The 72,089-nt window shown below is 46.8% G+C and overlaps 1 protein-coding gene across 2 annotated transcripts; it reads right to left on the bottom strand.

Moving 5' to 3' along the window:
- Window positions 1-35,192: 35,192 nt before the first annotated feature.
- On the bottom strand, window positions 35,193-64,678 carry LOC140731834 (uncharacterized). Of its 2 annotated transcripts, none has more exons than XM_073053723.1 (2): window positions 64,455-64,678; window positions 35,193-37,398 (listed from the first exon to the last, which is right to left on the bottom strand). In XM_073053723.1, exon 2 carries the CDS (start codon window positions 36,895-36,897, stop codon window positions 35,416-35,418), a length of 1,482 nt encoding a protein of 493 aa, XP_072909824.1. In that variant the 5' UTR covers window positions 36,898-37,398; window positions 64,455-64,678; the 3' UTR covers window positions 35,193-35,415. The 2 variants fall into 2 exon arrangements, with proteins under 2 accessions (XP_072909824.1, XP_072909816.1); XM_073053715.1 differs by having other exon boundaries at window positions 64,459-64,678.
- Between the last annotated feature and the right edge of the window lie 7,411 nt (window positions 64,679-72,089).

Raw genomic sequence — 72,089 nt, 5'->3', positions numbered from 1 at the left:
TACACCCCACACCATCTCTGTGACCACCACCAGCCACTACACCCCACACCGTCTCTGTGACCACCAGCCACTACACCCACACCGTCTCTGTGACCACCACCAGCCACTACACTCCACATCGTCTCTGTGACCACCACCAGCCACTACACCCCACACCGTCTCTGTGACCACCAGCAGCCACTACACCCCACATCGTCTCTGTGACCACCACCTGCCACTACACCCCACACCATCTCTGTGACCACCAGCCCCTACACCCCACACCGTCTCTGTGACCACCACCAGCCACTACACCCCACACAATCTCTGTGACCACCACCAGCCACTACACCCCACACCATCTCTGTGACCAACACCAGCCACTACACCCCACACCGTCTCTGTGACCACCACCTGCCACTACACCCCACACCGTCTCTATGACCACCACCAGCCACTACACCCCAAACCGTCTCTGTGACCACCAGCCACTACACCCCACACCGTCTCTGTGACCACCACCAGCCACTACACCCCACACCGTCTCTGTGACCGCCACCAGCTACTACACCCCACATCGTCTCTGTGACAACCAGCAGCCACTACACCCCACATCGTCTCTGTGACCACCAGCCACTACACCCCACATCGTCTCTGTGACCACCAGCCACTACACCCCACACAATCTCTGTGACCACCACCAGCCACTACACCCCACACCGTCTCTGTGACCACCACCTGCCACTACACCCCACACCGTCTCTGTGACCACCACCAGCTACTACACCCCACACCGTCTCTGTGACCACCACCAGCCACTACACCCCACACCGTCTCTGTGACCACCACCAGCCACTACACCCCACACAGTCTCTGTGACCACCACCAGCCACTACACCCCACACCGTCTCTGTGACCACCACCTGCCACTACACCCCACACCGTCTCAGTGACCACCACCTGCCACTACACCCCACACCGTCTCTGTGACCACCACCAGCCACTACACCACACACCGTCTCTGTGACCACCACCAGCCACTACACCCCACACCGTCTCTGTGACCGCCACCAGCTACTACACCCCACACCGTCTCTGTGACCACCAGCAGCCACTACACCCCACATCGTCTCTGTGACCACCACCAGCCACTACACCCCACACCATCTCTGTGACCACCACCAGCCACTACACCCCACACCGTCTCTGTGACCAACACCAGCCACTACACCCCACACCATCTCTGTGACCAACACCAGCCACTACACCCCACGCCGTCTCTGTGACCACCAGCCACTACACCCACACCGTCTCTGTGACCACCAGCCACTACACCCCACACCGTTTCAGTGACCACCACCAGCCACTACACCCCACACCATCTCTGTGAACACCACCAGCCACTACACCCCACACAATCTCTGTGACCACCACCAGCCACTACACCCCACACCATCTCTGTGACCACCACCTGCCACTACACCCCACACCATCTCTGTGACCACCACCTGCCACTACACCCCACACCGTCTCTATGACCACCACCAGCCACAACACCCCAAACCGTCTCTGTGACCACCAGCCACTACACCCCACACCGTCTCTGTGACCACCACCAGCCACTACACCCCACACCGTCTCTGTGACCGCCACCAGCTACTACACCCCACATCGTCTCTGTGACCACCAGCAGCCACTACACCCCACATCGTCTCTGTGACCACCAGCCACTACACCCCACATCGTCTCTGTGACCACCAGCCACTACACCCCACACCATCTCTGTGACCACCACCTGCCACTACACCCCACACCGTCTCTGTGACCACCACCAGCCACTACACCCCACACCGTTTCAGTGACCACCACCAGCCACTACACCCCACACCATCTCTGTGACCACCACCAGCCACTACACCCCACACAATCTCTGTGACCACCACCAGCCACTACACCCCACACCGTCTCTGTGACCACCACCTGCCACTACACCCCACACCGTCTCTGTGACCACCACCAGCTACTACACCCCACACCGTCTCTGTGACCACCACCAGCCACTACACCCCACACCGTCTCTGTGACCACCACCAGCCACTACACCCCACACAGTCTCTGTGACCACCACCAGCCACTACACCCCACACCGTCTCTGTGACCACCACCTGCCACTACACCCCACACCGTCTCTGTGACCACCACCTGCCACTACACCGCACACCGTCTCTGTGACCACCACTAGCCACTACACCCCACACCGTCTCTGTGACCACCAGCCACTACACCCCACGCCGTCTCTGTGACCACCAGCCACTACACCCCACACCGTCTCTGTGACCACCACCAGCCACTACACCCCACACCGTCTCTGTGACCACCACCTGCCACTACACCGCACACCGTCTCTGTGACCACCACTAGCCACTACACCCCACACCGTCTCTGTGACCACCAGCCACTACACCCCACGCCGTCTCTGTGACCACCACCAGCCACTACACCCCACACAGTCTCTGTGACCACCACCAGCCACTACACCCCACACCGTCTCTGTGACCACCACCTGCCACTACACCCCACACCGTCTCTGTGACCACCACCTGCCACTACACCGCACACCGTCTCTGTGACCACCACTAGCCACTACACCCCACACCGTCTCTGTGACCACCAGCCACTACACCCCACGCCGTCTCTGTGACCACCAGCCACTACACCCCACACCGTCTCTGTGACCACCACCAGCCACTACACCCCACACCGTCTCTGTGACCACCACCTGCCACTACACCCCACACCGTCTCTGTGACCACCACCAGCCACTACACCCCACACCGTCTCTGTGACCACCAGCCACTACACCCACACCGTCTCTGTGACCACCACCAGCCACTACACCCCACACCGTCTCTGTGACCACCACCTGCCACTACACCCCACACCATCTCTGTGACCACCACCAGCCACTACACCCCACACCGTCTCTGTGACCACCAGCCACTACACCCACACCGTCTCTGTGACCACCACCAGCCACTACACTCCACATCGTCTCTGTGACCACCACCAGCCACTACACCCCACACCGTCTCTGTGACCACCAGCAGCCACTACACCCCACATCGTCTCTGTGACCACCAGCCCCTACACCCCACACCGTCTCTGTGACCACCACCAGCCACTACACCCCACACCGTCTCTGTGACCAACACCAACACTACACCCCACACCATCTCTGTGACCAACACCAGCCACTACACCCCACACCGTCTCTGTGACCACCAGCCACTACACCCCACACCGTCTCTGTGACCACCACCTGCCACTACACCCCACACCGTCTCTGTGACCACCACCAGCCACTACACCCCACACCGTCTCTGTGACCACCACCAGCCACTACACCACACACCGTCTCTGTGACCACCACCAGCCACTACACCCCACACCGTCTCTGTGACCGCCACCAGCTACTACACCCCACACCGTCTCTGTGACCACCAGCAGCCACTACACCCCACATCGTCTCTGTGACCACCACCAGCCACTACACCCCACACCATCTCTGTGACCACCACCAGCCACTACACCCCACACCGTCTCTGTGACCAACACCAGCCACTACACCCCACACCATCTCTGTGACCAACACCAGCCACTACACCCCACGCCATCTCTGTGACCACCAGCCACTACACCCACACCGTCTCTGTGACCACCAGCCACTACACCCCACACCGTTTCAGTGACCACCACCAGCCACTACACCCCACACCATCTCTGTGAACACCACCAGCCACTACACCCCACACAATCTCTGTGACCACCACCAGCCACTACACCCCACACCATCTCTGTGACCACCACCTGCCACTACACCCCACACCATCTCTGTGACCACCACCTGCCACTACACCCCACACCGTCTCTATGACCACCACCAGCCACTACACCCCAAACCGTCTCTGTGACCACCAGCCACTACACCCCACACCGTCTCTGTGACCACCACCAGCCACTACACCCCACACCGTCTCTGTGACCGCCACCAGCTACTACACCCCACATCGTCTCTGTGACCACCAGCAGCCACTACACCCCACATCGTCTCTGTGACCACCAGCCACTACACCCCACATCGTCTCTGTGACCACCAGCCACTACACCCCACACCATCTCTGTGACCACCACCTGCCACTACACCCCACACCGTCTCTGTGACCACCACCAGCCACTACACCCCACACCGTTTCAGTGACCACCACCAGCCACTACACCCCACACCATCTCTGTGACCACCACCAGCCACTACACCCCACACAATCTCTGTGACCACCACCAGCCACTACACCCCACACCGTCTCTGTGACCACCACCTGCCACTACACCCCACACCGTCTCTGTGACCACCACCAGCTACTACACCCCACACCGTCTCTGTGACCACCACCAGCCATTACACCCCACACCGTCTCTGTGACCACCACCAGCCACTACACCCCACACAGTCTCTGTGACCACCACCAGCCACTACACCCCACACCGTCTCTGTGACCACCACCTGCCACTACACCCCACACCGTCTCTGTGACCACCACCTGCCACTACACCGCACACCGTCTCTGTGACCACCACTAGCCACTACACCCCACACCGTCTCTGTGACCACCAGCCACTACACCCCACGCCGTCTCTGTGACCACCAGCCACTACACCCCACACCGTCTCTGTGACCACCACCAGCCACTACACCCCACACCGTCTCTGTGACCACCACCTGCCACTACACCCCACACCATCTCTGTGACCACCACCAGCCACTACACCCCACACCGTCTCTGTGACCACCAGCCACTACACCCACACCGTCTCTGTGACCACCACCAGCCACTACACTCCACATCGTCTCTGTGACCACCACCAGCCACTACACCCCACACCGTCTCTGTGACCACCAGCAGCCACTACACCCCACATCGTCTCTGTGACCACCAGCCCCTACACCCCACACCGTCTCTGTGACCACCACCAGCCACTACACCCCACACCGTCTCTGTGACCAACACCAGCCACTACACCCCACACCATCTCTGTGACCAACACCAGCCACTACACTCCACACCGTCTCTGTGACCACCAGCCACTACACCCCACACCGTCTCTGTGACCACCACCTGCCACTACACCCCACACCGTCTCTGTGACCACCACCAGCCACTACACCCCACACCGTCTCTGTGACCACCACCAGCCACTACACCACACACCGTCTCTGTGACCACCACCAGCCACTACACCCCACACCGTCTCTGTGACCGCCACCAGCTACTACACCCCACACCGTCTCTGTGACCACCAGCAGCCACTACACCCCACATCGTCTCTGTGACCACCACCAGCCACTACACCCCACACCATCTCTGTGACCACCACCAGCCACTACACCCCACACCGTCTCTGTGACCAACACCAGCCACTACACCCCACACCATCTCTGTGACCAACACCAGCCACTACACCCCACGCCGTCTCTGTGACCACCAGCCACTACACCCACACCGTCTCTGTGACCACCAGCCACTACACCCCACACCGTTTCAGTGACCACCACCAGCCACTACACCCCACACCATCTCTGTGAACACCACCAGCCACTACACCCCACACAATCTCTGTGACCACCACCAGCCACTACACCCCACACCATCTCTGTGACCACCACCTGCCACTACACCCCACACCATCTCTGTGACCACCACCTGCCACTACACCCCACACCGTCTCTATGACCACCACCAGCCACTACACCCCAAACCGTCTCTGTGACCACCAGCCACTACACCCCACACCGTCTCTGTGACCACCACCAGCCACTACACCCCACACCGTCTCTGTGACCGCCACCAGCTACTACACCCCACATCGTCTCTGTGACCACCAGCAGCCACTACACCCCACATCGTCTCTGTGACCACCAGCCACTACACCCCACATCGTCTCTGTGACCACCAGCCACTACACCCCACACCATCTCTGTGACCACCACCTGCCACTACACCCCACACCGTCTCTGTGACCACCACCAGCCACTACACCCCACACCGTTTCAGTGACCACCACCAGCCACTACACCCCACACCATCTCTGTGACCACCACCAGCCACTACACCCCACACAATCTCTGTGACCACCACCAGCCACTACACCCCACACCGTCTCTGTGACCACCACCTGCCACTACACCCCACACCGTCTCTGTGACCACCACCAGCTACTACACCCCACACCGTCTCTGTGACCACCACCAGCCACTACACCCCACACCGTCTCTGTGACCACCACCAGCCACTACACCCCACACAGTCTCTGTGACCACCACCAGCCACTACACCCCACACCGTCTCTGTGACCACCACCTGCCACTACACCCCACACCGTCTCTGTGACCACCACCTGCCACTACACCGCACACCGTCTCTGTGACCACCACTAGCCACTACACCCCACACCGTCTCTGTGACCACCAGCCACTACACCCCACGCCGTCTCTGTGACCACCAGCCACTACACCCCACACCGTCTCTGTGACCACCACCAGCCACTACACCCCACACCGTCTCTGTGACCACCACCTGCCACTACACCGCACACCGTCTCTGTGACCACCACTAGCCACTACACCCCACACCGTCTCTGTGACCACCAGCCACTACACCCCACGCCGTCTCTGTGACCACCACCAGCCACTACACCCCACACAGTCTCTGTGACCACCACCAGCCACTACACCCCACACCGTCTCTGTGACCACCACCTGCCACTACACCCCACACCGTCTCTGTGACCACCACCTGCCACTACACCGCACACCGTCTCTGTGACCACCACTAGCCACTACACCCCACACCGTCTCTGTGACCACCAGCCACTACACCCCACGCCGTCTCTGTGACCACCAGCCACTACACCCCACACCGTCTCTGTGACCACCACCAGCCACTACACCCCACACCGTCTCTGTGACCACCACCTGCCACTACACCCCACACCATCTCTGTGACCACCACCAGCCACTACACCCCACACCGTCTCTGTGACCACCACCTGCCACTACACCCCACACCGTCTCTGTGACCACCAGCCACTACACCCACACCGTCTCTGTGACCACCACCAGCCACTACACTCCACATCGTCTCTGTGACCACCACCAGCCACTACACCCCACACAGTCTCTGTGACCACCACCAGCCACTACACCCCACACCGTCTCTGTGACCACCACCTGCCACTACACCCCACACCGTCTCTGTGACCACCACTAGCCACTACACCCCACACCGTCTCTGTGACCACCAGCCACTACACCCCACGCCGTCTCTGTGACCACCAGCCACTACACCCCACACCGTCTCTGTGACCACCACCAGCCACTACACCCCACACCGTCTCTGTGACCACCACCTGCCACTACACCCCACACTGTCTCTGTGACCACCACCAGCCCCATACCCCACACCGTCTCTGTGACCACCAGCCACTACACCCCACACCGTCTCTGTGACCACCACCAGCCACTACACCCCACACTGTCTCTGTGACCACCACCAGCCACTACACCCCACACTGTCTCTGTGACCACCACCAGCCACTACACCCCACACCGTCTCTGTGACCACCACCTGCCACTACACCCCACACCGTCTCTGTGATCACCACCTGCCACTACACCCCACACCGTCTCTGTGACCACCACTAGCCACTACACCCCACACCGTCTCTGTGACCACCACCTGCCACTACACCCCACACCGTCTCTGTGACCACCACCTGCCACTACACCCCACACCATCTCTGTGACCGCCACCAGCTACTACACCCCACATCGTCTCTGTGACCACCAGCCCCTACACCCCACACCGTCTCTGTGACCACCACCTGCCACTACACCCCACACCGTCTCTGTGACCACCACCTGCCACTACACCCCACACCGTCTCTGTGACCACCACCTGCCACTACACCCCACACCGTCTCTGTGACCAACACCAGCCACTACACCCCACACCGTCTCTAGACCACCACCTGCCACTACACCCCACACAATCTCTGTGACCACCACCAGCCACTACACCCCACACCGTCTCTGTGACCACCACCAGCCCCTACACCCCACACCGTCTCTGTGACCACCACCTGCCACTACACCCCACACCGTCTCTGTGACCACCACCTGCCACTACACCCCACACCGTCTCTGTGACCACCACCAGCCACTACACCCCACACCGTCTCTGTGACCACCACCAGCCACTACACCCCACACCGTCTCTGTGACCACCACCTGCCACTACACCCCACACCATCTCTGTGACCACCACCAGCCACTACACCCCACACCGTCTCTGTGACCACCACCAGCCACTACACCCCACACCGTCTCTGTGACCACCACCAGCCACTACACCCCACACCGTCTCTGTGACCACCACCTGCCACTACACCCCACACCGTCTCTGTGACCACCACCAGCCACTACACCCCACACAATCTCTGTGACCACCACCTGCCACTACACCCCACACCGTCTCTGTGACCACCACCAGCCCCTACACCCCACACCGTCTCTGTGACCACCACCTGCCACTACACCCCACACCGTCTCTGTGACCACCACCAGCCACTACACCCCACACCGTCTCTGTGACCACCACCAGCCCCTACACCCCACACCGTCTCTGTGACCACCACCAGCCACTACACCCCACACCGTCTCTGTGACCACCACCAGCCACTACACCCCACACCGTCTCTGTGACCACCACCTGCCACTACACCCCACACCATCTCTGTGACCGCCACCAGCTACTACACCCCACATCGTCTCTGTGACCACCAGCCCCTACACCCCACACCGTCTCTGTGACCACCACCAGCCACTACACCCCACACCGTCTCTGTGACCACCACCTGCCACTACACCCCACACCATCTCTGTGACCGCCACCAGCTACTACACCCCACATCGTCTCTGTGACCACCAGCCCCTACACCCCACACCGTCTCTGTGACCACCACCAGCCACTACACCCCACACCGTCTCTGTGACCACCACCTGCCACTACACCCCACACCATCTCTGTGAACACCACCAGCCACTACACCCCACACCGTCTCTGTGACCACCACCTGCCACTACACCCCACACCATCTCTGTGAACACCACCAGCCACTACACCCCACACCATCTCTGTGACCACCACCTGCCACTACACCCCACACCGTCTCTGTGACCACCACCAGCCACTACACCCCACACCGTCTCTGTGACCACCACCTGCCACTACACCCCACACCGTTTCAGTGACCACCACCAGCCCCATACCCCACAACGTCTCCATGACCACCACCAGCCCTTACACCCCACACCGTCTCTGTGACCACCACCAGCCACTACACCCCACACCGTCTCTGTGACCACCACCTGCCACTACACCCCACACCGTCTCTGTGACCACCACCTGCCACTACACCCCACACCGTTTCAGTGACCACCACCAGCCCCATACCCCACAACGTCTCCATGACCACCACCAGCCCTTACACCCCACACCGTCTCTGTGACCACCACCAGCCCTTACACCCCACACCGTCTCTGTGACCACCACCAGCCACTACACCCCACACTATCTCTGTGACCACCACCAGCCCCTACACCCCACACCATCTCTGTGACCACCACCAGCCCCTACACCCCACACCATCTCTGTGACCGCCACCAGCCCCATACCCACAACGTCTCTGTGACCACCACCAGCCCCATACCCCAGAACATCTCTATGACCACCACCTGCCCCTACACCCCAAACGATCTCTGTGACCACCACCAGCCCCATACCCCACAACATCTCTATGACCACCACCTGCCCCTACACCCCACACGATCTCTGTGACCACCACCAGCCCTTATACCCCTCAATGTCTCTGTGACCACCACCAGCCCCATACCCCAGAACATCTCTATGACCACCACCTGCCCCTACACCCCACAACATCTCCGTGACCACCACCAGCCCCATACCCCACACCGTCTCTGTGACCACCACAGGCCTATAACCCACACTGTCCCTTTGACTACCTCCAGCCCTATAACCAGCACTGTCTCTGTAACCACCACCAGCCCCTACACCCCTCACCATCTCTGTGACCACCACCAGCTCTATAACCTATACGGTCTCTGTGACCACGACCAGGCCTATAACCCACATCGTCTCTATGACCAACAGCAGCCCCTACACCCAACAAGTCTCTGTGACCACCACCAACAGTATACCCCACACCGTCTCTGTGACCAACACCAGCCCTTACACCCCACACCCTCTCTGTGTCCACCACAATCCCTATATCTCTCAACGTCTTTTTGACCACCACCAGTCCTATAACCCCACACTGTCTCTGTGACCACCACCAGTCCTATAACCCCACACTGTCTCTGTGACCACCACCAGCCCCTACACCCAACACCATCTCTGTGACCAACACCAGCCCTATATCTCTCAACATCTTTTTGACCACCACCAGTCCTATAACCCCACACTGTCTCTGTGACCACCACCAGCCATATACCCCACACCGTCTCTGTGACCAACACCAGCCCTTACACCCCACACCCTCTCTGTGTCCACCACAATCCCTATATCTCTCAACGTCTTTTTGACCACCACCAGTCCTATAACCCCACACTGTCTCTGTGACCACCACCAGCCATATACCCCACACCGTCTCTGTGACCACCAACAGCCCTATAACCTGAAACGTCTCTGTGATCACTACCAGCCCTATAACCCACACCATCTCTTTTCCCACCACAATCCTATACTCCTCAGCATCTCTGTGACTACCACTAGCCATATACGCCTCAAAGAGTCTGTGACCACCACTAGCTCCTGTACCCCACACTGTCTCTGTGACCACCAGCAGCCCAACAAACCCACACCATTTCTAAGACCACCACCAGACCTATAACCCACACCTTCTCTGTGACTACAACCAGCCCTTTACCCCTTTATGACTCAGTGACCACCACCAGCATATAACCCACAATGTCTCTGTGACCAGACCAGCCCTATAACCCTCTATGTCTCTGTGACCACTTCCGGCCCCTATACTGCTCGATGTTTCTGTGACCACCACCAGCCATATACCCCACACCGTCTCTGTTACCACCACCAGCCCCTACACCCCACACCGTCTCTGTGACCACCACCAGCCCCTACACCCCACACCATCTCTGTTACCACCAAGTCAAGTCAAGTGAAGTCAAGTCAACTTTTATTGTCATTTCAACCATAACTGCGGGTACAGTGCATAGTAAAAATGAGACAACGTATTTCAGGACCATGGTGTTACATGACACAGTACAAAAAAAGTAGACTGAACTACGTAATAAAAAAAACACAGAGAAACCTACACTAGACTACAGACCTACACTGGACTGCATAAAGTGCACAAAAACAGTGCAGGCATTACAATAAATAATAAACAGGACAATAGGGTAAGGTGTCTGTCCAGGCTTCGGGTATTGAGGAGTCTGATAGCTTGGGGGAAGAAACTGTTATATAGTCTGGTAGTGAGAGCCTGAATGCTTTGGAGCCTTTTCCCAGATGGCAGGAGGGAGAAGAGTTTGTATGAGGGGTGCGTGGGGTCCTTCCTAATGCTGTTTCCTTTGCGGATGCAGCGTGTAGTGTAAATGTCCGTGATGGCGGGAAGAGAGACCCCGATGATCTTCTCAGCTGACCTCACTATCCGCTGCCGGATTTTGCGATAAGAGATGGTGCAATTTCCGAACCAGGCAGTGATGCAGCTGCTCAGGATGCTCTCAATATAACCCCTGTAGAATGTGATGTGGATGGGGGGGGGGGGGGGGTGGGGGGAGGAGATGGACTCTCCTCAGCCTTTGTAGAAAGTAGAGACGCTGCTGGGCTTTCTTTGCTATGGAGCTGGTGTTGAGGGACCAGGTGAGATTCTCCGCCAGGTGAACACCAAGAAATTTGGTGCTCTTAACGATCTGTAGCGAGGAGCCGTCGATGTTCAGCGGGGAGTGGTCGCTCCATGCCCTCCTGAAGTCAACAACCATCTCTTTTGTTTTGTTCACATTCAGAGACAGGTTGTTGGCTCTGCACCAGTCCGTTAGCCGCTGCACCTCCTCTCTGTAAGCTGACTCGTCGTTCTTGCTGATGAAACCCACCACGGTCGTGTCATCGGTGAACTTGATGATATGGTTGAGTACACTTGTCCTGCCTAAATGACTACCGTCCCGTTGCACTTACGTCCATCATCATGAAGTGTTTCGAGAGGCTCGTCATGAGGTATATCAAGACCCTGCTGCCCCCCTCACTGAACCCCCTGCAGTTTGCGTACCGTCCCAACTGCTCAACAGACGACGCCATTGCCATCACCCTCCACCTGGCCCGAACCCACCTGGGCAAAAAAGACACATACGTTCGGTATGTGTAGAGTTGGTAGAGTTGCCATCGGTTGCAGCCTCCCTGACCATGTGCCAGTCAGTGTGCTCAAAGCAGTATTGGAGAGCAGAGATGACTCCTGCTGGCCAGGTTTTCACCTGCTTCTGAACTGATCTGGAGCGCCTGACGAGCGGTCTGTAGGCTGGGATTAGCATAACAGAGATGGGGTCTGAGTATCCGAGGTGGGGGCGGGGCTCTGCCCGGTAAGCGTCGGGGATGTTTGTGTAAACCAGGTCCAATGCGTTCTCCCCCCTCGTTGCAAAGTCCACATACTAGTTGTCAGAAACGAGCCACGCTCCCGAATAATGACTTCAAGACAAATTCAAGGAAACAAAGTTTATTAACAGTTCTGCAGAGCTGGGTGCCTTCAGAGAAGGGAACCCTGAACCTTACAGGGCAGCAGGTTTTATCCTTCTTCCTTACCACCCCTCCTCCCTGACTCGGGAGGTACACAGTGTTTTCCCATTCCATATTTGGAGTTGTTTTTTTACACGTTTCTGTAAAACAATAGTCCATATCTCAGGACTTCAATGATTCCACAAACAGTTAATTTTGTCAAGGCTTCTGCATTCATAAGTAGATCACACTTGTTTACAGACTTTAACCCAGACATAATTAAATCACATTTGTCCCTAAACATAATTAAATCACAGTTGTCCCTAGACATAATTAAATCACATTTGTCCTTTGACTTTAACCCGGACCTGTCAGAAACGCACATCTTAATTTTGAATCTTACACTGATGGAATTTGGGGAGCACTGAGTTAAGGTTCCCGTGGTTAAAATCACCGGCGACAATAAACAGACCATCAGGGTGTGCGTTCTGCAGCTCGCTAATAGCCCCGTACAGTTCACAGAGCGCCTCCTTAGCATTAGCGCTGTGGGGAATGTACACACCCAATATAAGAACAGAGGTGAATTCCCATGGAAAATAAAATGGTCTGCCTCTAACAGCCACAAACTCCACTAACGATGAGCAGTGTCTGGAAACCAGCACAGAGTTCTTACACCATTCCGTGTTGATGTAAACACAGACACCGCCACCTCGAGTCTTACCGGAGACAGCTGCATCTCTGTCCGAACGAAACAAAACTAGCCCTGTGACCACAACCTGTCCTATACCCCTCAATGTCTCTGTGACCACAACCTGTCCTATACCCCTCAATGTCTCTGTGCCCGCCACCAGCCCTATACCCCTCAATGTCTCTGTGACCACCACCAGCCCTACACCCCACACCATCTCTGTGACCACCACCAGCCCTATACCCCTTAATGTCTCTGTGACCACCACCAGCCCTATAACCTGAAACATCTCTGTGATCACCACCAGCCATATACCCCACACCGTCTCTATGACCACCACCCCTCAACGTCTCTGCAACCATCAGCAGCCCTAAAACAAACACTGTCTCAGTGACCACCTCCGGCCCTTTCTCCCTCGATTGATAGTGAGAGTAGATCTAGGACCGATAGAAAATGATGCTGGAGAAATTGTAATGGGAGATAAGGAAATGGCGGAGGAACTGAACGAGTATTTTGCATCAGACTTCACTGAGGAAGACATCAGCAGTATACCGGCCACTCAAGGGTGTCAGGGAAGAGAAATATGCGCAATCACAATTACGACAGAGAAAGTACTCAGGAAGCTGAATATTCTAAGGGTAGATAAATCTCCTGGACCAGATGGAATGCACCCTCGTGTTCTGAGGGAAGTAGCTGTGGAGATTGCGGAGGCATTAGCAATGATCTTTCAAAAGTCAACGGATTCTGGCCTGGTTCCGGAGGACTGGAAGATTGCAAATGTCACTCTGCTATTTAAGAAGGGGGCAAGGAAGCAAAAAGGAAATTACAGACCTGTTAGCTTGACATCAGTGGTTGGGAAGTTGTTGGAGTCGATTGTCAAGGATGAGTTTACGGAGTACTTGGAGGCATATGACAAGATGGGCAGAACTCAGCATGGTTTCCTTAAAGGAAAATCCTGCCTGACAAACCTAGTGCAATTTTTTGAGGAAATTACAAGTAGGCTAGACAATGGAGATGCAGTGGATGTTGTGTATTTGGATTTTCAGAAGGCCTTTGACAAGGTACCGCACATGAGGTTGCTAAACAAGATAAGAGCCCATGTAATTACGGGAAAGTTACAAACGTGGATAGAGCGTTGGTTGATTGGCAGAAAACAGACAGTGGGAATAAGAAGATCCCATTCTGGTTGGCTGCCAGTTACCAGTGGTGTTCCACCGGGGTCCGTGTTGGGGCCGCTTCCTTTTACGTTGTATATCAACGATTTGGATTATGGAATAGATGGCTTTGTGGCTAAGTTTGCTGATGATACAAAAATAGGTGGAGGAGTTGGTAGTGCTGAGGAAACAGAGAGTCTGCAGAGAGACTTGGATAGTTTGGGGGAATGGGCAAAGAAGTGGCAAATGAATTACGATGTCGGAAAGTGTATGGTCATGCACTTTGGTAGAAGAAATAAACGGGCAGTCTATTATTTAAATGGGGAGAGAATTCAAAGTTCTGAGATTCAACGGGACTTGGGAGTCCTCATGCAGGATACCCTTCAGGTGAACCTCCAGGTTGAGTCGGTGGTGAAGGCAGTGAATGCAATGTTGGCATTCGTTTCTAGAGGAATAGAGTATAGGAGTAGGGATGTGATGTTGAGGCTCTGTAAGGCACTGGTAAGACCTTACTTGGAATACTCTGTGCATTTTTGGGCTCCTTATTTAAGAAAGGATGTGCTGACGTTGGAGAGGGTTCAGAGAAGATTCACCTGAATGATTCCAGGAATGAGAGGGTTAACGTATTAGGAACGTTTTACCGCTCTTGGACTGTACTCCTTGGAGTTTAGAAGAATGGGGGGGACCTCATAGAAACATTTTGAATGGTGAAAGGCATGGACAGAGTGGATGTGGGAATGTTATTTCCCATGGTGGGGGAGTCTAGTACGAGAGGGATGAAGGGCTTAAGGATTGAAGGGCGCCCATTCAGAACAGAGATGCGAAATAATTTTTTTTCGCCAGAGGGTGGTGAATCGGTGGAATTTGTTGCCACGGTCAGCAGCGGAGGCCAAGTCACTGGGTGTATTTAAGGCAGGGATTGATAGGTTTCTGAGTAGCTGGGGCATCAAGGGATATGGTGAGAAGACGGGGGAATGGGACTAAAGGGGAGATTGGATCAGCTCATGATGAAATAGCGGAGCAGACTCGATGGGCCGAATGGCTGACTTCTGCTCCTTTGTCTTATGGTCTTATGGGTGCTCCCTCCTTACTGCAGAGTGATGACTCTTCCTGCCTTCAGCACCGTGACCCTGTGGTCGCTACGTCTGTAAATCTTGCAACCATCCTCATTATGTGTGGGACGAGTTGGATTCCGTTTGGGTACCTGAAGTGAATCCAAACCCATGCAGGTTACTTGAAGTGCTGACACCATCAGTGTTGAGTATCTCAAAGGAACACTGGTTGCTGGGCAGCGAATTCATCTCTCAGTGTCCTTCCTTGTTCTGGGCAACAGATACTTTTTGTTGTTCTTTATACATATTTATTATACAATATATAATAAATTTGAATGAATCAAGGACAGTGGAAGCAGACAGACCAATTGTCTTTGTTCTTGCCATGAAGGAGGAGATGGAGGCTACCATTTTATGAAGAGACCGTGCTCTCCATTTTGTGAGTTAAGTCATTTGGCTTGATCAGTGTTTTAAAGTTGATAGAATGATGCCTCAGGTAATCTGCTGAACCAGGGATAATTTCCAAATAGGTAATTGTGAGGTGTTCTTTGGTTGGATATAACATGCAGGCTTGTGAATGCTGGGGTTTGTGAATGGTCTGTGTGATTCAAACTGGTTGTTGATTGAGAACAAAGACCATAAATTACTGATTGTCACTTGCTGGGAAGAGGACAATAAATGGATGCTGGTCTGGAGCAGAGCCTATAAAGAACAGGAAGGCAGATTATTATCTGAACGGTGTAGAGTTAGGTAAGGGAGAAATACAAAGAGATCTAGGAGTCCTTGTTCATCAGTCACTGAAGGTGAATGAGCAAGTGCAGCAGGCAGTGAAGAAGGCTAATGGAATGTTGGCCTTTATTACAAAGGGAATTGAGTACAAGAGCAAGGAAATCCTTTTGCATTTGTACAGGGCCCTGGTGAGACCACACCTGGAGTATTGTGTACAGTTTTGGTCTCCAGGGTTAAGGAAGGACATCCTGGCTATAGAGGAAGTGCAGCGTAGATTCACAAGGTTAATTCCAGGGATGTCCGGACTGTCTTACGCAGAGAGGTTAGAGAGACTGGGCTTGTACACGCTGGAAATAAGGAGATTGAGAGGGGATCTGATTGCAACATATAAGATTATTAAGGGATTGGACAAGATAGAGGCAGGAAATATGTTCCAGATGCTGGAAGAGTCCAGTACCAGAGGGCATGATTTGAGAATAAGGGGTAGGTCATTTAGGACAGAGTTAAAGAAAAATTTCTTCTCCCAGAGAGTTGTGGAGGGTCTGGAATGCACTGCCTCGGAAGGCAGTGGAGGCCAGTTCTCTGGATGCTTTCAAGTAGGAGCTAGATAGGTATCTTATGGATAGGGGAATCAAGGGATATGGGGACAAGGCAGGAACCGGGTATTGATAGTAGATGATCAGCCATGATCTCAGAATGGCGGTGCAGGCTTGAAGGGACGAATGGTCTACTTCTGCACCTATTGTCTATTGTCTAAGACACTTAAGGGATACAGACGATGTCATTGTGGATTGCCTATCCCGCTGTTAAAAAAATGCTGATGAACTGTGTAAATGCTAAATGTACACTTTGTGAAGTAGAATGTAGTGCTTGGTGTGTAGAATCTGTGAGTGAGCAAAATTTTGCTCAAAGATCAAAATTTTCCCAAATTTGGGAAGGTGTCACGCAGGTGAGAAACTGCTAGAAAATTCAGCTGTCTAATGAACAAGGAGGCAATTATAAGAGAGAGAGGACTCTGACTTGGTTTTGATAACACTTTTAATTGTGACCTTGAGAGGGAGAGAGAGTATGGCGCTAGCTGAGATTTGAGCTGGGAAGTCACCATGGTAACAGATCAGAGTGGTTGAGCTAACAGACGGTTGGAATTCCGGATGGAATATAAAAGGTTGAGGCGTTGGTCTGATAACGGCAGAGGAGACACGACACGGGAGAATTTCGGAAGCTACCCGAGAAACCACTGGTGGAGTTTAAGACCACCACTAGGGTGGAGGCCACGGACCGATAAATTTCGACCCGTGATTACCAGTGCGGGTAAGAGCTTGCCTGTGGGGGTCTGCTGGCGGTGAACCCGTGCCGTGGGTTAGTAGACGTTCCCAAGAAGGGGCTCTGTCCATCTGTGTCTGTGTGGGGTTCACACAAAGTGACTCTAAAGACTTTGGAAGCAAGAACAACTAAAGCTGCCAATGTAAACATCAACTCAATTAACTCTCTCTCCATCAATTCAACTCGACACAACACAAAGTGAACTGAACTACTTAAACTTACCTGACACCGTAAGACTGATATCTACCTCCGGGACTATTATCTTTGTATCCACACACATTTACACATTTATGGATGTATATATATAATAGTTTATAACCTGTATCATGTTATCTGGTTTTAATGATATTAATTCGTAGTAGTAATAAATATAGCCTTAATTTATAGTAAACCAGACTCCAGGTGTGTTCCATTTCTGCTGGTCCTTTTCAACGTCACGGGATTCGTGACATTACAGAGAACTTCATCTTTGTTAAAATTCTTTTTCTCTAGTTTTATTTCAATGGTTTCCTTCACTAGGTGGTCCCGAAAGCCATTGGCGCGGTTCACTGGTTTGTGTCATGGTGAATGCAATGTTCTGCTATCGCTGATTTCTCTGGGTAACCCAAACAAGTACACCTTCTATGCTCTTTGACATACAGTGGAAATCCACATCAAGGAGCACAGGAGGTGTATCTGTTTGGGTCTTATACTGTATCTCTTCAGTAGCCAGTCCTTTGCTGTGGGCCAGCAGTCTGTGTTCTTTTGACATTACAGTCTTTTAACCTCAGACTGATTACTGCTTGCAATTTACATTAAGGATTGAAGATTGATTCTTCAAGACAAGAAGCAGAATAAAGAATATTGGTTCAGAGTTTAACTTAGTCACAAACATCTCTGATTCCTGAAAGTGTCAGCTGCTGTGTTAGAAAGCTGAGTTTGGCTAAATAGCTGTTCAGGCCACGGACTGTGAATATCCATCACAAATTAGGCCATTTAGCCCATCGAGTCTGCTTTACCATTCAATTTTGATCAATATCGGTCACTCCATTCTGCTGCCTTCTCCTTACTATGACATTTTGACATCCTTACTGTCAATCTAACAACCTCCCTATTACTCAGCCATCCATAGATTCACCACCCTCCAGCAAAAGAAATTTCTCATCGTCTCTGTTCTAAAAGGACATCTTTATATTCTGAGGCTGTGGCATCTGCTGCTAGACTTTCTGACTATTGGCAGTGTCCTTCCCACATTCACTCTATCTCAATCTTTCAATATTTGGTAGGATTCTACAGTATGATCAAACCACTCAAAATAACAATTCCCATAAAATCTGGTTATCAGGTGAAGATGCGGCCAGACTGATTCTTCACTGGGGTTACTTCTGTGCATCCTGCTTCAGGACAACCCCTCACTGTTGGGAATAACCTCTCAATCATTAGTATCAGGTGACTAGGTCAGCCCAGATGGGTGTGTCGATGAGTGAGGTGGATAGGACCTGCCAGAACTAGGCGAGGAGCAGTAGCATGGTCCTGGCAGATGAGAGAAACATGTTGCTCTGTCGTCACCACCCTGCCTTCCTGAAAGCACGAGAACTTGGCTCTTCCATCCCGTAAGCTCGGTCAGTCTGCTACCTGTCATCACAGCCTGTGGTCATCCACCAGGTGACCCCCACAGCGCACGCGTGCCAGTTCACTAAACAACTTCTGCAATTGTCCTCATCGATTTCAACCTTGCTCAATGCTCAACTCAGACAGAAGTAATGGGGCTGATCATGGGCTCTGCTGCCGGGCCACACACTCTGCACTCAAACTCTCTGAGATCTCCCGGAGACAACCAAAGCACAGGCGTCTCTATCGGGTCAAAAAAACACCATCAAAATGTAAATCGCAGGCTCCAGTTGCACACAGCTTCGTAGTAGAAGAAGTACTTTTGTGAACTGTCACACACGCGTGCTGTGGGAGTCACCCAGCAGATAGGACAGAGGGGCTGAATTCTCAGGCGTTCCGGAAGGCAGGGCAGTGGCAAAGGGGCCCCATGTCTCTCCTTGCCTCCCCGCTTGTCGACACACCCGCTCAGGCTGACCCAGTCACCTGATATTAATGATTGAGAGGTTATTTCCAACAGTGAGGGGTTGTCCTGAGGCAGGATGCAGAGAAGTAACCCCAGTGAAGAATTAATTTGGCTGTATCTTCACTTCATAATGTGATCTTATGGGAATGGCCTCAGATTCTGTCTTGCAATAGAAACTGTACTGGAGAATGAATAGTTCACGAGTAGAATTTCAGACACTCCTTCCCGAGCATCTGTCTTCTGTTCCTCATCTGATTATACATTGGCATATATGGATTCATCAAACAGACTGTTTTGATAAATATTTTCCATCTGAAATTGGGTCTTGTGATGGTTCAAGATAGTTTCCATATTCTTCTGTGCCTTCCCCTGTAACAGGAATGGAAAGGAATCGACTGACACAAGCAGGGTCAGGATTTGTTTTGTTTGAGTCCCAATGTAATATTCCTCTCACGATTGGTTATTGGAGTTGTATCAGTCTTTTATTGGAGTCACTGAGTTATGCAGCACAGAAAGTGTCTCTGTCAAGGTGCTAACCTGGGCTCATCCCATTTCCCTGCATATGGCTTGTATCCCTTTAAGCTTCACGCACAACACGCTGGAGGAACTCAGCAGGTCAGGCAGCATCCGTGGAAATGAACAGTCAACGTTTTGGGCCGAGACCCTTCATCAGGACTGAAGAGAGAGGGGGCAGGCGCCCCATAAAGAAGGTGGGGGGAGGGTGGGAAGGAGAAGGCTGGTAGGTGCCAGGTGAAAAATCAGTAAGGGGAAAGATCAAGGGGTGGGGAAGGGGAAGTGGGGAGGGGATAGGCAGGAAAGGTGGAAGAAGGAATGAAAGGGGAAAGCACTATGGGTAGTAGAAGAAGGTGAACCATGAGGGAGGTGATAGGCAGCTGGAGGAGGAGGCAGAGTGAAACTGGGATGGGGGAAGGGAGAGGGAGGGAATTACTGGAAGTTGGAGAATTTGATGTTCATACCAAGGGGCTGGAGACTACCCGATGGTCTATGAGGTGTTGCTCCTCCAACCTGAGTTTGGCCTCATCATGGCAGTAGAGGAGGCCATGTATGAACATATCTGAATGGGAATGTGAAGCAGAGTTGAAATGGGTGGCAACTGGGAGATCCTGTCCGTTGTGGCGGACAGAGTGGAGGTGCTCGATGAAGCAGTCTCCCAATCTGCATCGGGTCTCACCAATGTAGAAGAGGGTGCAACAGGAGCACCGGATGCAATAGATTACCCCAACAGACTCACAAGTGAAGTGTTGCCTCACCTGGAAGGACTGTTTGGGGCCCTGAATGGTGGTAAGAGAGGAGTTGTGGGGACAGGTGCAGTAATTACACTTGCAGGGATAAGTGCCAGGTGGGAGATCCGTGGGGAGGGACGTGTGGACCAGGGAGTCGCGGAGGGGGAAATATGTGCTTCGTGGTGAGGTCCTGTTGAAGGTGGCGGAAGTTCCGGAGGATAATGTGTTGGATCCAGAGGCTGGTGGGGTGGTAGGTGAGGACAAGGGGAACCCTGTCCCTGTTGTGGTGACGGGAGGATGGGGTGAGGACCGAAGTGCGGGAAATGGAGGAGATGCGGGTGAGGGCATCATTGATGACAGCAGAAGGGAAACCATGACCCTTAAAGAAAGAGGAGATTTGAGATGTCCTGGAACAGGAAGCCTCATCCTAGGAGCAGGTGCAGCAGAGACGGAGGAACTGGGAATAGGAAATAGCATTTTTGCATGTAGCAGGGTGGGAAGAGGTATAGTTGAGGTAGTTACAACCACAGAACATTACAGCACAGAAACAGACCTTTTGGCCCTTCTTGGCTATGCCGAACCATTTTTCTGCCTAGTCCCTCTGACCTGGATCCAATATGAGAGTCAGTGGGTTTATAGAGGATGTCAGTGGACAGTCTATCTCCAGAGATGGAGACCGAGAGATCGAGAAAGGGGAGAAAAGTGTCCGAGATGGACCAAGTAAATTTGAGGGCTGGGTGAAAGTCAGAGACAAAGTCGATGAAATTGATGAGCTCAGCATGGGTGCAGGAAGCAGCACCAATGTAGTCATCAATGTATCGAAGGAAAAGCTGGGGAGCAGTACCAGTATAGGTCTGGAGCATAGACTCTTCCACATAACCAATGAAAAGGCAGGCATAGCTGGGGCCCATGTGAGTGCCCATAGCTACACCCATGGTCTGAAGAAAGTGAGAAGAGCCAAAAGAGAAGTTATTAAGTGTGAGTACCAATTCCGTCATCCGGTTGTACCCCTTTAAGCTTTTCCTATCTAGTGTATTTTAAATATTATAACTGAACTTGCCTCAGCTACTTCTTCTAGCAGTTCATTCACATACCCACCACCCTCTGGTTGAAAATCTTGCCCCTCATGTCATCTTTCAATTTCTTACCTCTGAAGTGTGATAGAATCAGATGGGCAAGAGGGGCAGGTGTTCAAATTGCTTGTCAGAGAAAATATTACAGCGGTGCTCTGGCAGGATAGATTAGAGGGCTCATCTAGGGAGACTATTTGGGTGGAATTGAGGAATGGGAAAGGTGTAGTAACACTCATGGGGGTGTATTATAGACCACCTAATGGGGAGCGAGAATTGGAAGAGCAAATTTGTAAGGAGGTAGCAGATATTTGTAATAAGCACAAGGTTGTGATTGTGGGAGATTTTAATTTTCCACACGTAGACTGGGAAGTCTCTGTGTCTCTGTGTCCTGACAGGATATTCCCTAGGACCTTGAGGGAAGTTATTGTAGAAATAGCAGGGGCTCTGACAGAAATATTTCAAAGGTCATTAGAAACGGGGCTGGTGTCGGAGGATTAGCATATTGCTCATGTGGTTCCATGGTTTAAAAAGGGTTCTAAGAGTAAACCTAGCAATTAGTTTGACGTCAGTGGTGGGTGAATTAATGCAAAGTACTCTTAGAGATGGCATATATAATTTTCTGCATAGATTTGTGCGTGGAAGGTCATGTTTGACAAATCCTGTTGAACTTTTTGAAGAGGTTACTAGGAAAGTTGACGTGGGTAAAGCAGTGGATGTTGTCTATTTGGACTTCAGTAAGGCCATTGACAAGGTTCCACATGGAAGGTTAGTTAGGAAGGTTTAATTGTTAGGTATTAATATTGAAGTAGTATAATGGATTCGACAGTGGCTGGATGGGAGATGCCAGAGAGTAGTGGTGGATAACTGTTTGTCAGGTTGGAGACCGGTGACTAGTGGTGTGCCTCAGGGATGTGTACTGGGTCAAATGTTGTTTGTCATATACATTAATGATCTGGATGATGGGGTGGTAAATTGGATTAGTAAGTATGTAGATGATACTAAGATAGGTGGCGTTGTGGATAATGAAGTAGGTTTTCAAAGCTTACAGAGAGATTCAGGCCAGTTAGAAGAGTGGGCTGAAAGATGGCAGATGGAGTTTAATGCTGGTAAGTGTAAGGTGCTACATTTTGGTAGGAATAATCAAAGTAGGACATATATGGTAAATGTTGGGCATTGAGGAATGCAGTAGAACAGAGTGATCTAGGAATAATGTTGCATAGTTCCCTGAAGGTGTAATCTCATGTGGATAGGGTGGTGAAGAAAGCTTTTGGTATGCTGGCCTTTATAAATCAGAGTATTGAGTATAGGAGTTGAGATGTAATGTTAAAATTGTACAAGGCATTGGTGATTCAATGCCCCTAAATACAATTTCTAATATCAGAGACCAGACGCTCATCAACATCAGCTAACATTCTAACATTAGAAATAAGAGCAGGCATAGCCCATCTGGCCCATCGAACCTGCTCTGGTATTCAATATGACCGTGGCTGATCTGATTGTAGGCTTACTCCACCAACCTACCATTTCTGCACAATACTTAATTCCCCTACTATTCAAAAATGATTTAACCATGTCTTCCATATATTGAATGTGTTGATTTGACCCCAGCATCTGCAGTGAACTTTATGCTTACTATTTGTTACTCCGCTGTGAAGTCTCTTCGAGGTATGCCTACCCTGAAGAAGTTTAAATCTTCTCTTCAATGGGAGTTCAGTGAGACCCTTTCTCATTGCTCACCCTCTGTGATCTCTGCCTCTCTTCGACTCTTTGATCATGTCCTGACCCAGACACAGTACCACAGCCACATCTCATTTTTGGGAACGTGTCTCCGCCGCCATCTTGTACCACAGGGATTCCAGCTCCTGTTCCAGGCCTCCCAGTTCGGGCCCAGCGAGGATCCCTGGTACCGCCGTTTTATTGACTGTTGCTCCCTCCACTGCTCATGCCGGATTCTCTGAGCCACGCTCACCGCCATGCAGAGATACCTGCGGACCCTGTCTCTCTCTCTGCCACCACTGTGGGCCTCGCTCTCAACTGTCTGCCATGGACCTCTCCTAAACTATAATATCTGCCTTGCATATATTGTGAACTTCCCGTGCCACTGATAACACAATCATTCTTCATCTTGATCATTTATTGAAGGCTTAATTCAACCACAGGCAAAGGTTAAAACCAGGGAGGAGTGATAGAAAATGGTAACACCTGCACCACATTTTGTGCCCATTCATTTCCCAACCACCAAAAACTGAAGACCTTCCAAATACGGTGCCCCCAACATTCTACTAGTGTTGGATGACCAACTTTGTCCTCTTTCATTCACTCAGTAAACCATTGTTAACTGCAACCTGCATAGATGTAATGGTATTTCACCCATTTCTACCACTGATGCTGGAAATGGGGATGATTTAATAGCACCACAACATAATCTCAATGCTTCAGCTTGAACTTTATCTTCAGGCTTTAAGACCACAGGTGAGGTTGACCCATAAGCATTCATCCGTAATCAAAGACAGATCTGATTAAAGCAATACACATTGTCCACATGCACCTTCCATGTTAGCCTCGTGTTATCCCCATACCTAGAAACTTTACCACTGACTCCTGTTTAAGAGATTTACCATACACCTGAGATCAGTTGTGGGAGTAATGTTCAGTTTAGGAAAACAAACAACTTGAGTTTTTGCAACAGAGAATTTAAACCCCACAGACGTCCCAATTCCTCCACTTCATTTTCTAAGTATATAATTCAATTCCTGCCACTCTTCCACACTGCACCATCATCAGCATACAACGATTGGAAGTGTCTGAGCCAACATTTAAGAAAATATCTTTAATCATAATAATAAAAGGGAGTGGGCTACACATACTCCCCTGTGGAGTCCAATTACCTATGTCATACTCCTTAGAGAATGCTGCTCCCTTGCATCTTCCTATCACGTTCCTCGACAATGCTGTTCCCAGCATCTTCCTAAAACCTTGAGTCCAGCTGAACATTCTACCACCTATCCCATCTTTTCCATTTTCAGCAACAACCCTTGTGAACATAGCACATCATTAACTTTCCCTACATCAAAGAAAACTGCTACTGCTGATTCTTAACTTGGCCCTTATGAATATCAGATTCCAAACTTAACACCGAGTCCTGATATTTCCCATTTCCACTCATACATTCCAATATATCAGGTGCTAACATTTCACAATGATCAAACAATTTATTAACTGTACTTTACTGTTCTTTCCCCAAATTACAACCACAATTGACCCATAACTTTATGCACTGTCCTATTTTTGAGAAAGGTAGCCACTCTTCCATTACCTATATTCCAATTGTCTTACATCAACATAACTTTGTAGCTTAAAACAGACAAGATTTCAACCAGGTTTCCTGAGTACATATAACATTAGGTTTATATGGGCAAATTTCAGCAAATTTCATAAATTTTTGACGATTGGTTAGCAGGCTTGTAGCTTTCCATTGTAAGATTAAAGAAAAACATTAAGGAATCTCCTTTGAAATCTGAGTGTTATTTACTCCTCCTTGTAAACATCATTGCTAACTTCTGGATTTAAGTCCTTTATCTCGAGCTTCCAATATAATTTTATTTTTTCCTGTCCTAATTTTAGTTTGTGCTTTACAATTTACCACATCTGTCATTAAACTGATGAAACTTCAGATCATTGACAATCAGATAATAATTTATTATACAATTATTCACTTTACACACTGTCATTTCTGCAGAACCTCTGCATATGATTTGCCCATTTCCACCTGAACACACTGTACTTCCAAAACTTACTTATATTAAGGATACACTGCATAAACAGAGCTATGTTCTCTTGCACAAATAGTACATTTTGGCCAAACACCTTCTCCAAAATTTCTTCTTTTTCTTCTCTCCTTCTCCTTCCTGTTAGTGGCAGTTGGCAGTACAACTTGAAAGTGCATTACCACCACCAACTGGACTGGAGTGCAGTGTGGCGAGCTGGGAAATAAAACCTGTACTAGTTCTCATCAACTAAAAACTAAGTTACCTAAGAGCCCTTTAGATTTTAATTAATGAAAGACAATATTGTGAATTAAGTTAAAGTCACTTCCATAACTTAGTAAAGTTTCCAAATGAAGGCTGTCAAACACCAAAGCTAGTAGTGCAGCCTACTTTCTTTCAACCACTTATCTGAAAGCCTGTGCATGTATCACATCCAAACAATTAAATTTGAAGATGAAACTGATCCATAAGCCACACTCAAGGTGCAGCCTCACCAGTGCCTTATATAGCCTCAGCATCACATCCCTGCTCTTGCATTCTAGACCTCTTGAAATGAATGTTAACATTGTATTTGCCTTCATCATCACTGACTCAATCTGCAAGTTAACCTTTGGGGTGTTCTGCACAAGGACTCCCAAGTCCCTTTGCAAGTCAGATTTTTTTGGATTTTCTCCCCATTTAGAAAATAGTCTGCAAAGTTATTTCAACTACCAGAGTGCATGACCATGCATCTTCCAACATTGTATTTCATTTCCACTTTCTTGCCCATTCTCCTCATCTGTCTAAGTCCTTCAGTAGCCTACCTGTTTCCTCAACACTACCTGTCTCTCCACCAATCTTCATATCATCTACAAACTTGGCAACAAAGCCATCTATTCCATCATCTAAATCATTTAAATACAGCATAAAAAGAAGTGGTCCCAACTTCAACCCTGTGGAACACCACCAGTCACTGGCAGCCAAAAAGAAAAGGATCCTTTTTTCCCCACTCATTGCCTCCTACCAATCAACCATACCAGTAACTTTCCTGTAATACCATGGGCTCTTAACTTGGTAAGCAACTTCATGTATGGCACTTTGTCAAAGGCCTTATGAGAGTCCAAATATACAACATCCACGGTATCCCCTTTATCTACCCTGCTTCTAATTTCCTCAAATATTTCCAACAGTTTCATCAGGAAAGACTTTCCTTTTAAGGAAACCACACTGACTTTGTCCTGCCTTGTCCTGTGTCACCAAGTACTCCATAATCTCATCCTTAACAATTAACTCCAACATCTTCTGAACCACTGTGGTCAGTCTATCTTGTCAACAATTTCCTTTCTGCTGCCTTAGCAGTTGACCAATCAATTTGAAGAGAGAGAGAGAGAGAGAGAGAGAGAGAGAGAGAGAGAGAGAGAGAGAGAGAGAGCTTTGCACAGGTTGGGGAGCAGTTTAAAAAAGGAGCATTTCATGAGGCTCAGCGCATGAGGGGTGGACCAATCAATTCGAAGAGAGAGAGTGTGCTATGCACAGACGTAATAGCTCACCACCATGTGTGAGGTCGGGTCTAGGTGAGGTAAGTTACTTTTTTCCTCCACTAACAAGAATAGTAGGTATGACTGCAAGTCCAGTTTTCTGTTCTGGGTATCAGATGTGGGATTTCTGGGAGGCTTCCAGCCTCCCTGACGGCCACATCTGCACCAGGTGTATCGAGCTGCAGCTTGATGGCTTTTGGCTTGTTAGGGAGAGCAAGGAGGTGATAGACAGGAGCAACAGGCAGATAGTCACCCAGGGGCCACAGGAAACAAATAAGTGGGTGGCTGTCAGGACAGGGAAGGAAAGGCGCCTGGTGGTGGAGAGTGGAGAACACCGCTGTGGCTGTCGCTCTTAACAATAACTACTCCATTTTGAGTGCTGTTGGGAAGTGGGGGGAGATGCCCTACCTGGGGGAAGCAACAGTGGCCATGCCTCTGGCACTGAGTCTAGCCCTGTGGCTCAGAAGGGTAGGGAAGGGAAGAGGATGGCAGCAGCGATAAGGGACTCTATAGATAGGAGGACAGATAGGCAATTCTGTGGGTGCGAGAAAGAAATAAGGATGGTAGTTTGCCTCCCAGGTGCCAGGGTTCTTGATGTTTCTGACCGGGCCCACAATATCGCAAAATGGGAGGGTGAACAGCCAAAGGTTGTAATACATATTGGCGCAAGGTGTTTGGATGGGGTGGAGTTTGTTAGGTGTGTTCAGGAAGGTTTCATAGAAACATAGAAAACCCACAGTACAATACAGGCCCTTCAGCCCACAAAGTTGTGACAAACATGTCCTTACCTTAGAAATTACTAGGCTTACCCATAGCCCTCTATTTTTCTAAGCTCCATGTACCTATCTAAAAATCTCTTAAAAGACCCCATCGTATCCACCTCCACCACCGTTGCCGACAGCCAATTTCATGCACTCACCACTCTCTGCGTAAAAAAACACCCCTGACATGACCTCTGCACCTACTCCCCAGCACCTTAAACCTGCGTCCTCTTGTGGCAGCCATTTCAGCCCTGGGAAAAAGCCTCTGACTATCCACACGATCATTGCCCCTCATCATCTTGTGCAACTCTATCAGGTCTCCTCTCATCCTCTGTCGCTCCGAGGAGAAAAGGCCGAGCTCACTCAACCTGTTTTTATAAGGCATGCTCCCCAATCCAGGCAACATCCTTGTAAATCTCCCCTGCACCTTTTCTATGGCTTCCACATCCTTCCTGTAGTGAGGCGACCAAAACTGAGCACAGTACTCCAAGTGGGTTCTGACCAGGCTCCTAAGTAGCTGCAACATTATCTCTCGGCTCCTAAACTCAATTCCATGATTGATGAAGGCCAATACACTGTATGCCTTCTAAACCACAGAGTCAACCTGTGCAGTTGCTTTGAGCGTCCTATGGACTCGCACCCCAAGATCCCTCTGATCCTCCACACTGCTAAGAGTCTTACCATTAATACTATATTCTGCCATCATATTTGACCTACCAAAATGAACCACTTCACACTTATCTGGGTTGAACTCCATCTGCCGCTTCTCAGCCCAGTTTGGCATCCTATCAATGTCCCACTGTAACTTCTGACAGCTTCCACACTATCCACAACACCTCAAACCTTTGTGTCATCAGCAAACTTACAAACCCATCCCTTCACTTCCTCATCTAGGTCATTTATAAACATCACAAAGAGTAAGGGTCCCAGGACAGATCCCTGAGGCACTCCACTGGTCACCGGCCTCCATGCAGAATATGACCCGTCTACAACCACTCTTTGCCTTCTGTGGACAAGCCAGTTCTGGATCCACAAAACAATGTCCCCTTGGATCCCATGCTATACCTCCTTACTTCCTCAATAAGCCTTGCATGGGGTACCTTATCAAATGCCTCGCTGAAATCTCTACTGCTCTTCCTTCATCAATGTGTTTAGTCACATCCTCAAAAAATTCAATCAGGCTCGTAAGGCATGACCTGTCTTTGACAAAGCCATGCTGACTATACCTAATCATATTATACCTCTCCAAATGTTCATAAATCCTGCCTCTCAGGATCTTCTCCATCAACTTACCAACCGCTGAGGTAAGACTCACTGGTCTATAATTTCCTGGGCTATCTCTACTCCCTTTCTTGAATAAAGGAAAAACATCCACAACCCTCCAATCCTCCGTAACCTCTCCCGTCCCCACATATGATTCAAAGACCATCACCAGAGGCTCAGCAATCTCCTCCCTCGCCTCCCACAGTAGCCTGGGATACATCTCATTCAGTTCCGGTGACTTATCAAACTTAACACTTTCTAAAAGTTCCAGCACATCCTCTTTCTTAATATCTACATGCTCAAGCTTTTCAGTCTGTTGCAATTTATCACTACAATCACCAAGATCCTTTTCAATAGTGAATACTGAATTGAAGTATTCATTAAGTACCTCTGCTATTTCCTCCGGTTCCATACACACTTTCCCGCTGTCACACTTGATAGGTCCTACTCTTTCATATCTTTTCTTCTTGTTCTTCACATACTTGTAGAATGCCTTGGGGTTTTCTTTAATCCTGCCCGCCAAGGCCTTCTCGTGTCCCCTGCTGGCTCTTCTAATTTCCCTCTTAAGCTCCTTCCTGTTAGCCTTATAATCTTCTAGATCTCTAAAGTTACTTAGCTCTCTGAACCTTTTGTAAGCTTTTCTTTTCTTCTTGACTAGATTTATTACAGCCTTTGTACACCAGAGTTCCTTTACCCAACCATAACTTCCCTGTCTCATTGGAACGCACCTATGCAGATCTCCACACAAATATCTCCTGAACATTTGCTACATTTCTTCCGTACTTTTCCCTGAAAACATCTGTTCCCAATTTAAGTTTCCAATTTCCTGCCTGATAACCTCATAATTCCTCTTACTGCAATTAAACACTTTTCTAACTTGTTTGTTCCTATCTCTCTCCAATGCTATTGTAAAGGAGATAGAATTATGATCACTATCTCCAAAATGCTCTCTCACTGAGAGATCTGACACCCAACCAGGTTCATTTCCCAATACCAAATTGTACTGTCTCTCCTCTTGTAGGCTTATCTACATATTGTGTCAAGAAACCTTCCTGAACACACCTAACAAACTCCACCCCATCTAAACCCCCTGCTCTTAGGGAGATGCCAATTGATATTTGGGAAATTGAAATCTCCCTTCACGACAACTCTGTTATTATTACACCTTTCCAGGATCTGTTTCACTATCTGCTCCTCAATATCCCTGTTACTATTGGGCGGCCTATAAAAAACCCAGTAAAGTTATTGACCCCTACCTGTTCCTAACCTCCACCACAGAGACTCTGTAGACAATCCCTCCATGACGTCCACCTTTTATGAGGCTGTGACACTATCTCCGATCAACAGTGCCACGCCCCCACCTCTTTTGCCTCCTTCCCTGTCCTTTCTGAAACATTTAAAACCCAGCACTTGAAGTAACCATTCCTGTCCCTGAGCCATTGTCTCTGTAATGTCTACCACATCATAGCTCCAAGTACTGATCCATGCTGTAAGTTCATCTGCTTTGTTCACAATACTCCTTGCATTAAAATAGACACATCTCAAACCGTCCATCTGAGTGTGTCCCTTCTCTATCACCTGCCTATCTTCCCTCACACACTGTCTCCAAGCTTCCTCTATTTGTGAGCCAACCGCCTCTTCCCCAGTCTCTTTAGTTCGGTTCCCAAGGAGTATTTCCTGATGTAATATGGAGATAAGCCAACTGGAGGAGAGGCTGTACTTGATTTGGTATTGGGAAATGAACCTGGCCAGGTATCAGATTTCTCAGTGGGAGAGCATTTTGGAGGTACTGACCACAATTCTATCTCCTTTGCCATGGCACAGGAGAAAGATAGGAGCAGACAATTTGGGAGAACATTTAATTGGGGTAAGGGAAAATATGATGCTATTAGGCAGGAGCTTAGGAGCATAAATTGGGAGCAAATGTTCTCAGGGAAATGCATGGCAGAAATGTGGCAAACGTTCAGGGAACATTTGCATGGAGTTCTACATAGGTATGCTCCATTGAGGCAAGGAAAGGATGGTGGGGTTAAAGAAGCATGGTGTATAAAGAAAGAAGAAAATCTAGTTAAGAAGAAAAGTTTATGGAAGGTTCAAGAAACTAGGAACTGTTAGAGCTCTAGAAAATTACAAGGTTGCTAGGAAGGAGTTTAAAGAATGGAATCAGGAGAGCCAGAAGGGGCTATGAGAAGGCCTTGGTGAGCAGGATTAAGGAAAACCCCAAGGCATTCTACAAATATGTGAAGAGCAAGAGGAGGAGCCATGTGAGAATAGGACCAATCAGGTGTGATAGTGGAAGTAGGTGCATAGAGTCAGAGGTACTTAATGAATATTTTGCTTCAGTATTCACCAGGGGAAAAGACCTTGGCAACTGTGGGGATGACTTACAGCAGACTGAAACTCTGGAGAATATAGACATTATGAAAGAGGAGGTGCTGGAGGTTTTGAAAAGCATTAAGTTAGATAAGTCACCAGCACCAGATGAGATAACCCCCAGGCTACTATGGAGAATGCTGAGCCTCTTGTGATGATCGTTGCATCATCAATACGGACAGGAGAAGTAGCAGATGATTGGAGGGTTGCAAATGCTGTTCCCTTGTTCAAGAAAGGGAGTAAAGGGAGTAGAGATAGCCCAGGAAATTATAGACCAGTGAATCTTACTTCAGTGGTGGGCAAATTGTTGGAAAAGATCCTGAGAGGCAGGATTTAATGAGCATTTGGAGAGACATAATCCGATTAGGGATAGTCAGCATGGCTTTGTCAAGGGCAGGTCATGCCTTTCGAGCCTGATTGAATTCTTTGAGGATGTAACAAAGCACACTGATGAAGGTAGAGCAGTGGATATAGTGTATATGGATTTCAGTAAGGCATCAGAGGGCACAGTTTTAAGGTGCTTGGATGTAAGTACAGAGATGTCAGGGGTAAGTTTTTTTACGCGGAGAGTGGTGAATGCATGAAATGGGCTACCAGTGATGGTGGTGGAGGTGGATACAATAGGGTCTTTTAAGAGACTCTTGGATAGGTACATGGAGCTTAGAAAAATAGAGGGCTATGGGTAACCCTAGGTAATTTCTAAAGTAAGTATATATTCGACACAGCAATGTGGGATGTGGGCCAAAAGGTCTGCATTGTGCAGTAGGTTTTTCGATGTTTCTATTGATAAGGTTCCCCATGCAAGGCTGATTCAGAAAGTAAGGAGGCATGGGATCCAAGGAGACCTTGCTTTGTGCATCCAGATTAACTTGCCCACAGAAGGCGAAGTTTGGTTGTAGATTGTTCGTATTCTGCATGGAGGTTAGTGACCAGTAGTGTTCCGCAGGGATCTGTTCTGGGAACCCTCCTCTTTGTGATTTTTATAAATGACCTGGATGAAGAAGCAGAAGGCTGATGACACAAAAGTTGGGGTGGTTGTGGATAGTATGGAGGGTTGTCAGAGGTTACAGTGAGTCATTGATAGGATGCAGAACTGGGCTGAGAAGTGGCAGGTGGAGTTCAACCCAGAAAAGTGAGAAGTGGTTCATTTTGGTAGGTCAAATATGAAGATATTATTTAATATTAGTGGTAAGACTCTTGTCAGTGTGGAGGATCTGAGAGATCATGGGGTCTGTGTCCGTGACACTCAAAGCTGCTGCACACGTTGACAGTGTTGTTAAGAAGGCCTATGGTGTGTTGCCATTCATCAGCTGTCAGATTGAGCTTGAGAGCAATGAGGTAATGCTACAGCTACATAGGACCCTGGTCAGACCCCACTTGGAGTACTGTGCTCAGTTCTGGTCACCTCACTACAGGAAGGATGTGGAAACTGTAGAAAGGGTACAGAGGAGATTTACAAGGACGTTGCCTGGATTGGGGAACATGCCTCATGAGAACAGGTTGAGTAACCTTAGCCTTTTCTCCTTGGAGCGACAGAAGTGACCTGATAGAGGTGTATAAGAGGATGAGGGGCATTGATCATGTGGGTAGTCGATGCCAAGGTGGCATCGCTTTAAGGTGCTTGGGAATAGGTACCGAGTGTCAGTTTTTCACACAGAATGGTGGGTGTGTGGAATGCACTGCCAGCAGCAAAGGAAACAGATACAATAGGATCTTTTAAGAGCCTCTGAGATAGGTGCAGGGAGCTTTGAAAATAGAGGGCCATGCACTAGAGAAATGCTAGGCAGTTTCTAGAGTAGGTTACATGGTCAGCACATCGTGGGCCAACTAGCTTATAAGGTGCTGTAGATTTGTATGTTCTTCCTTCTTTCTTAAAGAGTGGAGTGACACTTGCAATTTTCCATGCCGGTATCCAATTATTTTTGAATGATCATTATTAATGCTTTCACAATCCCCACTGCTCTTTGAGAACCCTCGGGTGCAGTTCATCTCGTGCAGGTGACTTACATACCCTGAGGTCTTTCAGCTTGTTGAGCATGTTCTCCCTTGTAATAGTAACTGCACTCACTTCTCTTCCCTCACACCTTCAGTGCCTTCCATAAACACCGATGCAAAATACTCATTTAGTTCATCTGCCATCTCCTTGTCCCCCGTTATTATTTCTCCACCATAATTTTCTAATGAACCCATGTTCACTCTCATTTTTTTTATAGTACTTGAAAAAACTTTTACTGGCCACTTTAATATTGTTCGCTAGCCTGCTATCATATTTTGTCTTTCCCTCATTATGATTCTTTTAGTTGCTCTCTGTAGGTTTTAAGTTTCCCAATCCGCTACCTGCCCACTAATTTTTGCGTTGTTCTCATTAGCTTAGACTTCCCTTGTCAGCCATGGTTGTATTATTTTGCCATTAGAGTATTTCTTCATTTTTGGAATACATCTATCCTACACCTTCCTCATTTTTTTTTGCCAGAAACTCACACCATTGATGCTCTGCTGTCATCCCTGCCAGCATCTCCTTCCAATTTCTCCTCTCACACCACTGTAATTTCCCTTACTCCACTGAAATACTGCTACATCAGACTTTACTTTCTCCCTATTAAATTTCAAGTTGAACTCAATCATATTGTGATTACTGTCTCCTCTCCAGTTCATTACATAACACCAAATCTAGTATAGCTGATCTCCTAGTAGGCTCCATGATAAACTGCTCTAAAAAGCCATCTTGTAGGCATTCTACAAACTCACTCGAGGTCCATTACCAGCCTGATTTTCACAATCAACCTGCATGTTAAAATCTCCCATGACTATCATAACATTGCCCTTTTGTATTTCCTGTTGTAAGCTGTGGTCAACATTCCCAGCCACTGTTGGGAGGCCTGTATATAACTGCCATCAGGGTCCTCTTACCCTTGCAGTTTCTTAACTTAACCCATAAGGATTCAACATTTTCCAATCCTGTCACATCTTTCTACCGATTTGATGTCATTCTTTACCAGCAGAGCCATGCCACCCACTCTGCCTACAAACGTACCTTCCTATCCCTCTGATACGTGTATCCTTGAACATCTAGCTTCCAACCACAACTGTACTTCAATCATGATTCAGTGATTGCCACATCGTAGCTGACAACCTGATAGTACAAGATGATCATCCACCTCATTTTTTATTCTCTGTGCATTGAGATACACCACTTTGACTCCTTTTACTACCCTTTTTGATTCTGCGCCCCTAATGCATATTTTGTCATCCTCTGCCTGCCCTTCCTGACGGTCTGACTGCATGCTATCTTTGCTGGGTTGAGTTGACTCCTCCATAAACACAGGGTGTGTTTTAAATACACTACATACCGGAGACAGAGTTTAGAACTTATTTATTAGTCACAGATCCAGAATATTAAACTCCAGTCCGAATAAAGGTGGACTTCAGCAAGAGAAACTGAGAACTGATGTGATGAGCAGCAGCAGCAATATTTTCAGAGTTCGACACTAAGTCACCTTTGAGCCTGCCTCTGGATTCAGCCACCATGAAGGTTAAATATTCTGCATGCAGCTCATTTAAACCTTTTCCACTGTGAACTCAGTCCTGTGTCACAAGGCTGGATAACTGAATGAAACTCTTCCCACAATCGTTCCTCCCAGTATGAACTGACTGACTTGTCTGCAGGTCGTGCGACTGAGTGAATCCCTTCCCACAGTCTGAGAGGGTGACCAGCATCTCCCCATTGTGAACTGACTGGTGTGTCTGCAGGCTGGATAATCGAGTGAATTCTTTCCAACATATAGAACAGGTGAACGGCCTCTCTCCTGTGTGAACTCGCTGGTGTCTCTGTAGGTTGGATGAGTGAGTGAATCCCTTCCCACAGTCTGAGCAGGTGAACGGCCTCTCCCCAGTGTGAACTGACTGGTGTGTATATAGGTGAGATGACCGAGTGAACCCCTTCCCACAGAATGAGCAGGTGAACGGCCTCTCCCCAGTGTGAACTCTCTGATGTACCTTCAGTTGAGATGACTGAGTGAATCCCTTCCCACAGTCTGAGCAAGTGAATGGCCTCACCCCAGTGTGAACTCGCTGGTGTGCTAGCAGGTCAGATGACCGAGTGAACCCTTTCCCACAATCTGAGCAGGTGAACGGCCTCTCCTCAGTGTGAATTCGCTGGTGTACCATCAGTTCAGATGAAGAAGCAAATCCCTTCCCACAGTCTGAACAGGTGTACGGCTTCTCCCCAGTATGAACTGACAGATGTCTCTGTAGATGGGATGACTGAGTGAATCCCTTTCCACATTCTGAACAGGTAAATGGCCTCTCCCCAGTGTGAACTGACTGGTGTATCTGCAGGCTGGATAGCCGAGTGAATCCCTTCCCACACAGAGAACAGGTGAATGGCCTCTCACCAGTGTGGACTCGTTGGTGTCTCTGTAGTTTGGATAAGTAAGTAAACCCCATCCCACAGTCTGAGCAGGTGAATGGCCTCTCCCCAGTGTGAATTAACTGGTGAGCCCGTAGGTCAGATGACCGAATAAATCCTTTCCCACAATCTGAACAGATGAATGGCTTCTCCCCAGTGTGAATTCGCTGATGTACTTTAAGTTGAGATGACCAAATGAATCCCTTCCCACAGTCTAAGCAGATGAATGGCCTCTCCCCAGTGTGAACTGATTGGTGTGCCAGTAGCTCAGATGACCGAGTAAATCGTTTCCCACAATTTGAGCAGGTGAACGGCCTCTCCCCAGTGTGAAGTGCCAGGTGTGTCTGTAGGTGGGATGACTGAGCGAATCCCTTCCCACAGTCTGAACATGTGAACGGCTTCTCCCCAGTGTGAACTGTCTGGTGTGTCTGCAGGCTGGATAACCGAGTAAATCCCTTCCCACACACTGAACAGGTGAACGGCCTCTCCCCAGTGTGGACTTGCTGGTGTCTTTGTAGTCTGAATGAGGTAGTGAAGGCCATCCCACATTCTGAACAGGTGAATGGCTTCTCCCCAGTATGAATTTGCTGATGTACCTTCAGTTGAGAAGACTGAGGAAATCCCTTCCCACATTCTGAGCAGGTGAATGGCATCTCTGATGTGTTGTGTAGGCTGTATACCCGAGCTAATCCCTTCCCACACACAGAACAGGTGAACAACCTCTCCTCAGTGTGAACTCAGGTGTGTGCCTGCAGGTGGGATGAGTGAGTGAATTTCTTCCCACATTTCTCTATCAATTCGCTGGCAGTTCATCAAGTCAGATGTCAGGCGTAGTGAATTAACGCAGACTGATCTCTCGTGAGCAAATGCTGGTGTGTTCTCAGCACGCTGGTTCCAGGGGATTTCACTGAGTTACAACAGAAAACTTAATTTCAGGCACAAAACCTCTTTCCATTTGGGATGAGGCACTTCATCTCCTGGGGTCAACAAGATGCGTGGGTGCATGGTCACATGGTAATGGAAATGCTCCCACGTAGGTGGCCTTCGTTACCTTGTAGCTGGATTTTCAATTAGATGATGTTAATTTAAAGTGCTGTACAGTCTTCAGGCTGTGTAAATAAATTCTTGCTCAGACCAAAGGTTGGTTCACGTAGCTGTGGAAAAGAAATTAGATGGAGCATTAGTATTATTTCAAGTTCTGGTCATGTCCCACATCGATAAAAAGAGTTCTGACCCTCCCCAACACTAGGTGATTGACGGTGATTAATTCATCAATGGAAATACCAATGAATATTAAGGTGATAGCAGCAGTCTTTCTCATTGGAGTGTGGCATGCTTGTGTGTGAAAGCCCCAGATCACTTGTCACTCAGGATAAACGCGTTTGTTATTATTATGTACCCAGAGAGAATGGGACAAAACACAATCTAGGCAATTCTATCCGAGAACAAGAGCAGATAGAACAAAGGAAATTTTCTCAAGAATTGAAACTGATGGAAGGATTTTGTTCATTTTTCCCATTCAGTACTAGGAAGTAGACTCTTCATCCCAAGATTAATGCAGTTTATCTTTGTTCTGAGTTGCTAATCACCAAAGACCATTCCAACATGAGCACTCGCCTCAGCAGCATCCATTTTGAAGGACCTCATTTCCCAGGGCAGTCCCTCCTCTCATTGCTACCATCAGGTAGGAGGTACAGGAGCCAGAATGCATAAACTGAATGATTCAGGAAACACACACAAAATGCTGGTGGAACTCAGCAGGCCAGGCAACATCTATAGGAGGAAGTACAGTCGACATTTTGGGCTAAGACCCGTCATCAGGACTAACTGAAAGAAGAGATAGTAAGAGATTTTAAAGTGGGAGGGGGAGGGGGAGGGATGAAGCTAAGCACTGGAAAGGTGATTGGCAAAAGGGATATGCAGCTGGAGAAGGGGGAAGATCATGGGACGGGAGGCTTAGGGAGAGGGAAAGGGGGAGGGGAGCACCAGAGGAAGATGGAGAGCAGGTAAGGAGTGATTGTGAGAGGGCCAGAAAGACAAAAAAAGGGGGAGGAATAATAGAAAAATAAGGGATGGGGTAAGAAGGGGAGGAGGGGCATTAACTGAAGTTAGAGAAATCAATGTTCATGCCATCAGGTTGCAGGCTACCCAGACAGAATATAAGGTGGTGTTCCTCCAACCTGAGTGTGGCTTCATCTTGTCAGTAGAGGACTGACATATTAGAATTGGAATGGGAAGTGGAATTAAAATGTCTAGCACTGGTTCCGCTTACAAGGATAAGTGCCAGGAGGTAGATCAGTGGGAAGGGATGGTGGGGGGCAAGGATAAGTCCCTCCCGGCACTTATCCTTGTAAGCAGAACAAGTGCTACACCTGCCCTTACATTTCCTCCCTCACCACCATTCAGGGCTCCAGACAGTCCTTCCAGGTGAGGCGACACTTCACCTGTGAGTCAGCTGGTGTGGTATACTGTGTCTGGTGCTCCCGGTGTGGCCTTTTATATATTGGTGAGACCCGACGCAGACTGGGAGACCATTTCGCTGAACACCTACACTCTGTCTGCCAGAGAAAGCAGGATCTCCCAGTGGCCACACTTGTTAATTCCACGTCCCATTCCCATTCTGATATGTCTATCCATGGCCTCCTCTACTGTCAAGATGAAGCCACACTCAGGTTGGAGGAACAACACCTTATATTCCGTCTGGGTAGCCTCCAACCTGATGGTATGAACACTGATTTCTCTAACTTCCGTTAATGCCCCTCCTCCCCTTCTTACCCCATCCCTTATTTATTTATTATTCTCTCTCCCCCCTCCCCCTTTATTCTCTCTGACCCTCTCGCAATCACTTCTTGCCTGCTCTCCATCTTCCTCTGGTCTTCCCCTCCCCCTTTCTTTCTTCCTAGGCCTCCCGTCCCATGATCCTCCCCCTTCTCCAGCTCGGTATCCCTTTTGTCAATCACCTTTCCAACTCTTAGCTTCATCCCTCCCCTTCCGGTCTTCTCCATCATCTCCGATCCCCCCCCCCCCCCCCCCACATTCAAATCTCTTACTATCTCTTCTTTCAGTTAGTTCTGATGAAGGGTCTCGGCCCAAAACGTCGACTGTACTTCTCCCTATAGATGCTGCCTGACCTGCTGCGTTCCACCAGCATTTTGTGTGCCTTGCCTGAATTTCAGGATCTGCAGATTTTCTCGTGTTTGAATGATTCAGGAACAGCTGCTTCTCCTCTGCCATCTGATATCTGAAGGGACATTAAACCCATGAACTCTACCTCACTATTGTTTTTTTTCATGTTTATATACACTACTATAATTCACATTTTTATTATGTTTTGCAATGTACTGCTTCCGAATAACAACAAATTTTGTGACATATGCCAGTGATATTATCTGATTGAGATAACTGAAGCTGGGCAGGGTGTGGAAGTGTTACTCATGGCTGTCTGTATACCTACTAATCCCCAAAGAGAAACACATCTATCCAACATGGGCCCCAGCGATGCATATGCACCACAGGACAGAGAACATGTTGTGCACAACCTAGTGTTGTGTCAAATCAGCTAAAAATAAAATTCAAAAAACCCAAAAACGAATCATTCCTACCTGCACAAAGCCCATATCCCTCCATCTTCCTCATATTCATGTACCTCTCTAAACAACTCCTAAAAGCCTCCAATGCATTTGCCTCTACCACCATACCATCCAACGCTCAGTAAAAAAAAAATTACTCCTTGCATCCCCTTTCATCCTCTCTCACTTTCAATGCATGACCTCTGGTATTAGACATTTCTACTGAGGGAACCAGATACTCACTATCTAATCTATCTATCCACCTCATAATTTTACAAACCTCTAACAGATCGAACCCTCTGCTACTCCAGAGAATACAACCCAAGCTTGTCAAGTGTCTCATGAGAGCACATGCCTTTTAAACCAAGCAATATCCTAGTAAGCCTCTTCTGCAGCCTCAACATCATAGAAACATAGAAAACTTACAGCACAATACAGGCCCTTCGGCCCACAAAGTTGTGCCGAACATGTCCCTACCTCAGAAATCACTACGCTTACCTATAGCCCTCTATTTTACTAAGCTCCATGTACCTATCCAAAAGTCTCTTAAAAGACCCTATCGTATCCGCCTCCCCCACCGTTGCCGGCAGCCCATTCCACGCACTCACCACTCTCCGAGTAAAAAAACTTACCCCTGACAGCTCCTCTGTACCTACTCCCCAGCACCTTAAACCTGTGTCCTCTTGTGGCAACCATTTCAGCCCTGGGGAAAAGCCTCTGACTATCCACACGATCAAAGCCTCTCATCATCTTATTCCATCTCTAACTTCCCACTAACTTTTGCTTTATTATATGCCCTCTCTTTGGCTTTTATGTTTGTTTTGACTTCTCTTGTTAACCACGTTATGTCATATAAACATATAACAATTACAGCACGGAAACAGGCCATCTCGGCCCTTCTAGTCCGTATCGAACGCTTACTCTCACCTAGTCCCACTGACCCACACTCAGCCCATAACCCTCTATTCCTTTCCTGTCCATATACCTATCCAATTTTACTTTAAATGACAATATCGAACCTGCCTCTACCACTTATACTGGAAGCTCATTCCACACAGCTACCACTCGCTGAGTAAAGAAATTCCCCCTCACGTTACCCTTAAACTTTTGCCCCCTAAGTCTCAACTCATGTCCTCTTGTTTGAATCTCCCCTACTCTCAATGGAAAAAGCCTATCCACGTCAACTCTATCTATCCCCCTCATAATTTTAAATACCTCTATCAAGTCCCCCCTCAACCTTCTACACTCCAAACAATAAAGACCTAACTTGTTCAATCTTTCCCTGTAACTTAGGTGCTGAAACCCAGGTAACATTCTAGTAAATCTTGTCTGTACTCTCTCTATTTTGTTGACATCTTTCCTATAATTTGGTGACCAGAACTGTACACAATACTCCAAATTCAGCCTTACCAATACCTTGTACAATTTTAACATTACATCCCAACTCCTATACTCAATGCTCTGATTTATAAAGGCCAACATACAAAAAGCTTTCTTCACCACCCTATCCACATGAGATTACACCTTCAGGGAACTATGCACCATTATTCCTAGATCACTCTGTTCTACTGCATTCCTCAATGCCCTACCATTTACCATGTATGTCCTATTTGGATTATTCCTTTCAAAATGTAGCACCTCACACTTACCAGTATTAAACTCCATCTGCCATCGCTCAGCCCACTCTTCTAACTGGCCTAAATCTCTCTGCAAGCTTTGAAAACCTACTTCATTATCCACAACGCCACCTACCTTAGTATCATCTGCATACTTACTAATCCAATTTACCACCCCATCATCCGGATCATTAATGTATATGACAAACAACATTGGACCCAGTACATATCCCTGAGGCACACCACTAGTCATCGGCCTCCAACCTGACAAACAGTTATCCACCACTACTCTCTGGCATCTCCCATCCAGCCACTGTTGAATCCATTTTACTACTTCAATATTAACACCTAAAAATTGAACCTTCCTAACTAACCTTCCGTGCGAAACCTTGTCAAAGATCTTACTGAAGTCCATATAGACAACATCCACTGCTTTACCCTCATCAACTTTTCTCCTACCCTCTTCAAAAAATTCAATAAGATTTGTCAAACATGACCTTCCACGCACAAATCCATGTTGACTGTTCCTAATCAGACCCTGTCTATCCAGATAATTATATACACCATCTCTAAGAATACTTTCCATTAATTTACCCACCACTGACGTCAAACTGACAGGCCTATAATTGCTAGGTTTATTCTTAGAACCCTTTTTAAATGATGGAACCACATGAGCAATACGCCAATCCTCCGGCACCATCCCCGTTTCTAATGGCATTTGAAATATTTCTGTCAGAGCCCCTGCTATTTCTACACTAACCTCCCTCAAAGTCCTAGGGAATATCCTGTCAGTACCTAGAGATTTATCCACTTTTATATTTCTTAAAAGTGCCAGTACTTCCTCCTCTTTAATCGTCATAGTTTCCATAACTTCCCTACTTGTTTCCCTTACCTTACACAATTCAATATCCTTCTCCTTAGTGAATACAGAAGAAAAGAAATTGTTCAAAATCTCCCCCATCTCTTTCGGCTCCACACATAGCTGTCCACTCTGATTCTCTAAGGGAACAATTTTATCCCTCACTATCCTTTTGCTATTAATATAACTGGGAGGTTTTCAGTTATGATGTGTAGAGCCAACCGCTGACTTCTTTGGACATCTGTATTAAACATATCTACAGTCTGTGTTCCTGGATAGTCATGTACTCCTACCTCCTCTCCTTGCATAATTGCATGTCTCACCATGTGCATATCCTGCCTACGTATTTGACCATCTTTGTTTTTGCTTAAGTAGCATAAAAATTTGAAATTTTTTGATATATATTGATGGTGGACCTTCCCATGGTGGTCAGCTCATTCACTTCCATGGGTATTAAAAATGCAAGGATTCCTGTGCCCCTTGGGTTAGTTTCTGGTGACTTTTCTATCTGCCCTCTTTGCCTGCAAAGTAAAGATCAATGCATGTCATGCACTGGGTTTGAGGGATATCGCTTAGCTGCCAGTGTTGCGAGTCATCAAATCATACAACACAGAAATGGACCCTCTTGGCCCATGTCATCTATGTTGACCATGGTGCTTACCTATGCTAATCCTACTTGCCTATATCAGTCCTAAATCCCTCTCTGTTGCTCATTCCTATGTCCCTGTCTGAATGTGTTTTAGTTGTTGTAATTTGCACCTGCCTCCACAACTCCTCTAGCAGAATGTTCCAGATATTCATGACCCTCTGTGTGGGAAACCTTTCATTCTGATCTCCTTTAAATAAACCTGTATGCCTCTCACCTTAAGACTAACCTTAAACTCGTGCACTTTAGCTCTTGGCTTTCCTTATCCAAGTAAGAAGTTCTGACTATTATCTACACCCCACATGATTTTATAAACCTCTCAAGTTGCCTTCAGCCTCCTTAGAGAACTGATAAGAATTAATCCCGTTTATCCACTCTGTGAATGTCTGTTCAAGTTCTAGTGCTGATTTGCAATTGAAGATCCTTGTTCACCCAGTGGTAGTCCTGTCCAGAGTGCAGCTATCTTTAACTAATACTCTAGTCTCACAATTTTCCACCCACTGCTGCTTGTGAGTGGCCAGAGCACAGGGTAGGGAGCAGATAGTGAAAGAAATAACGGATTGCCTTAGCAAGAACATAGGTGTTGACTCCTCAAGCCTGTTCTACCATTCAATATGATATTTGGTGACCTATGCTTGCCTCAACTCCTCCTCTGTCAGTTTCCCATAACCCCCAATTCATTGATCTTTCAAATATTTATTTGTTTCCATTTTAAGTATATCTTGCAATCTGGCCTTCATCACTCTTGGAGCAGAGAATTCCTGAGATTTTATTTTTTTAATTCAAGGACTACAGCATGGTAACAGGCTCTTCAAGTCCAACAGCTCACGCCACTCAATTACATCCCATGTGACCAATTAACCTATCAACCCATACTTCTTTGGAATGTGGGAGGAAACTCACATGGTCACAGGGAGAATATACAAACACCTAACAGACAGCAGCCGGAGTTGAAACCCAGGTTGTTGGTACTGTAATCGCATTACACTAACCACCTCACTACTGTGCCACCTCTTCATGAGCTTCCAAGGAAATAAATTTCTATGAACTTCAGTTTTAAATGATCTGTGCCTTATTTTGTAGCTGTTTCCCCTTCCTCTAATTAATGAAAGCATCTCATCGTAAACCCTTTCAGACCCCCTTCTATATACATATATTTGATTAAGGTAACTCCTTAGACTTCCAGACTTGAAGAAATATAGAACCAAATTACCTAGTTTCTTTTGATAGGGTACCCTCTCATCCCAGAGTTTTCTGTCTCCAATTCTATTACTTACAGGTATTGATTTTTTAGGTAAAGGGACCAAAACTTCCCACAGTATTCCACATGTGGTCTCTCTAACACCCATTGCAACTGTAACTAATTTCTACTTCTTCGCAATAAAGGCCAGAATACCATCAGCTTTCTTAAACAGAATGTGGACCAACTGCTAACTTCTTGTGATTTACGCATTACAACACCTAGATCCTGTTGAGTTTAAGTAGATGACCTCACACTCCCCATATTTGATTCCATTTGCCAGATTTTTGCTCAGTTAGACTGTTTCTCTTATCCCATTGCAGAATCATAATGTCTGTATAACATGTCCTTCATCCTGCATTCATATTATTGACAACGTTGGAGACCTTGCATTGCATTCCTTCTTCTAGGTCATTCATATAAATAGTAAATGATTGAGGGCCAAGAACCAATCTCTTGGGCAATTAGTTTATGCATCAGTCTCTGAAAATGCCTTGACAAATTCCTTTTGGAAATCTAAATACAATACAAGTATAAATTGCCCTCTATTGATTCTCCCTGTCACATCCTCAAGGAATTTGAGCAAATTTGTCAGACATGATTAACTTCTCATTAAAACATGTTGACTCTCTTTGAATATTGAATATTTTGGCAACAGTAGATGTCAAACCAGTTGGCCTATGCTTTCCTGACTTCTGATTTCTAACTTTTCTAAACAAGGGATTCACATTGAAGGTTTTCCAGTCTTCTGGTACCCTCTCAGAATTTAGCTAGTTTTGAAAAAATTTCAACCAATGAATCCAATATCGCTGTTGCCACTTCCTTTAAAACCCTTGAGTGTCTGTGATTTGTCTGCCTTTTAGTCTCTAATATTTTATTCTTTGAGATTAGGAAGGTTTTTTACAATTGCCTTCCTGTTATTTGAAATTAGCCCATCTGTTAAGATCAGGAGAATCTGCAGAGAAGACTAAATCAGAGAAAGTGCCATTAGTAACAGAGATGGTTTGCAATCCACAATTCCAGTGCCTGTTTTCAGGGCTCATCCACATTCTTCCCCCAGCAGTTGTAAACAAAGGTAAGCATCCTAACCAGTTCCAAAAAATTACAACACAACCTTTGACTTTTGAATTCAAAGCCTCAACAAATAAAATCAAGCATTCCAAAAGCCTTTGTAACCACTGTATCAACCTGTGTAGCCACTTTCAAAGAGTTATGAACTTGGACCCCAAGAACTCTACTCAGCAACACTGTTAAGGCTCTTGCAACGTCTCGTATTTATCTGGGTTAAACTCCATCTGCCATTTCTCTAGCCATATCTGCAAATGATCTATAACATACTGTATCCTTTGCCTGTCTTTGATACTATCCACACCACCACCAATCTTGGCATCATGCACAAACCAATGACATAGTTAGAAAAGGTGAGGGGGTCTGGAGAGATATTAGGGAGCTGGTAGAAAGCTGAAAAACAAGAGCTCCATAGAAAGTAATCTCTTGAATGGTGCCCATGTCACTTGCCAGCGAGAACAAGAATGGGACGATTTGACAGGTGAATGTGTGGCTGTGGAACTGGTGCAGGGGTCAGGGGTTCAGATTAATGGATCACTGGGATTTTTTCTGGGGAAGGTATGACCTATACAAAAGGAAAGGGTCACCCAAGGAGGACCAATATCCTTGTGGGCAGGTTCACTGGAGTTCTTCGGGAGTGTGAACTAGTTTGACAGGGGGATGGGAATTGGAGTGATAATGCTGAGAATGAGGTTTACAGAGGCAATATGTAGTGAGATGGCTATGTTGCAATGCAAAAGGCAGAAAAAAATCTAAAAAGTGTGAATACAGGACTGAATGTGTTGTATTTGAATACAGGCAATATACAGAACCAGGTAGATGAACTTGTATGACATTGTGGGTATCACTGAATTGTGACTGGAACTTGATGTCCAAGTGTATTGAAACTTTGTACTGAAAGGACGGGCACATATGGGGTGGCGTGGCTCTGTTGATAAAAGATGAAATCAAATCATTAGAAAGTGGTGACATAGGGCCAGAAGGTGAATCATTGTAGGTAGAGATAAGGAACAGCAAGAGCAAAATGACCCTGATCCGAATTATATGAAGAACCCAAACAGAAGTAAGGATGTGGTTTGCAAATTACAACAGGAGATAGAAAATGCATGCCAAAAGTGCAAATGTTGCAATAGTCATGGGAGATTTTATGCAGGTATATTGAGAAAATCAGGCTGGTGCTGGATCCCAAGAGGGTGAATTTATAGAATGTCGACAAGATAGCTTTACAGAGCAGCTCATGGTTGAGCCCACTAGGGGATCAGCTGTTCTGATTTGGGTATTGTGCAATAAACCGGAGTTGATTCGGGAGCTTAAGTTAAAGGAAACATTAGGGTAAGTGATCAAAGTATCATAGAATTCATCCTGCGATTTGAAAAATCAGTTGTATCAGTATTACAGTGAAGGAAAGGGAATTACAGAGGCAAGAGTGAGAAGCTGGTCAAAATTGATTGCAAAAGAGCAAAGGCAGGGATGACGGCAGAGCAGCATAAGCAGGAGTTTCTGGAAGCAATTCAGAAGGTGCAGGATGTATATATGCTAAAGAAGTAGTATTCTAAAGGCAAGATGATTAAGCCACGGCTAACATGAGAAATCAAAGCCAGCATAAACACCATAGAGCAAAAAATAGTGGAAAGTTAGAGGATTTTGAAGTCTTTAGAAACCAACAGAAAGGTTCAAAAAAAGTCATTGAGGAAAAGATTGAATATGAAAGCAAACTAGCCAATAGTATTGAAGAGGATAACAAAACTTTCTTCAGAAACAAAAAGAGTACAAGAGGCAAGAGTGGATATCAGACTGCTGGGAAATGGTAGTAATGGAACAAGGAAATGGCATACAAACTTAAAAAGCATTTTGCATCAGTCTTCACAGTGGAACAATATGCTGGAAGTTTGAGAGTGTTAGGGAGCAAAAGTGTGTGAAGTCACCATTTCTCAGGAGAAGGTTCTTGGGAAACTGAAAGGTCTGAAGGTAGAAGGTCACCTGGACCAGATGATATACACCCCAGGATTCTGAATGATCTTTCAAGAATCAATTGATACTGGCATGGTTCCAGAGGAATAGGAAATTGCAAATGTCACCCACTCTTCAAAAATGGAGAGAAGCAGAAGAAAGGATAGACCAGTTACTCTTATCTCTGTGGTTAGGAAGATGTTGAACTCGATTGTTAAGGATGTGGTTTTAGGGTTCTTGGAGGCACGTGATAAAATAGGCCATAGTCAGTATGGTTTTCCTTCAAGGAAAATCTGACTGACAAATCTGTTGGAATTCAAGGAGAATTAGTAGATGTTGTATACTTGGATCTTAAGAGGCCTTTGACAAGATGCCACACAAGGCTGCTTAACAAATTAGCAGCCCATAGCATTATAGGAAAGATACTAGCATGGATAAAGCAGTGGCTGATAAGACAGGATGCAAAGAGTGGAATTAAAGAGAGCCTTTTCTGGTTGACTGCAGTGATTAGTGGTGTTCCACAAGGATCTGTGTTGGGACCATGACTTTTTATGTTATATATCAATGAGCTGAATGACGTAACTGAGAGCTTTGTGGACAGGTTCGCATCGATACGAAGATAGGTGGAGGGGCAGGTAGTTTTGAGGAAGTAGAGGCTACAGAAGGACTTAGACTGACTTGAAGAATGGGCAAAGAAGTGGCAGATCGAATCCAGCATTGGGAAGTGTATGGTCATGCATTTTGGAGAAGAAATAAAAGAGTAGACTATTTAGTAAATGGAAAGAAAATTTAAAAGATCTGAGGTACAAAGGCACTTGGGAGTCCTTAAGGTAAATTTGCAGGTTGAGTCAGCAGTGAGGAAGGCAAATGTGATGTCAGCATTTATTTCAAGGACCAGAATACAAAAGCAAAGATGTAATATTGAGGTTTTATAAAGCTCTGTTGAGGCCTCACTTGGAGTATTGTGAGCAGTTTTGGCCCCTTATCGAGGAAAAGATGTGCTGACATTGGAGAAGGTTCAAAGGAGGTTCATGAAAATGATTCTGGGATTGAACAGCTTGTCATACAAAGAGCTTCTGATGGCTCTGGGCCTGTATTCACTAGAACTTAGAAGAATAAGGAGTGACCTAATTTAAGCTTATTGAGTGATAAAAGGCCTAAATAGAATGGATGCGGACAGGATGTCTTCAATGGTGGGAGGGTATAAGACCAGAGGACACAGTCTCAGAATAGTGCTGTGTCCTGTTACAACAGAGACGAATAATTTCTGTGGAATTCATTGCCACCTGTTGCAATGGAGGCCAAGTCATTGGGTATAATTAAGGCAGAGGTTGATAGATTTATTAAATAGTTAAGACATGACGGGATACGGGGAGAAGGCAGGAGATTAAGGCTGAGAAGGAAAATGGATCAGTCATGATGTAGTGGCAGAACAAACTCGATGGGTCAAATGGCCTAATTCTGCTCCTAAATCTTAAGGTCTAAACTTACTAACTCACACATCTACATTTTCATCCAGGTCATTTATATACATCACAACCAGCAGAGGTCCCAGTACAGATTCCAGCAGAACACCACCAATTACAGACCTCCAACTCAAACGTCCCTCCAACCACTACCTTCTGTCTTATGCACAAGCCAGTCCTGAATCCAAACAGCCAATTCACTGCGGACCCAATGCACACTAATCTTCTGCATTAGCACCCATGGGGGACTTTGTCAAATGCCTTATTAAAATCCATATAGACAACATCCACTGCTCTCCCTTCTTCAATCTCACTCATCGCCTTGTCAAAAAAGTCACTTGGTAAGACACAATTTGCCCACCAAGCAAGCCATTGGGATCCAAATGTTCATATATCCTATCCCTAAGAATTTTCTTCAGCAATTTCCCTACAACTGACGCAGGACTCACTGATCTATAGTTCCCTTCTTAAATAAGGTACAGGATTAGCCACTCACTAGTCCTCTGGGACTTCACCTGTGCCCAGAGAGGACATAAAGATACTGGTCAAGGCCCCAGCCATCTAGTCCCATCTCCCTCTGTAACCTGGTTCCTCACCTACCACCCCCCCAGCCTCTGCATCCAGCACATAATTCTCCTTAACTTCCACCACCTCCAACAGGATCCCACCATCAAGCACATCTTTCCCTCCACTACAGGTTCTGGAGGGATTGCTCCCGACACGACTCCTTGTCCACCGGCCCTCCCCACTGAACTCCCTCCTGGCACTTACCCTTTCAAGCGGAACAAGTGCTACACCTGCCCCTACACCTCCTCCCTAATTACCACCCAGGGCCCTAAATAGTACTTCCAGGTGAGGCAACACTTCATCTGAGACATCTTTGGGGTCATATACTATACCTGGTGCTCCTGGTGAGGCCTCCTGTATATCGGTGAGACCTGTGTAGATTGGGAGACTGCTTCGCTGAGCCTCTACGCTCCGTTCGCTAGAACAAGCAGGATCTCCCAGTGCCCATCTATTTTAATACCACTTCCCATTCCAAAATGTCCATCCTCGTATGAGGCCACACTTAGATGGAGTAGGGCAAATTACGAGGGCATTAGGCAGGAACTAAGAGTTAATTGGGAACATCCATTTGGGTAGCCTCCAATCTGATGTCATGAACACTGATTTCTCAAACTTCTGGTAATACCCCCGCCTCCTCCCTCCATTTTCCCATCCCTTTTTCCCTGTCTCACTTCATCTCCTCCCCCTTTATCTTTCTTCCATGGCCTTCTGTCTCTTTCACCAATCAACTGCTGAGCTCTTTACATCATCCCTTCCCCCCACCCCAGGTTTCACCTATCACCTGGTGTTTTTCTCTCCCCTCCTCCCACCTTTTAAATCTTCTCCAGTCCTGCCAGAAATGTCGACTGTACTTGGTTCTGGTTTTGGCCAGAAACATCAACTGTACTTTTTTCCACAGACGCTGTCTGGCCTGCTCTAGTTCCTCCAGCATTCTGTGCATGTTGCTCAGATTTCCAGCATCTGCAGATTTTCTCTTGTTTGTCACCTTAATACTCATCAGGAGACCCAACACTTCCTCCCACTTGACCGCATAAACAATTATATACTTATGCACTCAGCATTAATCTCCTGGTCCACCATGTCATTCTCCTTGGTAAGTAATGGTGTAAAATACTCATTAAGGACCTCACTCACATTCCAAACAAATGTTCCCCTCTTTACCCTTGAGTGGTGCCATCCTCTCTCTAGTTATCCTCTTGCTCTTGATGTATGTACGTACAAAACGCTTTGGGATTCACAGTCCTACTTGCCAAGGACTTTTCATGGCCCTTGCTAATTTCCTTCTTTAGTTCTTTCCTGGCTTCTTTATATGTCAATTCAGAAAGAGCTTCTTCCTATCTGCCACCCGATTCCTAAATGGACATTGAACCCCTGGACACTACCTCACTTTTAAAAAAATATACAGTATTACTGCTTTTTGCACGTTTTAAAATCTATTCAATGTATGTATACTGTAATTTAGTGGGCACCAACCCGTCGATCACAATCGACCGGTCGATCTTTGAGACTTCCCCAGTAGATCCTGAAAAAAATGAAAAATAAATACACAAATACTGTTGAGAGATTGTTTCCGGGTTATGAGGTTTTAGTTCCGTTCTTTCTGCCCAGTGCCCATGTGTGTAGCTCCCCCGCCACGCATTACAGTGTACTTCAGAGGTCCCCAACCACCGGGCCGCGAGGAAACGATATGAGTCAGCTGCACCTTTCCTCATTCCCTGTCACGCCCACTGTTGAACTTCCAACATTTCAACACTGTTGAATACACACGAGGTCATCAGTCGCCTAAACGCAGTGATACCCTCGCGCCAGGGATCACTGGTTGGCCTCGGGTAACCGGCTGCTTCGCGTGGCCAGCTGGAAGTGCCGTTGCTACTGGCCTGAAGCGTGGACAGATGGGTGCTGCCTCTAAACCTGTTTACCACACCGAATGTTCGTAGGGAACCCGGTGCTAAAATATTCGCAGACGACTGAAATTTGGCTCAGCGTTCTGTAAGTATCAGAGCAGCTACCTCGCTGTGATCTACTGAAACAAACTTTTGTTCGCCGATAGATCCTACGGGGGGGGGGGGGGGGGGGGCGAGTGCCCTGTCGCACTCCTCACTTGCTCGGTCAGTCGCGCTCTCCAGCCTGCGACCGCCACGGCCCCAGTACGGGAACAGCCGCACTTAGCCAAGGTGTCTGGCGGTCGGGGGTTGTCTAATGAGGCAATGAAGCCCTCAAAACTGCTTCAGTACCTTAAGTCCAAGCACCCTGCACTTAAAGACAAACCCACTGAGGTTTTTTCCAGCAGAAAAAACATGAGCAAAGCGGGACAGCAGCCAAGCGCCGAGAGTCACGTGAACTAAATTGTGGAATAGACTGGACATAAGGAACCTGCTTTGAGTATCACTGGATTCCAGTCGTGTTTAATATCCCACCCCCCCGTTGACCAGTCCGCAAGAATATTGTCAATATTAAACCGGTCCGCAGTGCAATAAAAAGGGTGGTGACCCCTGGTGTTCGTACATTATTTCTACTTCCGAGTTGTGGGGTTTTACTTCCCGTCCTTTCGGCCCCGGTGCGTATGACTAATCGATCTGGGGTCGATCTTGCCTTTCTTTAAGGCCAAGGTAGGGGATCTTGGGCTTAAAAAGGTTGGTGACCACTACTGTAATTGATTTACTTATTTATTATTATTTTTTTCTCTTCTATATTATATATTGCATTGAACTGCTAAGTTAACAAATTTCACGTCACATGCTGGTGATAATAAACCTGATACTGATTCTAAGTCAAACACGAGGAAATCTGTAGATGCTGGTGTTACGAATGATGAACAACTCTGATGGGCAGAGGGTACAGAATCGTCAATGCCCCCCCCCCCCTTTTGGAGAATCGCAAATCGCTACTAATCCAATGATGCTATCAAGGGAGATGAGAGAGACACAGGAAAGCTGCCAAGACAGTTGTTATTGATAACAGCTCATACAAATTTATGAGAGAGAGGCACAGCTAAGGTGGAATGTCTCCAGCTAACAAAAGAGAACGGAACCATTGATTACTGCTATTGTCTTTTGGAGAAGGTTTGTGTACTAGGTACTATTCTATTCATTGAAACCCCTCAGGGGGCAACCAGAGTGGGCTGGTTTGAGGGATTGCATCATCTCAACCTGATTGACACCTGAGACCCCGTGAGTGGGGATAAAAGTGAGGTCTGGGGAACACCCCTCAGACGCACGAGGAGAGACGGTATGAGACCGGTGGGGGCTTGTGTGTGTGTCCACCCTTGCCTGGGTGACGAGTCCACCACGGAACAGTCTAGCTAAAGGACGGAGGGGTCATACGTGAATGGCCACAACAACGCATCGACGGATCAAGATCGTAAAGGAAAGTCGGCAAGTCAATAGATGTTACTGTTCTCTCTCTCTCTCTCTCCAACAATTGAAACACCGCGACCAACAACTACTGCAGCCTGCATGAACTGAACTGAACTTTATATTTCCATCTGACAATTCATTATCCCCTAGACAACGATAGAGCTTATTTCTTATTGATTATTATTATACCCGCACTTTTAGGTTTAGTATTGATGACGTATATTCTCTGTATATTTGCATTGATATTATTTTTGTGTATTTTTACTAATAAATACTGTTGAAAATAGTACCACCAGACTCCAACGGACACTCCTATCTTTGCTGGTAAGACACTCAGTTACGGGGTTCGTAACACTGGAGATTCAAGCAACATACACAAAATGCTGGTGGAATGAAGCAGGCCAGGCAGCATCTATTGGAGTATAAAAGTATAAATTTTGCTGTGTAACCAAAACTATGTAGTCAGTTTTGAAACTTGCTATCTGCTATGCATGTACCCAATTTAGTAGGAGAATGAAATCCTAAGAATGTAGAAGACAATGGTGTGTTAATGAGAGGTAGCTAAGAGATGTAGATTAGAACATGATTAAGTCACGAAATCTTAAGAATGTAGAAGACAATGGTGTGTTAATGAGAGGTAGCTAAGAGATGTAGATTAGAACATGATTAAGTCAATAGGTAGAAACAATAGTGGCGGATGTACGTGTGTACGTGTGATACGCAACTATAGACCGATTGCATATGCTAATGCAACTGGACCAGGAGATTGCTATAAAAAAATGCTGTGTCCGGGGATCGGTGGGCAATCAGCGACTAGCTCAATGACTGTCTCAGCTTTGATTTGCAAATTAAAGTTTAACCCTTCTCGAAGAACCTTCTGCGTCTCCTGGTCATTTGTGGGGCACAAGAAACCACGGCAAAATTGGCGACCGCAGCAGGACCGGAAAGAGACCCTCGGAAAGGAAACGGCAGATTGGGGATGCTTCCCAGTCCTCTAGGGACCCCCACAAGGCTAACAGAATTAAGGGTGCACCCAAACAAAAGGTAAGCGCTTTTTGCGACAATTTGGACTAAGAATTCTGTTGGCTTTGGGGAGGTCTTGGAGTCTCAGAAGTGTGGAACCACTGCCAAAGGGTCTCTCCGGTCCAAAGAATCTGGCAGAATTGGGGGTTAACAGGAGGCTCAGAGGATTGATCAAGAACACTGCAGTGAGGGTAAGTACAAATAAGTTAATAAGAAGTTAAGAAAAAGTCCACGTGGTGTTGGTAAATCCCTGTGGGTACCGCTTCGTATGAAGCGAGGGGCTGAACGGGCAGGGAAAGGAAAATAGAGGAAATCCCTGTGGATACCGCTTCGTATGAAACGAAGGGCTGAACGGGCAGGGAAAGGAAAATAGAATAGAATTAGAGTAGAAAATCCTCGTGGATACCGCCTTAAGAGATAAGGGTCTGAACAGACGAGGTGCAAAGAGCAAGTTCTGTGTGTACCGCTCTGAATAGAGGTCTGCACGGGCAGAACAGAATAGACTAGGCATAGAATTACAGTAAATAATATTATCCAGTAAACGAACTGTGAATGTCTGAAATACCTTAAAGAGAGAGAATAACATGACAGATAAAGGAATGGCAGTAGAGATTCTGAGCAAAAAATTCCCATTAATTAAATATGAGATCACAAGAACTTCAGAAAAATGGGAAAAAAGAACCAAAATCCTGGTCACAAAATGGCCAAGAGAAGGAACGTTTGATGTAAGTTTGTGCGAAGAAATGGAGGGACTAATTAAAAATTACAAACCAAAAGATAAATCTAAGAAAAGAGGGCAAAAAAGAGAACGAGAAATGGAAGTGCTAAAACTCTTCAGAATGGAGGGAGAAAGGCTGAGGAGGACAGGTAGAATATTGATTACAAGCGAGGAAGACACTAAGGTGCTGGAGAAACTGCCTGTTAGAGAGAGAGGAAGGTACAGTGAGAAGCTGGCTTCAGATCTGTACCCGGATGTGAAAGAAGCAGAAAGACCCCCTCCCTATAATGAGGAAGGAACCCCTAAGCAGTGCCCCTTGCTGACGGGAACAGTAAACATGCAGGGAGAAGTACAGGTTTGGGATAATGAGGAGGAAAAAAAACAATACGAGAAGGAAAAAGCGGCGATATGGAAGGAGATACAGGCAGAAAGGATAAAGGTGGAACAGGCACAGAGGGAAATGGAAGAAGGGATTGAATGGATGAAATACCTGAGAGAGGAAAAAGAGTATGAGGAGTATCGGTTATACCATAGAAATAAACAGACTAGAAAAGAAAGTGGCTCATCAGGGCAGGAAGCGATGAGGCATTCAAGAAGAAGTGGAAAAAAGATAGGAAATGAGAGTCTTGGAGAAACACAAGAGAGAAGGGAATCAAGCACGAGTAAGGATCATGAGGAGTCCCTGCCACAGGTGTACAGACATGGACAGGAAGAAAGAGAAGGTGACTCATTGGAGGAGCAAGAGTTAAGTGGAAAGAGAGAGGATGCGAGAATTTGTGGGGAAGAGGTAGGAGGCAGAAACCTAGAAGAGGAGAAGGAGGCAGTAGGGGAGCGACTTGCGGAAGTAGAGAGAGAGCTAGATAAGTTAATGAGAGGGGATTGCCAGAGGAGATGCGAAAAATACTCCAGGGGCCAACCAAGTATTGAATCAGGACAGAAAGGAAGGACTCCACAGGGAGACCGAGGGAAGAAGAGGACCCCAGAGACATTTGCGTGGGAGGCAGTAAATATGCCAACACAGATGCCTTGTGCAGGAAGGCACAGAGTCGACTGTACTTCCTTAGAAGGTTGGCGTCATTCAATGTCTGTAGTGAGATGCTGAAGATGTTCTATAGGTCAGTTGTGGAGAGCGCCCTCTTCTTTGTGGTGGCGTGTTGGGGAGGAAGCATTAAGAAGAGGGACGCCTCACGTCTTAATAAGCTGGTAAGGAAGGCGGGCTCTGTCATGGGCAAAGTACTGGAGAGTTTAACATCGGTAGCTGAGCGAAGGGCGCTGAGTAGGCTACGGTCAATTATGGAAAACTCTGAACATCCTCTACATAGCACCATCCAGAGACAGAGAAGCAGTTTCAGCGACAGGTTACTATCGATGCAATGCTCCTCAGACAGGATGAAGAGGTCAATACTCCCCAATGCCATTAGGCTTTACAATTCAACCGCCAGGCCTTAAGAACTTTTTTTAAAAGCTATTATTAATGCTTTTTGAGATAGTGATTTAGATGCATATCATATTTTTTTTTACTGAGTTAAGTATTGTATGTTATTAGTTTTGCTACAAGTGTATGGGACATTGGAAAAAAAGTTGAATTTCCCCATGGGGATGAATAAAGTATCTATCTAATATATCTATCTATCTATCTAAAGACATACCCTGAGACAGATGGGGAGTCAGGTGAGGAGGAGAGCCAGGGCAGGTGGGAAGAAGGAGGAAGAATGATGCCGTTGTTAGTTAAAGGATCAGGACAAGTGCAGTATATCCCTTGGGGATCCCAGGACCTAGAAGGGCTGAAAAACACTCTGCCCAATCTACATGAAGGAGCAGGGAAATAGATTAGAGCCTTTGAAGATTATTGGCTATGGGAGATTTGAAGGCACTATTGATAAGGTTGATGGGAACCTCCAAATTTAACGAACTAATGGAAATGGCTGGCATAGTAAACTCGAACGACCCAAGAACTGATGGAGACGGGTTTGACAGAGTGAGGCAGAGGGTATGGCAGGCCCTCAGAAAGCTTTATCCACCCAAAGTGGACCCCAAAGCCTTAAAAGGGGATCCACTGGGAGACACTGAAAACCCAGCAGCCTACGTAGAAAACCAGTTGAAAAGGTGGAGACTGGAGACTGAGCAAGAGGTGGAGAACAGCTTATTTATGACCTCACTGTTCCGACATAGCATTTTGGATGCAATGCTTCCACAAGTAAAATCCAAACTGGAGGAAGTGGTTGGGCTAACGTCAAAGACCCCACAAGAATTTAGAGACCATGTAGTCCATGAGGTTGAGAAATACCGGAAAGACAAACAAAGGTTGGCTGAGCAGCAGGAAGAGGTGCAAAGAAAGTTAATACAAATGCAGCTCGAAGAACTCAAAAAGAAGGAAAAAGAGAAAAACAAAAAGATGCTGCCAGCAACCACCGGTCCGAGTACAGCCATCGAACGGGACAAAGCACTGCTATATGGAGGAACCGATCATACTGTAAGACAAGGGCTGGAAAACCCCATGCCAATAATCGTCTTTGGGGGAACATTCCCACAAATGCCCTATCAGGAACAGACTAAATTCAAACAGCCCAGACAGGACTGGAAGTCCCAAGGAGGGAGACAGAGGAGCTATGGGCAGAGGGGACCAGTGAGGAAACAGGGGGAAAGAGAGGTAGAGAGATTGTGCTGGGAATGTAATCAGCCAGGTCACATGAGAAGAGATTGTCTGTTTACACCATGGCCTGTCACACACCAGCGGGAACCGATAAGAAGGGAACCAAAGTTTAGCCAAGGACCAGCCCCCACAGGCCCAAGCGGACCTGTGAACCCCTATGCGAGTCATTAGGGGTGCCCCGAGAACGCGAGTGGGAAGGGACATTACCCAATGATAACAAGGGAAGCAGATGAGGAACCCATTGTTCAGGTTATGTTAGAAGGGCAACTGACACCAATGATGATAGATACTGGAGCCACGTACACTTGTGTACAGCCACAGTATGCCCTTCACCTTCCCATGTCAGGAAAGTTTATTAAGACGGTAGGGTTCTCGGGGAAAACACAGTTGACACAGTGCACGGCTCCAGTGCGGTTGAGAATGGGAAATAAAGGAATTGTTTTGCCGGTGCTAGTATTTAAAGGAACTCCAATTAATTTGTTAGGCAGAGATGCCTTATTGAAACTGGAATTAAAATTAGAATGCACCAGAAATGGGCTGAGTGTGGAAAGAGCAGGGGCTCAATTGATAGTGCAAGAACACAAGAAGGCTAATGTCTTTTGGATAGGAGACATCGCAGATCAGATTCAGGAAACCTGGGGAAAATGGAAAAAGGGCGTGCAGGCTATATTACCCAGGGCTGTAATGCCCAAATCTGAGCTACATTGTACAGTGATTTTTGACGAGACTCAGAACACGGAGTTAGAGGAGAGATGGCACCTGGAGGCATGTACCCAACAGCGCCTGGAAGGGGAGGCTGTGATAATTGGAAAGCAAGGGAACACCTTTTTAGAAAAATGGTACAGGATACCGGAGGCTGCGCCCCACGTAACGTTGTTGGTAAACAAGGGATATCAGTCTAAAGACTTAGGACCCTTAGTTAAGAGTGCTGAAACCGTAACAGAGGGGAGGAAAATCACGCCAGAGGTGTGGATATAAGAAGACAACAATTGCATTAAAATAATGATAAGTGTAGAAATGGTAGGGACAGTGAGAGAGGTCGAAATAACTCCCCACCCACACCTGCCCTTGCTGGGAAAGGAAAGAGGCCAGCAGAAAGATAAAAGGTTAGATGAGTTGCCGTCTATTCTGTGGTCACAGCATGACACGGATGTAGGGAAAATAAAAACAGTTAGTCCGGTGGAAATAAGGCTAAAAAGGGGAGCAATTCCACCCAGGAGACCACAATACCCTATAAGACCAGAAGCAGAAGAGGGAATAGCATCAACAGTGCAGGTGTTGCTTGAAATAGGAGTGCTTAAAAGAACAAACAGTCCATGCAATACCCCGTTGCTGCCGGTCTTAAAAGCAGATAAATCTAAGTGGAGATTGGTGCATGATTTGCGAGCGGTAAATGATGTGGTAGAGGACTGGCCAGCGCGAGTCCCCAACCCACACACGCTTTTGACTAATGTTCCACCAGAAGCAAGTTACTTTTCAGTGATTTATTTGTGTTCGGCTTTCTTCAGCATTCCTCTAGCCGACCAGTGTCAGTATCTGTTTGCATTTACTTACAGAGGTGCTCAGTATACCTATACCAGAATGCCGCAAGGGTTTAAACATTCACCACACGTTTTTAATCAGGTGTAGAAGGCAGACCTAGAGGTCATACCATTGGAAAGTACATTGTTACAGTATGTGGATGACCTGTTGATTTGCTCCCACAGTAAGGAACAGTGTGAGCAGGACACTATAACTCTGTTAGAGAAGCTGGCGCACGGAGGACATAAAGTATCCAAAAAGAAACTGCAATTTTGCACGCAGCAAGTGGAATACTTAGGCAGGGTAATATCCAAGGGAGTGAAGGCGATAGCACCAGATCAGATTGAGGCAATAACTAAGGCCCCAAAACCCCAGACTGTAGGGCAGATGATGACGTTTTTGGGAATGGCAGGGTACAGCCCAGAATGGATAGGAGAATATGCTGAGATTGTGGCATCTTTGAGAAAGATAATGAAAGAAGCAGGACATACAAATTTGAAGAACGGCTTACAGTGGAATGGAGAGGCGGAGATAGCTTTCAATACTATTAAGCAGGAATTGCAGTCAGCACCAGCATTAGCTTTGCCTGACTATGAGAAGGTTTTTCATTTGTATGTATCCAACCGACAGGAGGGTTATGTCACAGCGGTTCTAACACAAGAGACAGGCACAGGAAAAGCAAAGCAGCCGATAGCATACTACAGTACGGGACTAGATGAGGTGGCTCAGGGGTATCCACCCTGTTATCAGGGATTGGCGGCGCTGTACTATGCATATGAAAAGGCATCATCTGTAACCCTGGGCTATCCTGTGACTGTACACACACTACAAAGTAGCAGAATTGCTGGAAAGAGGGAAATTTGTGCTGACGCCAGCCAGGATAGCAGCGTATCAGATGCTATTGACATTTCCTGACATAACTATACAGAGATGCACTACCAGTAATATAGCCGATTTTGTCCCTTTGGACTATGAAGGAGAACCCCATGATTGTGTAGGGAAGACGATGGCATTTGCCAAATTGAGAGCAGATTTACGGTCAGAACCATTAGAGGATACAGATAAAAAGGTTCTGTTCGTAGATGGCTCTTGTTATAGGGATTATGATGGAAATCATGCAGGGTTCTCAGTAGTGCAGCAGGATCAGTCGAGCTATAAGATTATTAGGATGGAGTCCTGTCCCCAACCGTGTTCCGCCCAACTAGCAGAAATCAAAGCCCTGACAACTGCGTGTGAAATGATGGAAGGTGAGAAAGTAGACATCTATACTAATTCGGCATATGCTCATGGAGTATGCCATTTGTTCGGGGCAGTGTGGAAGCAGAGAGGTTTTAAAAAAAGTGATGGAGATCCCATACAACATTGTCAGCAAATTCTAGACTTAATAAAAGCCATAATGAAACCTAAAGCATTGGCTATAGTAAAATGCCAGGCACACAAAAAGGGAAATGATGTAATAACAAAGGGAAATCAAGCTGCGGACGAGGCAGCCAGAAAAGCGTCTGGGTCTACATCAGCTGTCATTGCCCCCCAGGTAAGCCTAACTCCAGAACCTGACGTAGAGGACCTAATTGAAATACAAGGCAAGGCAACTTTGGCAGAACAGACAATGTGGAGAAAAAGCGGGGCCAAGCAGAACCCGGAAGGCTTGTGGAGCATGGAAGACGGTTTGTTGGTAGCGCCCACCCCTCTACTGACGATTCTGATTTCAGAATCGCATGGGATTGACCATTGTGCAAGGGGGGAAGTGATAAAGAAAATAAAGAAGGATGGTTTTTGGTCACCTCATTTACAGGCTTCAGTGGACTTTGTCTTGTCACAGTGCGAGGTATGCGCACAGAATAATGTTCGGAAGGGAATTACAACCCCAATAGGTCACATTCCTGTACCCGAAGGACCATTTAAACATCTAGTGATCGATTACGTAGACATGATAAAGACAGTGAGAGGGAAAAGCTACATGCTGGTAGTAATTGATCGATTTAGCAGATGGGTGGAGGCAGTACCTTCAAGAGATCAAGGGGCAAAGACAGTGGTAAAATTTCTGACAAATGAAGTGATCCCAAGGTTTGGAATACCTACAGAAGTTAGCTCAGACAAAGGTTCAGCTTTTATCCAGAAAGTGGTCAAACTGGTACTACAGGCGCTGAGGATAAAGCAAAGATTTGGATGTGTATATCACCCTCAGTCGCAGGGCATGGTAGAGAGAATTAATGGAACCCTGAAAGCCAAACTAAACAAAATTTGTGCAGACACTAAACTTAATTACCATTAGTATTGATGAGTTACCGCATGCAAACTAATCGAATGACATGCCTGACACCGCATGAGATGCAGGCTGGGAAGCTATCATACCTGTGATAGGGGTAAGCAAAAATGTTGAATGGATAAACTATATATACTATAATCAACAGAGGTTCATCAACTACACCGATGATGCACTGGAGGCCTTAAGGCAACAGCTGGATGCAACTAGCAAGGTGGTGTGGCAAAACAGGTACTGGTTTGGCTTTTGGCAGAGAAAGGGGGTGTGTGTGTAATGTTTGGAGAACAATGCTGCACTTTCATACCGAACAATACTAGCCCAGAAGGGACTTTCACCAGAGCAATGAATAAATTAAAGAATCTGCGGGCGGAGGTCAAACAGAATGCAGGATTTGAACATCAGTTCTTTGATTGGTTGGAAAGTAGACTCGGAGGATGGGGAGCATGGCTGACTAAAATAGCAATAACTGTCAGTATTGTATTGTTGAGCTGTGCGCTTGTGCTGTGCTGTTTTCTTCCTTGTCTCAAATCTCTTGTAGTGTGTGCTGCAACCAAACAATTTCCGATGCTCGTGGCAATTACTGAAGCAAGCTTAGTGGAGAAAGAAAGACCGAAAATGTATTGTTACAGCCTACAACACCTGCAGGATGAACAAGAGCAAAACGACAGTGTGGGAGTAGATTGAAAGGGCTTCTGAGTCTTTTTCCCTGTCTCAGGTACAGAGGGACAGGTTTTTGGCTCAGCGGCCCAGGGTAACAGGGAGAGAATACTTTGTGGACTTGGCGCAGAAAATTATAATTTAACCCGAGATTTGGGAATAAGTGCTTGAGTTTATTGGGGCTTTTGTGCGCAGACTCTTGGTCTTCTTTCTCTGTGTGAGACCCTCTGGGTTTCAAAGGGGGGATATATTGGAGTATAAAAGTATAAATTTTGCTGTGTAACCAAAACTATGTAGTCAGTTTTGAAACTTGCTATTTGCTATGCATGTACCCAATCTAGTAGGAGAATGAAATCCTAAGAATGTAGAAGACAATGGTGTGTTAATGAGAGGTAGCTAAGAGATGTAGATTAGAACATGATTAAGTCACGAAATCTTAAGAATGTAGAAGACAATGGTGTGTTAATGAGAGGTAGCTATGTAGATTAGAACATGATTAAGTCACGGAATCTTAAGAATGTAGAAGACAATGGTGTGTTAATGAGAGGTAGCTAAGAGATGTAGATTAGAACATGATTAAATCAATGGGTAGAAACAATAGTGGCAGGATGTACGTGTGATACGCAACTATAGACCGATTGCATATGCTAATGCAACTGGACCAGGAGATTGCTATAAAGAATGCTGTGTCCGGGGATCGGTGGGCAATCAGCGACTAGCTCAATGACTGTCTCAGCTTTGATTTGCAAATTAAAGTTTAACCCTTCTCGAAGAATCTTCTGCATCTCCTGGTCATTTGTGGGGCACGAGAAACCACGACACATCTATAGGGAGAAGCACTGTCGACATTTCAGGCCGAGACCCCTCGTCAGGATCTCGGCCCAAAACGTCGAGAGTGCTTCTCCCTATAGATGCTGCCTGGCCTGCTGCGTTCCACCAGCATTTTGTGTGAGTTGTCTGATTCGAAGTACTCCATTTAATTCCAGCTTCCAAGCTTTACATACTTTTCTTTTGTCTTCTTGATTAAATTAATCACCTCTCTGGACATCCAAGGTTTTCTTATCTTTCTGTCCCCATCCTTCCTTCTAACAGGAACATACCTTTCCTGTACTCTGTGCAATTGATCTTTAAACAACCTCCACATGTCTGATGTTGACTTGCCAGAGAAAAGATAATCCCAATTAACTCTTAGCTCCTGCCTAATGCCCTCGTAATTTGCCCTACTCCTATTTAAAACTCTCCCGCAAGGGCTGTACAACGCTCACCTAGAGCTATCCTGGAAGTTAGGGAGTTGTGGTCACTGTTTCTTAACTGTTCACCCACTGAAAGATCAGTCACCTGGGCAGGTCCAGTACTGCTTCTCTGCTCATTCAACCATCCATGTATTGATTTAAGAAACCTTCCTGGATACGCCTGACAAATTCTGCCCCATTGAAACTCCTTGCACTAAAAAGGTCCCAGTTTATATTGAGGGGGGGGATTGAAATACGCCATGGTAACAACGCATTTTACCTTTTTGTTTCTTAAAACACATCATTAATCTGTTTAATATCTCTTTCTCAATGTCCGGGTGGCTATTCAGTCTGTCGTACAATCCTATTGCACCCTTAAAATTTTTCAAGTTCTATTCGTGGACTCAGTGTCTGAACCCTCCATTATGTCTCACCTGAGCGCAGCTGTGATATTGTCCCTAATTAGTAGCGCAAGTCCATCCACCCCCTTACCTGTTCCTCTATCTTTTCTAAAAGTTGAAAACCCTGGTACATCAATTACCCATTCCTCTGCTCCTCTCTCAACCAAGTCCCTGTAATAGTCACAACACATGTGACTATTACAGGGACTTAGCATTACCTTAACGCAGCTAGCTACCATGTACTGATCCATGCTGTTAAGTTTAGCACTCTGACCCATTATACTCCTTGAATTAAAATACACATACTATCCATCCCATCATACCTGTTATTTTAAAGATACATTTAGTATCAAAGTATGCAGTATACAACTCTTGAGATTTGATTTCTCCAGACAACCATGAAACAAAGAAAGGAAAATATCAACCCTCCCCAAAAGAAAAAACAAATCACACAAATAACCCCCACGTGAAAATTTTGCCTATCAATACTTTCTCTGATATATATCTTCCTGACTGATCAATTCTTCACTTACTGACCTGGTGGTCCAGTTCCAGCCCCCTGCCAAACTAGTTTAAATCTTTCTAAGTAGCATTAGCAAACACCCAGCTAGGATATTGGTTCCCATCCAGTTCCAGTGCAACCCATCCCTCTTGTACAGGTCACTCCTTCCCCAGAAAAGGTTAGTGTTTCAAGAACTTGAATTATTGCTCCCTACACCATTTCCTCAGTCACTTAGTCATCTGCGCTATCATCCCATTATTACCTACACCAACCCGTGGCACCAGGAGTAAACCGGAGATTATTACCTTGGAGGTCCCTCTCTTCAGCCTTTTCCCCATCTCTCAATACTAAATACATAGGACCTCTTCCGCTTTTATGTCTACATCATTGGTGCCAATACACACCACAACCGCTGGCTGTTTACCCTCCCCCTGGAGCGTAACTCCACTACATCCTGCAGTCTAGCACCCAGGAGGCAACACACCATTCTGATGTCTCATTTGCAGCCACAAAATCTCCCGTCCACCCCCTATCAAGTCCCCTATCACTACTGCACTATCCTTCCCTACCTAGCCTGAGAAGGCCACAGTGCCACTAGTCTGGCTGCTCGTGCAGTGGCCTGATGAGTCATTACTCCCCACCAGCACTATCTAAAAAGGTATCCTTGTTAATGAGGAGAATGATCACAGGGAAACCCTGCCCTGACTGCTTAATCCACTTCTGGTGGAGCATTGCATCCTGACTACACTGTACTAAGTGAAACAAAACTTTACTCAGCGGGAGAATAACCTTACCTCTTCTTACTTGTCCTTCTGCCTGTTGAGCCAAGGACTTCCCACTCTAACACTTGCACACTCTAACAATGACCGCTCCGATTGACCCTACCTTCCTTTTACTTACTTACTTTAGGCCTCTGTACCGACACGTCACGCCAGCACCTTCGTTCATCAGTGGCAAACTCCTCACGGCCCGGGTAAGGATCGTGGGGCTGAGAGAGAGAGAAAGTCCAGCACTGTCCCGGTTTGCGGGCTCACAAATACCGCTGCATCGAAGTGCAGACGCCAACACGAATGAAAACCCCCACCCAACGACCCGCTCTTCCGGAGTCCTTTGTCCACTGAGCGCATGCGCGATTTCCGGGACAGTCCGCACCCAATACGCATGCGCGGTTTCCCCGGAACAGACCGCGTCTACTGCGCATGCGCGTTCCGTCGCCGGCTCACGGATGCCGTTCCCTGAAGTATAGAGGTTTCAGCTGCCTTTAAAAACGCTTTTATAAGCATCGCTTCCACGCCACATTCCTCAAACACAGTCAATGTTTTAATGTAGAAAACTTAGCATTATCTTAACGCAGCTAGCTACCATAAACAATACGTATACTCCATATCAACTATTCTTCCAGCACCTGCACCTGCACCTGCAGAATCTCTCCTGGTTTATGTCTGCGCTGTACGTGCATTGGACTTTCGACATTGGACACACAGAATCACACGTCCAATGCACTTAAAACGGAGATATAAAACAGGAGAGATTCTGCAGGTGCTGGAAGTATAGTGCAACACACACAAAGTGCTGGAGGAACTTGCAGGTCAGGCAACATTTAAGCAGAGGAATAATCAGTCTAGGCATGCAGAAGGGTCTCTGCTCAAAGTATCAACAGACATCCCCTACTTTGAGAAAAAGGCTGTGACCATTTACCTTATTTATCCAGCTAATGACTACAACTCTGCCTTTAATACCATCATTCCAAATAAACTGATTCCTAAGCTTCGGATCTGCAGCAGGATCTTCACTTCCTCACAGACAGGACCCAGGCTGTAAAAATAAGGGACAAGCTCTCCTCTACAATCACTCTGAGCACCGGTGCCCCACAAGGCTGTGTACTCAGCCCCCTGCTGTACTCACTGTACACCCATGATTGTGTAGCCAAGTTTCCATCAAACTCAATACACAAGTTTGCTGATGACACCACAGTTGTAGGCCGTATCTTGGGTAATGATGAGTCTGAGTACAGAGAGGAAATTAAGAACCTGGTGGCATGGTGCGAAGACAATAACCTATCCTTCAACGTCAGCAAGACGAAGGAATTCGTTGTTAACTCCAGAAGGAGTATCGGACCGCACGACCCCATCTACATCAGTGGTGCACAGGTGGAACAGGTCAAAAGCTTTAAGTTCCTCAGGGTGAATATCACAAATGAACTGACTTGGTCTAACCAAGCAAAGTCCACTGCCAAGAAGGCCCACCAGCGCCTTTACTTCTTGAGATAGCTGAAGAAATTTGGCCTGTCCCCTACAACCCTCACTAATTTTTATAGGTGCACTGTAGAAAGCATTCTTCTAGGGTGCATCACAACCCGGTATGGAAGTTGTCCTGTCCAAGACCGGAAGAAGCTGTAGAAGATCGTAAACATAGCCCAGCACGTCACACAAACCAATCTTCCATCCTTGGACTCACTTTACACCGCACGCTGTTGGAGCAGTGCTGCCAGGATAATCAAGGGCACGACCCACCCAGCCAACACAATTTTTGTCCCTCTTCCCTCCGGAAGAAAGTTCAGGAGCATGAAGATTCGTAAAGTCGGATTCGGGAACAGCTTCTTTCCAGCTGTGATAAGACTGCTGAACGGATCCTGACCCGGATCTGGGCCGTACCTTCCAAATATCCGGACCTGACTTGCACTACCTTACTTTCCCTTTTCTATTTTCTAATTATGATTTATAATTTAAATTTTGATTATATTTATTTCAATTTGTACTTCAGGGAGCATGAAGTGCAGAATCAAATATCACTGTGATGATTGTACGCTCTAGGTTGGTGACAATAAAAGTAATGATTTAATATGCTCCGACACATTCTTCCTCTTATGTCTCAGGGAGAACTGTTACAGCCTATCTAGCTTTCCTTTATAACTCGAGTTCTCCAGCCCTTGTAACATATTTGAGAATCTTTTCTGCACCCTTTCCAGCAAAATGTCATCCTTCCTGTAGCTCAGAGACCAGAATTGTGCACCGAGAGGTCACAGCAATGACTTGTACAGTTGCATTGATACATCCCAACTCTCATACTCAATGTCTGACTGAAGAAGCCAAGAGTTACATTTGCCTTTGTTACTATTATATCTAACTGTATCATTACTTTCAGGGAGCCATATCCCGGTGTCCCTAAGTCCCTCCATTTTGGCACACTCCCAGGGCCCTACCATTTATTGCATAAGTCTTACCCTGGTTTAGCTGGCAGTAGGCTGAATCAAAGGTGGTGATGAGTCATATAGGAGGGAGATTGAAAATCTGTCTGAGTGGTGCAGAAATAACAACCTCTTACTCAATAACAGCAAGACCAAGACGGTGATTATTGAGAAGGAAACCAGAGGTCCATGAGGCAGTGATCATTGGAGAATCAGAGGTGGAGAGGATCAGCAACGTTAAATTCCTCATTGTTATTATTTCAGAGGACTTGTCCTGGGCACACTAACAAAGTGCAATTATGAAGCATGACAGCACCTCTACTTAGGTCTGTGCAGAGATTCACATGACATTTAAAACTTTTACAAACTTTTATAGATGTGTAGCGGAGACTATATTGACTGTATGGAAACACCAGTATTCTTAAACAGAAAATCCTTCAAAAAGTGATGGATATGGCCCAGTCCATCAAGGCTCAGGCCTTCCCCACCGTTGAGCACATCTACACGAGACACATTCGCAAGAAAGCCGCATCCCCACCACACAGAACATGCTCTCCTTTTGCTTCTGCCATCAGGAAGAAAGTACGGGAGTCTTTGAGCTCACACTAGCAGGTTCAAGAAAAGTTGATACCCCTCAGCCATCAGGCTTTTGAACTAAAGGTGGATAACTTCATTCCACTTCACTTGCCCCATCACTGAAATGTTCCCACAACATATGGACTCATTTTCAAGGCTCGTCATCTCATGTTCTTGATATTTATTGCACTTTTATTCATGTCTTTTTGTATTTGCACAGCTTGTTGTTTGTTGTCTTCTGCATTCTGGTTAAATGCCCAATTTGGGCAGTCTTTCACTGATTCTGGTATGGTTATTATTCTTTAGATTTATTGAGTATGCCCAAAAGAAAATGATCCTCAGGGTTGTATATTGTGAACACTTTGATGATAAAGTTTACTTTGTACTTTTCTACATCACTAGTCACTGGCAACCAACCAGAAATGGCTATCTTTGTGTCCACTCTTCACTTTCTGCTGGTCAACCAATCTTTCCTGTATCTTGTATCTTTCCTGTAATTGCCTTCTTATGCAAAATTATGTGTGGCATCTTGTCAAAGGTCTTCTGAAAAATCCAAGTTAACAATATCCACTGTCTCTCCTTTGTCTACCTTGCCTGTCAATTCCCCAAAGAGTTCCAAAAGATTTCCCCTTAAGGAAATCATGCTGACTTTGAGCTTTTTTTTTTCCACATTCCTCCAAGTACCCTGAAACCCCATCCTTAATAACGGACTCCAACATCTTTCCAAAGACTGGAATCAGGCTAACTGGCCTATAATTTAATTTCTTCTGCTTCCCTTCTACTTAATGAGTGCAGTTACATTTGCAATTTCCCATTCCTCAGATGTCAAGACCCTTTGGACTTCTGCGGCCTGTGAGTTTCTTGAGCATCTGTGCTCACAAATAGTTAGAACCATTAACTCCAGGCCCTTTCTGGTTGGTCTTGCCGGATTGATTTTGACCGGCACGTGTTTCCCACCTTCCTTGTGCTACATAGAATCATAGAAAATAGGTGCAGGAGTAGGCCATTTGGCCCTTCAAGCCTGCACCGCCATTCAGTATGATCATGGCTGATCATCCAACTCAGAACCCTATACCTGCTTTCTCTCCATAACCCCTGATCCCTTTAGCCACAAGGGCCATATCTAACTCCCTCTTAAATATAGCCAAAGAACCGGCCTCAACTGTTTCCTGTGGCAGAGAATTCCACAGATTCACCACTCTCTGTGTGAAGAAGTTTTTCCTCATCTCGGTCCTAAAAGGCTTCTCCTTTATCCTTAAACTGTGACCCCTCGTTCTGGACTTCCCCAACATTGGAAACAATCTTCCTGCATCTAGCCTGTCCAATCCCTTTAGAATTTTATACGTTTAAATAAGATCCCCCCCTCAATCTTCTAAATTCCAGCGAGTATAAGCTTAGTCGATCCAGTCTTTCTTCATATGAAAGTCCTGCCATCCCAGGAATCAATCTGTTGAACCTTCTTTGTACTCCCTCTATGGAAAGAATGTCTTTCCTCAGATTAGGGGACCAAAACTGCACAGAATACTCCTGGTGTGGTCTCACCAAGGCCTTGTACAACTGCAGTAGAACCTCCCTGCTCCTGTACTCAAATCCTTTTGCCATGAATGCCAACATACCATTTGCCTTTTTCACCTCCTGCTGTACCTGCATGCCCACTTTCAATGACTGGTGTACAATGACACCCAGGTCTCATTGCACCTCCCCTTTTCCTAATCGGCCACCATTCAGATAATAATCTGTTTTCCTGTTCTTGCAACCAAAGTGGATAACCTCACATTTATCCACATTAAATTGCATCTGCCATGAATTTGCCCACTCACCTAACCAATCCAAGTCACCCTGCATCCTCCTCACAGCTAACACCACCGCCCAGCTTCGTGTCATCCGCAAACTTGGAGATGCTGCATTTAATTCTCTCGTCTAACTCATTAATATATATTGTAAACAACTGGGGTCCCAGCCCTGAGCCTTGCGGTACCCCACTAGTCTCTGCCTGCCATTCTGAAAAGGTCCCATTTATTCCCACTCTTTATTTCCTGTCTGCCAACCAATTCTCTAACCACATCAATACCATACCCCCAATACTGTGTGTTTTAAGTTTGCACACTAATCTCCTGTGTGGGACCTTGTCAAAAGCCTTTTGAAAATCCAAATATACCACATCCACTGGCTCTCCCCTATCCACTCTACTAGTTGCATCTTCAAAAAATTCTATAAGATTCGTCAGACATGATTTTCCTTTCACAAATCCATGCTGACTTTGTCCGATGATTTCACCTCTTTCCAAATGTGCAGTTATCACATCATTGATAACCGACTCTAGCATTTTCCCCACCACCGATGTCAGGCTAACTGGTCTATAATTCCCCGGTTTCTCTCTCCCTCCTTTTTTAAAAAGTGGGGTTACATTAACCACCCTCCAATCCTCAGGAACTAATCCAGAATCTAAAGAGTTTTGAAAAATTATCACTAATACATCCACTATTTCTTGGGCTACTTCCTTAAGCACTCTGGGATGCAGACCATCTGGCCCTGGGGATTTATCTGCCTTTAATCCCTTCAATTTACCTAACACCGCTTCTCTACTAACATGTATTTCCCTCAGTTCTTCCATCTCACTAGACCCTCAGTCCCTTACTATTTCTCTCTCTCTCTCACACACACACACACACACACACACACACACACACACACACACACACACACACACACACACACACACACACACACACACACACACACACACACACACACACACACACACACACACACACCCTTGTCATTCTGCAGTTAGTTTGCTGAGTGCGTGCAGTGCACTTCAATGTCTTCCCTGGGGTCTGGGGTGCATCATACTTTGATTCATGCATAGTCTTAAGTTAAGATGGTGGTGGACTTTAGGAGATCTAGGCCTCATATGGAGCCAGTGATCATTAATGGAGAATGTGTGGAGCAGGTTAAGACCTACAAGTATCTGGGAGTACAGTTAGACGAGAAGCTAGACTGGACTGCCAACACAGATGCCTTGTGCAGGAAGGCACAGAGTCGACTGTACTTCCTTAGAAGGTTGGCGTCATTCAATGTTTGTAGTGAGATGCTGAAGATGTTCTATAGGTCAGTTGTGGAGAGCGCCCTCTTCTTTGTGGTGGCGTGTTGGGGAGGCAGCATTAAGAAGAGGGACGCCTCACGTCTTAATAAGCTGGTAAGGAAGGCGGGCTCTGTCGTGGGCAAAGTACTGGAGAGTTTAACATCAGTAGCTGAGCGAAGGGCGCTGAGTAGGCTATGGTCAATTATGGAAAACCCTGAACATCCTCTACATAGCACCATCCAGAGACAGAGAAGCAGTTTCAGCGACAGGTTGCTATCGATGCAATGCTCCTCAGACAGGATGAAGAGATCAATACTCCCCAATGCCATTCGGCTTTACAATTCAACCGCCAGGAGTAAGATATGTTAAAGTGCCGGGGTTAGGACTCAATATATTTAAGTAAACTACTTAAGAACTTTTTAAAAGCTATTATTAATGCTTTTTGAGAGGGTGATTTTAGATGCATATCATATTTTTACTGAGTTAAGTATTGTATGTAATTAGTTTTGCTGCAACAAGTGTATGGGACATTGGAAAAATGTTGAATTTCCCCATGGGGATGAATAAAGTATCTATCTATCTATCTAACTTAGCGGGCAATTTAAAATGTCCTGGTGCCTAAAAAAGTGGAGTGGATCACTCTGAGTAATCCACACCAGTAATAGTGTGAGCTGCTATAATGGAGCAATTTACTGTGTTTTCTGGTAGATATCAGTTTGTGAATATTGGCATATTTCTTTTTGCTATGTTCACGAATAGTTGGATTTTTAATGCACTGAACAACCACCCTTCTACAAAAGTACTAAGCTAATCCAGCTTGCTTCAGTTGTAACCCACTTATATAAAAATCGTGGCAGTAGTGGGATGGCCAGTTGCAAAAGCAAGAGTTTCAACTCAGAGAAGAATGAGACTAAGTCAGAAAATCCTCCTGAGATGAGAAATAAAGCAAGTGTCTGTGAACTAGGAGGAAGAAGATATTTAGCCCAGGGCCAAACTTTCCAAACCTTCCCTGGAAAATCTGTTCTGTCTGCCCAGCAGAGGAGAGATAACACATTTAGGAAGAAACTCCAAAGCCTGCAGAGGGTCCCAAGATGCCATTTTATCAACAGGGAAACAATATAGTGGATTATCTCCTCAGGTTCATCAGGATGGTCTGAATATAGCGATGGCCACGGGAGCATTGTACCTGCCAGCGAGAGCTACTATTGACGGGAAAAGCTCCCGAAGCTTACACTGAAATGTAAGCAACACACACAAAATGCTGGTGGAACGCAGCAGGCCAGGCAGCATCTATAGGGAGAAGCACTGTCGACGTTTCGGCCCGAGACCCTTTGTCGGGACTGACTGAAAGGAGAGATAGTAAGAGATTTGAAAGTAGTGGGGGGAGGGGAAAATGTGAAATGATAGGAGAAGACCAGAGGGGGTGGGGTGAAGCTGAGAGCCAGACAGGTGATTGGCGAAAGTGATACAGAGCTGGAGAAGGGAAAGGATCATGGGACGGGAGGCCTTGGGAGAAAGAAAGGGGGAGGGGAGCACCAGAGGGAGATGGAGAACAGGCAGAGTGATGGGCAGAGAGAGAAAGAGAAAGGAAAAAAAAGGGAGGGTGAAAAAAAAACTAAACTAAATATATCAGGGATGGGGTAAGAAGGGGAGGAGGGGCATTAACGGAAGTTAGAGAAGTCAATGT

Source organism: Hemitrygon akajei, chromosome 1, assembly GCF_048418815.1.
Source record: "Hemitrygon akajei chromosome 1, sHemAka1.3, whole genome shotgun sequence".
Lineage (NCBI taxonomy): Eukaryota > Metazoa > Chordata > Chondrichthyes > Myliobatiformes > Dasyatidae > Hemitrygon > Hemitrygon akajei.
This window is presented reverse-complemented; position numbering and strand designations above follow the sequence as displayed.

Coding starts and splice junctions, on each gene's coding strand:
- LOC140731834 (XM_073053723.1), bottom strand. CDS start 36,897: ATGCCATTCACCTGCTCAGAATGTGGGAAGGGATTTCCTCAGTCTTCT.